Genomic DNA, 68,388 nt, shown 5'->3' with positions numbered 1-68,388 from the left:
CTCTTTCCCACCCCTGCACCCTCTCCCTCGGAGCTGGGGGTAAGGAGCAGGTTTGCTGGGCTGGTTCTGCCTGGTGAGTGTGGGAGAGGGGAGGGGAGGCCCTGCTTGCCCCTCCAGATGTGACCTCATGGTTGGGGGGACGCTGCCTCGGACCCGGGTTGTCTGTGAGTCCTGGGGTTGGGGAGGGGACGGCCGAGAACAGGGCAGAAGCCCTAGGCCCTCAGCTTCCACACAAGGTGTGTGTCTGCGTGGGGGTGTGACAGGCAGGTGGCCCCTTGGTCCTTGTCACGGCCCCGAAGACTGAGGGGTTCAAGGTATCAGATTCTCTCTGCTCAGCTTCCTGAGCCACCCAGTCGGGCCTGACTCCTGGCTTCCGAGCTTCCCTCCAAACCCTCCAACTTTAGGGAGCGCCCTGCTAGCCAGTTGGGGCAGAACCCTGGCCCTGGCATCTGAGGGGCCCCTTCTCCTCTCCGGGGACGTCTTATCACCCCAATGCCTCTAGCAAGAATCCTGTTGGCAACTCGAGCCAGAAACCCTTCCTCCTGACTCTTCCTCCCAGTGGCCACCCGTCAGGACCACACGACCGTGTCAGAGAAAACAAAGTGGGACAGAGGCTGTATTCCGAGCAACCGTGTGCGCACAGGCTGGGCCCCGTTCTGAATGCAGCATGGATACGGGGAGACAGCATGGCAAGGGGACCTTAGGGCTGGGGGGTTCTGGCTGCACTCACCTCCCAGAACTCCTGGGGACGGCCGCCTAGGATGAAGGGGCATCGAGGGCGGGGCTCTTGCTGACACGGGACGGGCCCGGGAGAGGGTTTGGGAGCAGGCCTTCGGCTGGCCAAGCAGAGAACCCAGGTCAGACCCTCTGCTCCCTGGCCGTGGAGTCCCCTTTGCCCGTGAGTCTCGTGTCTTGCCCCTGCTGCAAGACCCTGCCGTTGTCCCCCTGGATTCCAGTCTGGCTTTTCTTTCCTTCTATAACAAGTGGCATGACTCTCTTCTGTTGGAGGCAGGCCCCTGGCCAGGGCGGCCTCTGCCATTAAAAGATGGCGCCTGGCTAGTTGCCAGGTTAGGATTGCCTCGTGAGACTAAGCGGAACGCCCAAAGAGGAAGTAAACAGCATTGGTTGCTAGCAAAGTTGTTCGTTTAGGTGCACAGCCTGATTCGCTCCCTCCTGTACCCTGCTCACTGATTGGTCATGTAAGCGTATATAAGTGTGTAGACTTGCGGAAATAAAGAGAGAGAAGAGGGAGAAGATGCATCCGAACCAGGGTTCTTGTCGTCCTTGTGCGCCGAGGGGGATACTCTTCTCCTTCCCAGGGGCCCCCAGTGCTCCCAGGGAGGGGGCGTGTGCTCAGGCCTCCAGAGGCCCCAAAGATGGGGCCTGGGCTCTGAGCCTGTCTGGGGGGCAGCCCTGGCCTCAAGGGGACCCAGCTTCCCTCGTGTCTTCTGCAGCCACCAGCCCAAGCCCCGTGTGTGGTGTCCAGCACAGGGCCCACAGGAGAGAACAGCAGCCGGGGGTCTGGGGGGCCGTGGTCAACATGAGGGGCTGGAGGCTGATATCAGCCTGGGCAGAGTGGGCCCTACTGCAACTCCATAAGCATTTATTGAGCCCCTACTGTGTACCACACCTGCATTCTGCAGGACAGAGGACAAGCAGCTCGGCCCTCCCTAGGAGGTCAGGCAGGATCTGCAGGGCCCAGTGGGGTCTCTTGCTGGGAACCCTCACCCAGGACGGGCCCTTGGGGCTAGATGGTGCCCCTGGGTCCATAGCCCCACGCCCTGTGACCTGCAGATTGTCCTGCTATGCGTCTACAGAGCCCTCCTACTGTGCAGCTTTAGGGGCCCGGCTGGACCCCTGCCCCCAGGAGAGTGGTGGAGTGCAGCCGGGGGGACTTCTGGCGTGGTAACTGGCCCAAGGAGTGTCCAGACCCTAACCTGAGCCAGTTGTCTGTGGAGCTGGACCTTTCTGGGAGTGGACCAGGCCTAGCAGTGGCCACTGTCCGGCCTGGGCTGGCAGCTGGGGGCCTGGGGTGTGCGGGACCTGTCATGGGCCTCACTGACCCCCAGGCCATGCTTTAGCCCCGCATTTCCTCCAAAAACCAGCTCAGAAGGCCATGTCCTTGCTGATGAGTGTGTTATCCTGGAGCAGAGGGACGGTCTGGGAGCCCACTGACCGACGCTCCTGGAGGCCGTGGAGTTAGCTCTGGCAGGTCCCGGCTCCAAGGACCCGGCTCCATCCCTGACCAGCAGTGGGACCCGAACCTGACCTCTTTATGAACACAGTAGGGGGCCGGGAGAGTGAAGACCAGCCATAGGGCACCCAGCCCAGGACCCTGCCCCTGCTTCCCCACCCTGCCCTCCCCCACCCCGAGGTTTGGACCTTCTGGTGTTTTGTCCTTCTTCCCAGGGGGGCCGCAGTTTGGCTCCAGGACCCACTTGTTCCCATGAGGGCCCCCCCCACCTGTTTGAGCTGGCCCCTCCCCCTCCCCCTCTCCCTCCCCTTCTCCCTCCCCCTCCCCCTCTCCCCCCCCCTTCTGCTCCTTCATTAGAGCTTGAGCCAAGTGGCTCAGGTCCAGTGGCCCCAGGCAGGCGGCCCAGGGAGCTGGCTGACCCCCAGGGTCTCTGCTTCTCTGGGGTCTGCCTGCCCCCTCTCTCCTGACCCTAGAGCGACTGCTCTGTCCTGTGCCCCAGCTAAGAAGGGCAGGAGACCTGAGTCTGAGGTTGTGCAAGGTGGGTAGGCGAAGCCAGGTGGGGAAAGCTGGAAGGCCCAGGGGCCCCAGCATTCAGAAGGCAGGAGGCTGATGTGCACCCCAGCTCCAACAGCTGCACATCCCAGCACATGTGAGGCCCGGAAGGCAGACCATAGTCCCAGGCTTATCTTGATTCACTTCCTACTGTGACCCGTTCTCAGGGCGGCCCCAGGCACCTCTGCCTCCAGCCCACAAGGACCCTCCCTTGTCCGTGCTTGGTCCTTGGTCCTGGCATCGGCAGCTGAGGCCGTAGCCCAGCAGGGCCTGGTGTGGCCCCTCCCCTCGCCTTTTCCCTTGTCTCCTGCCGATTGAATCATTTCTACGGCTTTACTGAGGTAGAACGGACATTTCCCGAGCCTCACATATTTACAATGTGCGTGGATGCCCCAGGAGGCCAGCATGGGGTGGGTACGGCCATCTCATTTGCCCGGTGGGGTTGAGGGTCCCTTGGGAGTGGCCAGTGAGCTCAAGGGAGACACAGGGTGGGGAGAGCCGGGAATGATGCCCGCACACGTGGGGCAGGAAGCCGTCCACTGGAGCAGGAGGGCCTCCGTACAGGGCACACGGCTGGAGGCCAGGGCCTTGACCCTGCCAGCTGCCCGGGTCCGGGGGTGTGCAGAACCAGCACACCGGCTCTTCCGGGCCCGGCAGCCTCCTGTCCCCTCCAAGCACGAGAGACTCCTGAGTACATTCAGGGTCCTGTGGCAAGTAACCAAGGTCACCAAGTTACTCATTGTGCAGAAACTGTTTTTTTCTCAATCTTATTAGAGTAATTTTCAATCTGGTTAAATCGGGACTAAATTGAACTTGGCATTAGGAAGACCCAGCCACTTAGTTTCTGCATTTGCTTCTAAAGCCTGAGTTTCAAGTGTGCAGAGAGGGCATTCAGGCTCACAGAGGGGAAGACGGACGGCTTCATGGAGTTTTGTTCTAACATCCTGCTTGAGGCCGGAAGCAGAAGCCGGCACAGGTGGTGCTGGTGGACCAGACGGGCTGGGGTAGGGGAGCCAAACTGTCCTGGAGCCCGGCCCGGCCCCCATCCGCACAGGCAGCTGGGGCTGGACGCGGGCAGGCTCTCCAGTGCTTCGTGGAGGGCACGCCATCTCTCCACACAGACCCCCGGGACATACCTGTATGGGCACAGACCACCAGTCCTCCTGCGGCTCCAGACTCCTGGTGCAGGGCTCGGGCCTGCCCCGGCAGCCCACCCACGTCAGTGCAGGGACTCTGGCCCTGGGAGCAGCATCGTGCCTGAGCCCCCGTCCCCTGTACTCACGGAGCACGAGCGCCTGTGTGCAGGAGTGCGGCCCCACGGTGCAGGGCACATCGACATCCGGCCACGGCCCACTCAAGCGCCTACTCAACACATCGCACCCCAGTCCCGAGTCCCCACTGCCGCCCGTGGCGCCGGACGCTCCCTCTGGAGCCCTGGCTCCCACCCCACAGGAGACATGAATGTCACCCAAGTCACTACACCAAGACCACGAGCCTCACAGACAGAGGCCATGGGCACTAGCCCCTCTGCCACCCAACATGAGGCATTCCTCCAACAGGAGGCCCCTGCCACCAGAAGACTGTCCCCTCCCGACGTGGACCACGAGTCCTGTCCCGTGGCAGGACACCCTCCCTTTAGGATGAGGACCAGGAGTGAGCTCCCCAGCAGGACACAGACGCGCAGGACCGTCCATGTGACGCTGCGGCTCAGCTGCGGCCCCGATGGTCTGTGCTCCCCAGGAGGAGGACTGTGGCACCCAGAGAAGCTGTGTTTCGCTATTTCAAACGTCTCGCACTCACAGACTGCAGTTACCTGGTGGAGACAATATTTTGGATGAACCAGAAAGCCCCGCAAATGAATTTCTGAGCGTCTCAGTGACACTGTGAGGTCCCTGAGTCGCCGCCTCGGCACCTGTGTGATGGGGTGTGGCTGGAGACCCTGCTCGCACCCGGACAAGCTGGGGGGCCAGGCTGAGTCCCCGTGCTCACGTGGGCGAGGAGCCGTCCTGGTGGGACGCCGCTGCTCTGGCTTCTGAACAAGCTGTTGGTGGCGGTTCCTGCATGTGGAGCCTCCACATGCCGTTCCCTAAAGTCATCATGCCCGGGGGCCGGGCCAGCTTGGCGTCCACGTGAGGCTGCCAAGGCACTGGGAGGCGGCCCAGGTCTGCAGGGGGCTTCCTGGGCTCAACGCTCCTTCCAGGCGTCTCCCCAGACCTGGGGATCTTGGCCAGGGCGGTGACCTATGCATACAAATTGTGTAGAGTCAGCGTCCTTGGGACCCACGGTCCCCCGGGCACCCTTGGGGCCTTCCACACACAGGGGCCGCTGTGGGTTGTCTCCCGGTCACCCACTCCCAGTGGATGCTCTCTGCTCCTGGTGACCAACCTCGCAGCCCACAGCTGGGGTCCACACCGCCTGGACGGGGGGCGACGTGGGCATACCCTGCCTGCGTGTGCCATCTGCGGGGGCTCCTGGGGGCGTAAGCCTTTGTCGTCTCTGCTCTGTGACCAGCCCTGTGACCAGCCCTGCAGATGGGTCTACTGGGACTCACGCCTGAGCCCCAGCTGCCAGGGCTTCACCGACAGACGCTCTCCCTGGAGTCCAACCACATCCCTGGGGTGGCACACCCTCTGTCCCGCCTCGGTAGCCCTGGGGTGGCAGGAGCCTGACCGTGCCCGGCGGCCCCTAGAGGGACCTGGTTCCCTTCTCCGGGGTGCCAGAGTGGGGAGGTTTATAGCAGGCGAGGGCCTCCTGGCCTATGGGGTGGGAGGTGGGGCCTCAGTGGGGCCAGCTTCCAGGGAAGGTGGGCGGGGATGAAGCCTTCGGGGTGCGAGTGCCTGTGGTATGTGCCCCGTGTCCTCGTGGGGCTCTCACCCTGTCCCCGTCCCCACCTTCTGGGCACACACAGCCGGCCTCCGTCCAAGCCAGGGCCCTCCTCCCCCACCTGTGGGCAGCAGAATGGTCTTTGACCTTGGATCTAACAGGCAAAGTTACAACCCAAAGGTGCCTCTTTGATCATAAATCATGGAATAAAGCCTCTGCTTTCACAAGGTGAGGAGGCGGCCCCGGCACAAGCAAGTGGGCAGAGTCAGTGGTCCCCAGAGGACAGGCCATCCTCAGAGCCAGGACCCACATGCACGGCCTCTGGCTGCTGGCGACACCCAGGCTTGAGGCCCAGCAGCAAGGCCCTCCCCAACCTTAGAGTGAGGGTCACGTGGGGGAGGAGGTGGTGGGACGGTGGGTGCGCATGGGCAGCAAGTGGGGACGGAGGTGGCCTGGCTGCAGCCCTGGTGTCCCTAACCCTAACCCCCCCTCCGCCGGCTCCATACCCGTCAGGGCCCTGAGCGCTGTGGGCAGAGCTGGGCGCCATGTGGGGGCCTCCGGGACAGCTGCCTTTGCAGACGGGATCTGTGCCCTGAGTCCGCCCCAGCAGCTGGCACTCACACCCTCTGAGCTGACCGTTGTCCCAAGGCAGGGCTCCTGGGGGCTCAGGGCTACCCCTGACCACCATGTAGAGCCCCAGCCAGGCAGACAGGACAAGGTGTGAGGGCGAGGCTGCTCACCCTGAGCCCCTATCCAGTGCGTTCCCCACAGACCTGGCTTGCCCGTGTTGGCAGGGCCCACGGGGGCTCCCCTGTAGTCCCTCATTCAGAGGGGGCCCTGGGGGATTTTGGAGGGGTCTGGGGGCAGTGGGGTGCTTTTCAGCTAATTGGCGAGTGCCAGCACTCTGCAGCAGTCGGAGGGCAGAGCCCCAAGGTGAACTCTGGGGGTGGGTGGTGGCCGGCAGGGCAGGCGTGAGTGGCTGCAGCCATGAGCGGTGGTGGCCGTGGTGGCAGCTCTGTGCTCGGACCGCTCGAGGGATGCGTTCAGACCCATTGGGCATCCGGAGGCCTTGGGCTGCCTGGGCTCAGCTCGGTGCCCCTCTGTCCTGGGGAGCTAGACGGGCCCACGCGGCATTGCCCATGCTCTCTGCAGAGGACGGGCACATGCCACAAACCAGACGGCACACGCGTGCACACAAAGACCACGTGCACAACACACCACGCATGTGTACATCCGCACACACAGACGGCACACGTGTACACACATGAAGACCACACGCATCAACAAGTGTGTGCGCACAGCACACACCACACGTGCACAGCACACGGACAATACACGTGCACACACAGCACACATAGACAACACACATGTACACACATACCACACACGTGTACACACACCGCAGTGCACACACATGAAAACCACAGACAACACACGTGTGCATGCACACCACACAAGGCACACAACAGGCGTGTACACACACAGATACACACATTCACACGTGCACGTGTACATACAAGATGACATACACCATACATGTGTACACATGCACACGCCACACACATGGGTGCACACACAAGATAACACACATGTGTGCACACACAGAAACACACGTGTGCACATGCACACGCATGTGCCAGGGGCGGGGCTGACACGCTGTAAGGCCAGAGATACTGGGACAGCTCCGACCTGCAGCCACATCCTTCCGGAAGTCTGTCCGTGTGGCCCTGTGCTGCTGCTGAGCTGGGGAGCCCCTGCTCTGAAAACATGACACGTGACAGCAATGGGGTCACCACACTGTCCCGAGTGGGCTCCGGAGGCCGAATCAGTGTGGAAGCACACGAGGTTTAACACTGAACTTCTTTGGTTTGATAATGAGGCCGCTCTGCCGGGCCTGCCAGGGTCGAAGGGCCACGGGGGACACCTTCCTGGGGGCCGGAGTGTCCGGGGCAGTGGCCTCTCTGGGCTCCTTGGCCCCAGCATGGGCCCTGTGGGCAGAAGCAGGAGCCACGTGCCGAGGTAGGTCCGCCCCACAGAGGACGAGAGACGCCATCAACCAGCCTCACAAGCAGCAAACAGTGCAAAATACTGTATTTTGTGACGGCTCTGCAGGTGCACATGGCACGGCGTCGGGTCTCTGGCTCCTACTGGCTACGGAAGCAGGCGGACAGGCTGCACAGAGACAGAAACTGCCTGGCAGTCGTCTGGTTGCCTGTCTGGTTGACCTGTGAGGACTGCGGGGCTGGTGGGGGCTTGGGACATCGTCAGGTTTACAAGAATCCCGGGAAGCGAGGCTCCTCGTGCTCAGATACTGAGCGTTGGCCCTGGGACACCCGACACCCGACGCCCCCAGGCGTGCGCTCAGGAGGCTCTGTCCTGGTGAGGCCGTCCTGCAGACAGCAGAGCGCGCCGAGGTCTCACAGCGACGACATCGGTGCAGGGCAGTGAGACGGGCACTCGAGTGTCTGGAGAACACCGACTGTGTGTGTGTACATGTGGCGCACGTGCGGTGGGCGTGGAGAGCATACGAACACGCGCACACGTACAAGCATGGAGACGTGTGCACACGTATGTACACGGGGCACACACGTGTGTTGTGTGCGTGTGCGTGTGTGCGTGTGTGCCACGGGTCTGGGAGGAGGGAGGGAGGAATGGCTGGGTGGTCCTGCACACGTGTTCTCAGGGGTCCGGGCTCTGCCTCTGGGGACCCCGGGCCCCTGCCTCTGCAAAGGGCCCCTGGCCCCATACACAGCTCACTCTGACGGACCACTGTCGTCTGAGTCGGACCTTCAAGCCCAGACGCTGCTGGAGACGCCGGCCTTTCTCTTCTCAGGGCTGGGAATGCTAGAGCCCAGACGACCTTGGTGGGGCAGGCTACGGTCCTGACAGTGGCTGGCTTTGACGCTCGAGTCTGCGGACGGACATTTGGGCATTTCTGAAGGTTCAGAGCCCCTCAAAGACCCCGGCTGGCCCCCTGGAGGACGGTCACAGGCTGCCCCTTCTTCTCACATGCGCCTGGGTTGGGTCACAAGCCCGAGTGTCCATGAGGCTCTCAGTCCTGTGGGGGCTGCACCCAGGGCGGCCGCTGAAGGTGGCGGTAGTGACATGGGCCGGCAGAGGGGCTGGGGTGGCGGCCCAGGTCCAGACCGGCAGCGCGCCTGTGCCTTGGAGTAAAACATAATGAGACACACACTAGACACTAGAAAAAGTGGGGGTACCTCCTGCTGTGGCCAGGCTGGTGGGGCAGATGGGACTCACCCCAGAGCTCCCTATGGCCCACGCCGGGCACGGAGGGTATTTTCCTGATAGAACACCTGCTCCGTTTCTGGGCTGCCCGGGGAACTGTGGACTATGGGGTCAGAAAGCCGGAGTCTGGGACATGGACGCCCGTCTGACCTTAGGATTAGCAGAAGCAGACGTGGCCCAAAGCATCTTCCCACTCAGGTCTTCCGCAGCGAAGGGTCCGTGGGGGTGCTGGCTGCGTCTGAGAAGCACGCCCCTGCTGGCCTCCCGTGCAGGACCCTGCTCTGCGCCGCGTGCGTCCGCCAGGGTTCGGTGGCGTCAGGCCGGCTACACAGCAGTCTCATTCCTCCACGGCCCTGTCCTGATGCTGCCGATGCCATTGGCACTGAAGGATAGGACTTCACACAGGTCTCCCTTGAGCAGCCCGTTTTGCCCGGGGCCACCGAAGGGCAGGGACTGTGTCCTCCGGAGCATCTCGAAGTGCACGGGGCCGGAGGCCGACTCCCTGCCTGGCCTCAGGGGGCAGCCGTAGAGCACCGGGCTGCTGTCGCTGCCCTCGGGCCGGCTGACCAGGGAGAAGGGGTCGCCCTGGGTGCAGCAGGCCAGCGTGTGTGCCCCCAGCGGGCCCTCGAGCGAGCTGGGGGGGCTGTCTGTGCGTGAGCTGCGGGGGCTGCCGTCCAGGCTGGCCGGGATGTGGTAGGCGTACTCTGGCTCCTCCAGGGACGTCCGGTGCCGGCTGAAGTAGGGGGGCTTAGTTCTGGCCTGGAAGCCCCTGTGCAGGTGTCCAAAGGCGTCCTCCTCGTGCACGTGGACGTGGGCCGTGTCCTCCACCCGCTGCTCACAGTGTGTCTTGCCACAGCACGGCGGGGCCGGCGACAGGCAGTTGACGTGGCTCTGGGCGGCCTGCAGGTTGGTCATCTTGCAGTGGCTGGTGGGCGGGTGGCCGAAGCCCCGTGGCTTGCCTGGACACGGCGAGTCCTGCAGGCAGGCCACGTGGCCCATCGCGTCCCCGTTGGTGTCGAGTGCGGGGTGGGCGGCCAGCTGCGTGGCGTATGCGTCCCCGCGGCGGGGGCAGCAAGACCACCAGCAGTGCCACACGTCGTCCCGCTTGGCACAGTGGTGGATGAGGACGAAGAGCCCCAGGGTCACACAGAAGGCGCCGTACAGGCAGCTGAAGACCATGTCCAGGAAGTGACCCTGAGACACGGCCAGCGCCCCGAAGGCCCAGGTGGCCGTGAACAGGAAGAGCGTGAAAGCCGCGGCCCGCAGCTGGGCCTGGAGCGAGTGCTCGTTCTGCAGCAGGGAGGCAGCCAGGCCGTCGCAGGCGGGCAGCGGGCCGGGCCGGGCCCCGGGGTGGTGGCCGGCCTCGGGCCCCGCCAGCCGCCGCTGCTCCTCCGTCCGCAGCCTGAGCTCGTACCTGCGCTCCGGGTGCCGCCGCAGCTGGACGTAGGTGCCCAGGAAGTAGACGCAGGTGACCAGGGCGATGAAGGCCGCCGGCCCGTAGAACGCACCCAGGCTGGGCTCCCAGGCCATCCAGCAGCTGCGGGAAGAGAGGGTCCCTGAGGGGTCGCCCGGGGGGGCGAGTGCCTGGCCGTCCTCGGGCCGTGGGAGGGCTTTCTCTGCGGGGCGTGAGCTTGACCGTGGTGAGGAGACCTGACCTTCCCACCCGGCCGGCCCCTGCCGGGACAGTGTGGCCGGGAGTCTGGGCTGGGGGGCCGGCCTCTCGGCCTTTCATGTCCCTCGTGCTGGAGCCCCCGAGGGAGCAGAGCCAGTGTGTCCTGCAGGCTTGGCCTTTTGGGGGCCACCGAGGAGAAGGAGCGTGATGGGGGGTGCGGAGCTCGGTGGGGCCGTGCGCACTCTGACCCGGTCCCCGGTGCCCAGGGAGGGGGATTCGGTGAGAAGGGGGACTGCTGGGGGCACACAGACGGGGCGGGGACGCAGTCCCAGGGGCGCCCCCACAGGTGGTCCGGGCACAGGGAGGTGCGGGGGGCCGGGAAGGAGCCTCCACCCGCCCGGTGCCCGGGACTCACTAGGGCACGTCCTCATCGTCCACGCCGTAATTCCCGATGTTCGTGGTGGCCGTGACCCCGCAGATGATGAAGGGAACCCCTCCGCCGATGAGGTAGGACCTGCGGAGAGAGAAGGTCCCCCGGGGCAGCCTCCAGCGCTTGCGCAGAGGCGGGGCCGAGGTCCCGACAGCACCGACCCCCAGCTGGGCCCCTGCAGAGCCAGGCTGCCCCCCTGCACTCCCGCCCCCCCCGGCCTGAACCCCTTCTCCTCCCTCTCCTCATCTACCCCCCCTTATCCCGCATCCACTCCCCCTCCCCCCCCGCTCCTTCCTGTCCCCCCTTCCTCCCCCGGTCCACCCCCCCCCCCCATCCTCCAACCCAACCCCCTCCCTCCCTACCCCCCCCACACCTTTGTGCCGGCCACAGCCTGGCTTCTCAGCTGCTTGGGACACATCTGGCCTCTGACGCCACCCCCAGGACAGGCCCGTCTGGGTGGAGTTGGCCCCCACCCCGGACCTGGCCCGACCTTCTTGCCGGCCGAGTCTTGGCCGGCAGCTCCATCCGAGGGCCCTCTCCCGTCTACCGTCCGACCCGTTGAGGCTGGATCTCGAGCATGTGAGGAGCTCGCCGGTCCGACCGCATGAGGGTCACGGTGACCAAGGGGCCGTCTTGCAGAGGATCCCAAGGAGAGGGTGCCCCCTCCGGATGCCACAACCGCCCCAATGGGCCGATGGCTCTTTGTCCCTGACAAGGGGAATGCCGCTGGCCCCAGGTCCATGGGTGGGAGCAGGGTGACCCTGGGCTCCGTGCCTCCCAGAATTCTATATACAGAGAACACGTCCTTCAGAACAGGACGAATACAGACATTTTTCTGACAAAAATAAAGCGGAGCGAATTTGCCACCCGCCGACCTTCCGGAAACTCTGTTTCGTCCTTGAGGCTGAGGGGCTGCTGCGCCAGATAGAAACCCCAAGAACGGAGGACGCCGGAAACGCTAGCTATTAGGGCAAACATAGAACGTTTTGTTTTCTCTTAACTAAAAACCAATATGATTGTGTGAAGGAAGAGTTGTAACACTGCCCAGGGAGTTACTGCCACGTGCGGACGGACAGACGCCGCAGCTTCGGCACCGCGACGGGGGGGGGGGGGGGGACGGCCCCGCGGGGAGGCTCATGAACCAGCGCGGCTGTCGTGCCAAAGATACGGAGAAGAGTCCGTGGCTTCGGTCCCTGAGGCAGCACAAGAGATGAACAGGCAAAGGGCCAATGGATAAGTAAAACGCAATGTGGGGAAATACTAACATGATCCCAAAGGACAACATAGGACAGGAAAGGAGGAGCAGAAGGAGAAGTACAAGCGGAAAGCAGGTGGACGGGTGGTTAAAACAAAGACCTAGACCGTCCGACGCCCCGGGCAGGGGGCTCCGTCCGCCGGGGAGACGCAGGGAAGCTACGGCGGCCGCACCGACGCCAGAGGACAGACTTCAGGAGGACATAGTCAGTGTCAGCACCGCCCACGGCGGGACGCAGCGGCCAGGCCATGCGCACGCGGGGCCAGAGACTCCAACGACACGAAGCCGACAAGGACAGATCCGCAGCGGCCGACGAGGCCAGAGGCACAGCCTGCGATCCAGACGCAAGCGCTCGGCAAGAGAGGAGGAAAGAAACCCAAGATTTGGGGGCTCCTGGGGGCTGCGTGGTTATCTGCCTTCGGCTCAGATCGTGATCTCGGGGTCCTGGGATCGAGCCCTGCATCGGGCTCTCTGCTCAGCAGGGAGCCTGCTTCTCCCTCTCCCCCTCCCCCGCGTGTGTTCCCTCTCGCTGTCCGGTAGACAAATAAAATCTCAAAAAAAAGAAAAAAAAGAAAAAAAAAAGAAACCAAAGACCCAAGCAACAATGTGACTCACTTTGCCCCGTGCCCTTCCTGGAGCGTCAGGCTCAGTCACAGACGCACACACTCCGCCTCCGCTCAGGCTCCGCTCGCCGCGCCGGACCATGTGTGAGCCGCGGGGCGGCCCGGCTCACCTCCCCAGAGCTGCGATCACACCGAGTGTCCGGTCTGACCGCCACGGCGTCCGGCCGATGAGCAACGACACAGTGACTAGGAGAACCACATACACTCGGACGCGAGACGACATACTTCTGAATCATTCGTGGGTCAAAGACGCCGTACGGGGGTCTAGAGAACACTTCAAACAAGATGAGAGAGGAAACAGCACGTTTCTGGGAGGCAGCGGACGCCTTGGAGGGACATTCGTGGCCCTGATGTCTGTGGGAAGAGGAGGAGACTGGATGCTCACGGCCGGGGCGCCACGCGCCGAGGCAGAGAGAGCCAAGTAAATGCGGAGTCCCCAGACGCAAGGAGCCAGAAAGCCAACGAGCAGGGCTGAGGATGACCAGCCCAGAGTGATGTCCGCAACAAACGGACGGGTGTCCACGCACTGCCCTCACGCCCCGCGGGCCGGCGAGAAGAGGGGGAGGCAGGCGACCGAGGGCGAGCCCGTGTGAACAACCGTGGCCAGCACTGGAGCGGCTCCGAGGACATGGGCAAATTCCCCGAGAAAATACAAATTAGCAACAGCGAGACGAGCATCAGAAAGCTGAAAACTCTCTAAATGTTGGTTCCAAGATCCACAAACACCCAACAGAGAAACTCCCGAGTGCCGCCGGGGAAACCGGACCCCGTCTGAGGGCGTGATGACGCCAGTCCCCGCCCAGCACGCTCTTCCAGACAGCAAAGGAGGCGCCTGGTCGGAAACCCGCGGCAGAAAACCGTGGAGGAAACACCAGGGCCGGTGAGAGTTACGCAGACACGCGCTGTGTCTCATGAAATCAGAGTAGCTCATCACGGAAGCACAAGGAGATTCCATGCGATCGTTTCACAGACGCGGTAAAGCACTCGGCAGAATTTACACACGTTTGCCGTGAGAGATCTCAGCAAACCAGGACAGACAGCCGGGCGGCATCGAGGGCAGAGGCTCGTGGTCCGTCCCGCGGCCCCGGTTTCGAGCAGGACTTGCGTCCACGCAGCGTGCGCACAGCGGGTGTAAGAGGCCGGGGTCTGCTGGGGCGGGGGGCGAGCCAGAAAAGACAGAGGGAGAACATCCCTGATCGCTTGTAATGGCTGCAGGAGAAGGCCACAGGTGAGCGCGTGCTGGCGGACCCGGCCCGGCGGGGGCCCGGTCCACGGCCATCTGTGGCCCTGTTCCCAGCGCTGACCAGGCTCGAAAGCCCCTCAGAACCTGCAGAAAGCCACTTTCCCCGAGCCACGCCTCCACCCTCCAGGGAGACGAGGACCCTGGGGTTCCCGTCACTCCTGTAATTCAGGGGAGGCACAAAAGCGGGGAGCGTGGGAGCCTGTGACAGGGGCAGCGTGAGGCTTGCTCTGCTCCAGCAGGCGTGCTGCCGGAGCTGGTCCCTCCGGCGTCCCCAGGAGGACAAAGGGGCCACATTGCTAAGCTGTCGACACCTGGGGGCAGGGGTCCTGGAGACCCCCTGTTGGTGCCCCTAGGCGACACAGCCCCCTCGACTCCTGGCCAGTCCAGGAGCGGGACACCATTCCCAGCGGACTGGCCCCTGGCTCCTGGGGACCGTGCCCTGCAAACCCTCGCGGCCATGCATCCTGGAGGGTGAGGGGGCCACAGCCCCACTGCTTCTGGCTAGGCCTCTCAAGCCAGGGGGTGCCTCTTCCTTGGCTGGGGCTCGCCCTGCCTCTGCCTGAGCTGTGTCAGCCCCAAGTAGCCAAGCCCCCCGGACGGTGGCCGAGCTCAGCTCCCGGTGCCAGCCGGGCTCTGTCGGCAGAGGGCGCTGCAGGCCGCGGCAGGGCCCCACCCGGACGCTGTTCTTGCGGCTGCTGGGCACTCGGCATGGTGGACAAGCGGGACATCTGCGGGCCTGTCCCGGCCCGATGCAGACCGCTCAGCACTAGCCTCAGCGTGCGCAGTGCCCGGGGTCACTGGTCGATGCCAGCCACACCCTCTCCCTTGGGGGTTCCTGTCCTTCCCTCCTGGGCACCCCGCCCTGCTGTGCTCACTGACCTGCCGTCTTTTGTGCACGGAAGTCCTGTCTGCTGGATCCTGCACGGCCCCAGAGGACACTGGCCCATTTAGGACCACGCACATGTCTGTGTTCCTGGGTCCCCACACAGACCGCCCAGGGCAGGTCCGCCGGGTGTCTGGAGCTCACCTGGCTCTTGGGAGCAGACCAGCCTCTTCCTTTAGGGCAGGGTTCCTAGAAAGAAGGATGAACTAGGACCCCAAGGAAACCCCAGCTGCCGCCCTGTGATGCCACAGAGGACCCGAAGATGTGCACAGGGCAGGACCACAGGCCCCTGGGGAGGAGAGTGGGGGTGGGGGACAGGCGTAGGCTCCCGAGAGCATGGGGACAGTGGCAGGGGGGAGATGGGACAGCCAGTGACGGGCGGAGCATGGAGCAGAGCCACATCCAGGTTTGGGTGGCCTGACGAGTCAAGGGAGCATGTACGGGAACATGAGGTCCGCCCCTGGCGTGGGCTGGTGACGGCCCCAGAGCTGGGCTGTGCTGACCCCGTGCTGCGGATGTGGCTGAGCGGCGGAGGCAGGGACGGGGGTGGTCCAGGCGACCTGATGTCGTCACAGGTCCTTGCAAGGGGATGTGGGGGTCAGATGGGAGGGTGGTCGCTGCACGGCTGGCTGGAACCAGAGGGGGCCCTGAGGAGCGTAGACGCCTCCAGAAGAGGCAAGAAACCGTCTCTCCCCGGGAGCCTCCGGGAGCCACCCTGGCCACACCTGGATGGAGCCCAAGAGACCGACTGGGTTTCTGCCCGCCAGGGCTGTAAGAAAGCACATGTGCTGTTTTAAGTCAGTAAGTTTGTGTTTGTTTGTTACACCAGGAGCAGAAAAGGAACATGGTCCTGAGCCATGCACCTAACGTCCCCCACGGCGGCGCGTGGGTCGGAGCTGGATGTGGGTGTGGGTGGGAGAGGGTCCCCCTCACAGAAGTGCAAACGCGCCTCTAGCTGCCGTGAGTAGGAAAACTCTCTGTGACCCACGTGACCACATGCTCCCGTGAGGTGCTTTTGAGGGGCTTTAACAAATCAGCAAGACAGACAGAAGGACAGTGGGGAAGCGGCTTGAGCGGGCGTGCCACCGAGAGAAAGCCCGACACCCTCAGAAGCGTGTCCCAGCCAGGGAGCTCGGCGGGCGTGGGGCGCTGCCGGGGGCCAGGGAGCCTGCGTGCATGAGCCCTCGGGAGGAGCTGGGCGTCCGGGCCGCTGCGTCCTGTCCACAGGAGCAGGTGAACTGGGCCCCGGGCCTGCGGCAGCCCAGCTAGCCAGATGCAGCCCACGCGTGCGTCTGAGAAAAGCCACGGGCAGCGAAGGAACCAGATGTAGACGGTAAGGCCTGTGGGCCCATGTGTACTCAGAGCTCGTGACCGGTGCCCACAGAACCAGTGTCTGGGGACGCATACTTGGGTGGACAACCCTGAAAAGAGGCAAAGACAGTCCCAAGAGAGGCTGTGGGCCGGGTGTGAGCGCGACCTGGTGTTCCCAGCGGGGAGCTTCTGCTTCTCCCCCGGAGGGCACAGGACGAGTTCTGTAAGCCTGCAGTGATGTTTTAGGCTTTTTTTTTTAAAACCAAAAAACCGGAAAAACCAAAAACCCCAAAACCCCAAACAATCCAGAAGGAAAACGGAGCAGCGTCCCTGGGCCCCTGGGCAGGTTGGTCAAGGCCACACCTGACCGGCGACAGCGCCGGCCTCGGGGCAGCGTCAGACCCGGGCCAGCCCGGCACACACGCCCGCGGCCGAGTAGAACCGGGGTGCAGCGGGAACAGGCCGGCTCCTGGGACCCGGTGGAATTCCAGGCAGTGGGCACAGGGCCCTCCGGCAGCTCCTGATGCCAGGAGCCCGGGCCACGCTTCAGCTGTCACACACCTGCCAGATCCCCGCACACGGACACAGCTCCGCCTTAGCCCCCGCGGAAGGTCAGTGCCATCCACACCACATGCCCTGTTCCCGTGTGCTCCGCTCGGGGAGCATGCGGTGTGGGCCTGTGCACGCGCACACACCCCAGGGGGCCCGCCCAGGCCGGGAGCGGAATGTGACAGGTCAGGTGCCAGCTGCTGCACCGGGGACGGGCAAGGATGGGCCCTGTGTCCAAGCGCGAGGCCCCCTGGGAGCCTGCCCCTTAGTTCCGGAGGTGGAGACCAGAGAACCATCTGGAAGCCCGTGTCGGGGCTGGCCCGGTCAGCAGCGCGTGGCTGCGGCGACCTCCAGGCCCTGGCGCGGTCTCTGCCACTTGATTCCCACGCAACCACTTGCTTCCCCTCTGCCACCGGACAAGCAGGGTCAGCCGCAGGGAAGCTGGGGCTTGGCGCCAATGCTGGCTGCTGTGGGCCCGCGGGCCCCTCATCTTGGCGTCTGCGTCTCAGAGGACGGGCCCTCATGGATGCTGCCCATCAGAAAGAGGGATGGGCCCAGGACACGGCCGTTCACGCCCCAGCACTGCGTGGCAGCGACGGTTTCCCTGATGTGAACTTACTGGCCATTGGGCTCTTCTGAGCCGGCTTTGACAGCACGAACGGGCCATCCAAGCAAGCCTGCTCTGCCCGCGGGCAGCTGGCAACTGGCCAGGCCTCCAGGGCCACTGGAAACCCCGAGCTTAAAGTCCCAGCGCCGACCCCCCACCATGTGTCGGCCACGCCTCTTGTCCGTGTGGTCACTGGGAGCCACGCTGGGCGTGCGTCTGAGGGGCCTCAGTGTTAGGGGTTCCTTGGACACGGAGGAGGTCAGGGCCAGGGTCCCAGCAGGAGAATGGGGACCCGGGACAGCTGAGACGACACTGCACCCGCAACCCCTTCTCCTGCCCAGACAAGGCCACGGCAGCGTCCTGCCTACCTGTCTCTGCAGGGGGACTGCTGCGACATGAGCCGAAAGAAAGCCACGAACCACGAGAGGTCGGTCCCTGTCAGGAGCTGAGGTGGTCAGTCTCCGGATGCCTGCCCACGAGCCCCACAGACACGCTGGATGGGGCCGGATCACAGCCCTGACTGACCACCCGAAGCAGGAACCCACAGTGGCCGCGCTCGAGGTCCTGGAAAGAGTTTGTAAACCCCCTACGCTGTGAACACGGCAGCCCTCCGGGGGCCTTGTGCTCTGCTGCCCGGCACTCTGTCCGGTCTGCCTCTTCCTTCCTCGAAGCAGCGCGACCAAGAACCCGGGCGCTAAGGGAACCAAACTCCTGCGACAGAGAAGGGAGTCGGGCACAGCCGACTGGTCCCCCCGCGGCTGGCCCCCGGTTTCAGAGCCAGCAGGCGACCCGTGATGGGGTCCGGCCACCAGCTGCGGCAGTGAGCCCTCCTCGCCTTCCTGGAGGACTCCGTCCACTGGCTGGCCGCACCCAGACGCGCCCCATTCCCCCCAACACAGACACGGGAGCTGTGGTCAGGTGAGACGGTCACAGAGCGAGTGTCGGCAGGAGAGACGCAGGGACGGGGGCAAGCCAGGGTGTGGATTTCTCAGCAGGGTCCCGCCCCATGTCCCTAGGGAGGAGCCGGACGGAGGCGCTCGGGGGAGGGGTGGCCAGCGGCGGGGAGGTGGGCTGGCGGTGGGTCTGCAGCCTTTGGGGGCGGCCCTGGCGGTGTAGCCCAGAGGCCCTGAGACGGCCCTCTCCGCCCTGTCCGTCCGCCGGCACCGTCCCCGGTCACACACGAGGAGCCTCTTGTGCTCAGCGTGGCAGCTGTTGCACCTCCGTGGCCTGTCTCTGGGGCGTCCTCTGTGCTTGTAGTGCTTTCCCCCCTGGACCTGCAACAGGTGTCCATGGAGGAGGCTGCCCGCCACGTGCAGCCTCGGCTGGTGGGCCACCACGACCGGGCTCCGATAGGCCCCAGGGGCCCAGGTACCCGGCTGAGTCCGGCTTTGGGGCCGGCTTCCGCAGACTGCGTCTCTCTCCTCTGGAGCCTGTGCCCTCGCCTGCTGCTGCCCATCCAGGTGGACCCCGGCCTGGGAAGCAAGGGGGTGGGGGGGTCGGGGACTCGGGAACTCAGGCTGGTGCTAGCAAGAGGCGGAGGAGCCCTTCCAGAGACTGACCTCTTGGGCCTTCTGGACCCCGACTGGCCCCCCCGGCAGAAGACACTTCCTTTCTTGAAGAGTGTCCCCAGGACTGCTCTGCTGGGGGCTGTCCTGCCAGCACCCCCACTCACGGAGTCAGTGCCTGCGACGCGCTGGCACCGTTGGTCACCGGGGAGCCCTCCAGGCTGGGTGTGCATGAGGCGACGCAGCCCAGGTGAACTCGAGCAGCACGAATGTCCTGGGGGCCGCTGTGGGGCCGCAGGAACCCACCCCAGGCACCGCCCCCACACGGGATCTGTCTCCAGGTCCAGTGAGCACCCTCTGTGCCGGCTGCGACTTCGGAGCTCCAAGCGATCCGACTGACCGTTTTCGCTGGGACCAAGAGGCCCTTCCGCACGGTCTGAGTGTCCAGGCCGCCCACCCACAGTTGCCACATGGGTTTGGAGAAGCTGCTTTTGGAGAAGGGGCCCTGGGGGTCACGCAGACAACATGAGCCATACCTGTGCTGAGCCCCGGGCACGAGACGGGTGCCCAGACCACGAGACGCGCGGAGACACGCAGTAGCGGGACTCACGCCAGCCGGGGACAGCCTGTGGCGCGGCAGAGCCCTTCTGCCTGAAAAGAGCTCCAACGTTCCGAAACCAGGGCCAGGACCTCCGCCCGCAGGGCTGGGCTCACGGGGTCACAGGAGGTCATGGACATCAGCCTGGGTGGCTCATGCTCTACTCAGCGATGGCCCTGGAGCCCCCACCCCTGCGCAGGGCTGCCTCCGGCTGGGTGCTGCACGGACTCCTGGGGGCTCCTGCGGCCATGTTGGCCGGGGGCACTGTATGAAGAAGCCGAGGGGGGGCGCCACCCCGTGCTTCCCAGCACATGCCCTGCCGTCCCAGAGGGGCTCCTACAGATGGAGCCTGGGGCACTGTCCCTCCGCGGCAGGGCCCAGCCTGGCACTAGCTGTGCACTGGGGAGTGGGTGGGCGAGTGCCCTCCACCACGGAACTCACAGTGTCCAGACGAAGCCCCTGGGTCTTGGGGCAGCTGTGTGCTTCAAGGGGGAGCACCAGGCCTTGACGAAGCAGAAAGGACTTATGAGCCCGTTGTCAGGAAGGCCGGTGGAGTTGGTGACGTTGAGGTCAGGGCATGATCGCAGGCAGCTGACTTGGGGACTGGCCCTGAGCATCTGGAGAGCCACAGCAGGGAGGCCCGTTGGCTGTGAAGCGGCATCCCTCGGCCAGTGGCTCCAGTCTGATTGTGTGTGTCACCAGACTCACCGGCAACCCCACCCTAAGGGGAGTGTGCGGGAGGCAGGGGCCCTACGCATTTGTGAACAGGGGTTGTGCTCCTGCGAAAGGGGCCCCGGAGAGCCCCCGCCTCTTCCACCCATGAGGACACAGCGAGAAGACTGCTCCCGCCAAAGCCGAGCCCGCCGGCCCCTCCGCAGGCGTCTGGTCTCCGGACTCTGCACTTCCGCTGTCCATAAGCCCCAGCCGGCGGCCGCCCCGGCTCGGACGGAGACACTCTCGGAGAGACGGGAAGCCTGGGGACGGTGCGTCTACCGAAGGGGGCCGGCCAGCGCCGCGGGGGGTGCCGGCACGGGGCTGCCCTCCCTGGCGCTCAGGCCTGGAGCCCGCGGAGCTGCCGCGCCAGAAGTCTCTGCGGCGTGCTGCGGGCCGTGGTCCTTAAATTGCCCGAAGCGTGGCCCGCGGAGGTGAGGGGGAAGACGTGTGAGTAGCTGTCGGAGCGGTCCAAGGAAACACCCGATCAGGGGCTCGCAGCAGAACGTGACCTCTCGGAGACGGGGCCGGCGATGCCCCTTCTTCTGCGGCCACGGCAGATGCAGAGTCTGCAGAAGCAGCCTCGGTCTTTCTCCTCCCGCGTTTCTGAGCCGGCCGACCCCTCAGCTTGCCTTTCTTCTCCAGCCACGTGATGGGAACGAGCAGGGAGGCGGCAGGCTTGCGGGGGGACGCGGGCTGCCCCGGGCGGCCTGGCCTGCTCTCCTCCAGGACCTGCAGGGCCAGCATCGGGGGCAGCTGAGCGGCTGAGCGGCCGGTCCCGAGGAAACCTGGACGGAGTGGCAAGCTGGCTTCCGGGGCAGAAACCCCGTGTGTGTTCTGCTGCTGGTGGAGGATTTGTGGGACCCCCCGCCCGGAGCTCACCTCTGCGGCTTCGTCGACGTCCTCACCGTCCTGAGGACCCATCACACCCAAAGGAGCTGAGACCCTGGGGGCAAACCCAGACCTTGCACTCGAGCCTCGCCTGTGCCGGCCTCCCGGCCTGCGTTCTGGCCACGCCATGAAAGTGCCAGGGCTGATGCTGGACCCCAGCTGGGCCCCCAAGAGGGCATCTGTTCCCGTCTCGCCAAGCTGGGGCGAGCCGCCCGGTTGTGCCATCGAGGGCCTGAGGGGCACACAGCCGCCCCCTCTCTGTGAGTAAAGTGAACTTGCCCCTTGGAAGCCTCGTTCTCGGCTCCCCCCACGGAACGCAGCTTCCGACCGACCCCACAGCTGTGCTCCTGGGACCTGCCCTCTGGCCGGAAGGGAGTGCTTACCCACCCAAGGCTGGGTTCTTCCAGACTCAGTCCTGTGACTAAAATGGAGTATTTAAGGCCAATTTAAAAAATATTTATTGAATCCCTAACATTTCCCCATCGAACCTGCAGGCGCTGTGTGCTGGGATCTGAGGACACAGCCCTTCCTTTGGGCCTGGGGAGGAGGGCAGGGGTCTGGGCATCTGGCCGTGGGCCCTCCGACTGGCACGTTGGGGAAGCCAGCTGAAGGCCGGGGCCAGGCTGGGCAGCAGTGGGCAGCCCTGCGTGCTTTGGGAAGGGGAACGCACAGCCGGGCTTCCCCCGTGCAGGAACCGAAATTCTTCAGGGTGGTGGCAGGACCACGGCCACCAAGAACGAGCCTGTGGGGGTGGGGAGGTGCAGGGTTGGGGGCAGAGTCGGGGCCTGTGGGCTCCCTGATTCAGGCTAGGGGACGAGAATAATCTGGAGCCGTGCTGGCTTTCCGACACGGTGACGGGAGGCTGAAATGGGGTCGTGGTTTAGGGTTTGTTCCCGGTGGACACGTGGGGAATGCGGGGCCGGGATTCCTTCCAGGTGGGCGCACTGGTGGGCACGGTCAGAACCCCAGGGGGAGGCGTCAGCCACGGGATGTGAAAGCCGGGATCCAGGAGGGACGGACTCTGTGGGACGCGGCGGCTTCTGGCGGCAGAGAAGAGAGCCCGCGTGTGGGCAAGGTGCCGTGTCCTTGCACCAGAGAGGCCCTGGTGGCGGGGGCTGGGCTGGCAGTGCTCCTGCGTCTGTCACGCGGTCCTGCCCCACAGAGCGGCTCCTGTCTTGGGCCGACCCCTCTCATGTCCTCCCCCGAGGTCATCGCCTTCCTGCGTCCTGCCCTTCCCAGCACCGGCCTTGCCTGAGGCCCACGCCCCCCTGCTTGAGACAGGCAGAGCACCCCGGCCGAGATCCGCACCCCAGCAGAGTCTGCCCCTCCCTCCTCCCCAAGGCCGTGGATGGTGTGCTGCATGTCCCTAGAACAGGGACGTCCCCTCCAAGCCACGGGCCTCTTTGGCGGAGCTGGAGTTTCGTCCCCTCGGCTTGACGCGGAAGCCGGCACAGGTCTCGAGAGCACCCCCGCCGCCCTGAAACCTAACTGTCCGGGGAAATTGAGGAGCCAGCGGGCCAAAGACAACAATCACAGGAAAATCAGACAATATTAAAACGAGTGATACAACGTGCCCGAATCACGCCCGTGAGAAACCGTAGCTGAGGCTGCGTTCGATGAAGACGGAAAGACCTCGGACTAGCCCCGCTTTGCGCCGTGGGGACTAGAGAGAGGACGCGCAGAACGGACCCCGGCTACGGGCAGACGGGAGCGGCGGGGCTGCGGCAGGAGTCGTAAGACCGGGAAGAGCCAAGCCACACAGGGAGCGGATGAACCCCACGCGGGCTCTTTAAAACTGTGCACAAATGGGTTGTGACCGCCGGCCGGACTGAGAGAGACGGTGAGAGAGGGAGAGGCAGGGAAAGGAGGAAGAGAGGCGGGGGGCGTAGGGAGGGCCCTGCTGTGCTGGAGGCCCCGGCCAGCCTGGTCAGGCAGGAAGAGTTAAAATTGAAAGCTGTCCGGACAGGACATGTGTCCCTGGATGCTGATGATGGGACCACACGCACGCGCGCACACAGGATCCTGAGGCGTCCACGGGCAGGCTCCCAGCTCTGGGAACAAACCCCGCCAGGCTTCGGGACACAAGACCAACGCACGAAGTTCAGCGGTGCCTCTGCACGTAAGCGATGACCGACCCGAAGACGGAGAAGACGTGCCGGTAGAGACCGTGAGGAAAGAGGTCTAACCCCGGCGGTGTGGGACGTGCGTGCGGACAGCGGTCCGTGTCCCCAGCAAAGGTCTCGTGGACCCGAGGACACGGACAGCTGTGCTGTGTTTACGGATCGGAAGCTGTAAAGTCCTCGAGTCAACCTCTCCGCTCCCAGGGCTCTGTCGGGTCCGGGCGGGTTCCATCAACACCGCAGTGACCAGTTTTACAGAAATGGACAAATGGACCCTAATGTCCACACGGAATCGCTAGGGACCCTGAAGAGAGGAAACAGTCCTGAAGCCGAAAGCCTCAGCCCCTCTGCCTCCTGAGCCAGCCTGACTCGAAGGCAACATGTCCGACCCCAGACCAGGGGTCTCAGCCGGGCAGCGCCCCCCACCCCCACGCTGTTGCCGCCGAGCAAGGATCGCCCCCAGGGCTCAGGCCGGGGGTGGGGGCCAGTCAGGCCCGAAATGCTCTTCCAATCCAGAATCCTGCAACGTGTTAGGTGAATGTGGATGGGAATCTCTGAATGGGCTTAGTTCCCCCCAAAGCAGCGCAGAGGGGGCCTGTGTAGCGAGCGAGCTGACCCCGGTGCGGGAGCGCGGAACGCAGGGCCCCGGCCCACAGGCCCTCCCCGGTGGCAGACCCCTTCCCGCATCTCTGCGGCCACCTGGCAGCGAAGTCAGCGTGAGAAGTGAGACCGCTGACCTGTTTCTCAAAAAGCTGTGTGCTCTGAGCTCACACAGGACGTCCTCCGGCGAACGACTCCCTCTTATTTCTCATGGGAAGACGGCAGAGCAGGGGGACACAGGGGTGCCTGCAGCCTGCAGACGGCGCATGCACCCCGGGCCTGCCGCAGGTCAGCGGGACCTGCCGTGCAGCGCTGCCCGGCGTATCGAGGGGCCGGGACAGCCCGAGTCCTGGGGTCACTTCCCTCCCCGGGACTCAGGAGCTACAGGCCTGCAGAGGTTGCACTCAGGCTACTGCCGCGTGGGAATGGGATCCGGGACGCAGATCAAAGATGGTCCCTGCGGGCCAGTCGGAAGAGCCATCGCGGGTAAGGGTGCCTCTGGCGAGGAGGTGTCTGGGAAGACAGACTCTGGCCCCCGACCTTTGGGGTCCCCATGACCACCCCCAGGCCAGGCCTGGCCACAGAAGAGAGTGGAGGAGCCAGGCCTCTGCAGAGCCCAGAGCCAGTGTCCAACCCTCCCGAGTCTCATCCTGCAGGAGGGGTCATCACCTAGGGAGCTGCTGCCGGAATCACATCACATGCCCCCGCACCCCTGCCCCGCTGTCGAGCATTTGTACCAAAGAAGGGGACATGGAGAGAGGTGACAGTGGTTTCCAGACAGCACGACAGGGAGAGCAAGTGTCCCAGAGTGACCAGCAGGTGTGACACGCCAGCTTAGAGCACAGCCACCGAGCCCATGCCCCTCTTGTCCTAGGCCCCCTGGGCCCACAGTCCACAGGACACATGCCCATCCATGAAGCCCACAGCCCACGGGGCACATGCCCATGGATGCCCCGGGCCCACTGCTCCTGGAAGCACCTGGGAGTCCGGTTCATTATGTGCATGTGGCACCATCAGAGAGAAAGGCTCCAGAATATTCCGAGGCTGCCATGCTTTTCTTCAGAAAGCCAGGCAGCTTTTCAGTCGCTGACAGACCAGGACGTTCATTCTGAGAGTGATTCTTAAACCCCAAGGAGCAAGGGCCTCCCTGGAAGGAGAAAGCCTCAGCCCCTCTGCCTCCTGAGCCAGCCTGACTCGAAGGCAACATGTCCGACCCCAGACCAGGGGTGTGGAAACCCTGCCTCCCCGGCCGGCGTCAGCAGCAGAGTGCCACGGGCCCTGCTAGCTGTGTGGCAACGGGTGTGCGAGCTCTGGAAACTCCGTGTCAGAAAACCTAACGAGGTCCCCGTATTTATTAAACAGCATAGGGTGTTGTTCTATCTGCCTCAAGATGAGTCCCTCGGACGAGTTTGGGTCACTGACATATTTCCTGAAGGCCCTCCCAGTTTAGACCTGGACAGAGTTCAGTCCAAGGGCTGAGTGTCCATGCCCCTGGGCCCAGACCAGGGGGTCCTTTGGGGTCCTAGCAGCAGAGGCATCAGCTGTCCGTCACGGGGACCACCTGCCCATCCCGAACCCTCCCAGCCCGAGCGAGTCCTAGGCTTCAGAGCCACCTGCCACCCAGCCTTGAAAGGCCCAGGCCATGTGGCCACCTCGGGGGTTGGTAACCAAGCCTCCGTTTCTCCCAGCTAAGGAGCCGGTGCCTCAGCCCATGGAAGCCCATGGACAGGCTGGAGCCAAGACCGGACCCACCCCCCAGAGCTGCCCACCACAGCCCCTCGTGGCGTGGAGCTCAGTAGCACAGAGACACACCCGCAGGCCCCCAGACCCACCGGCTCTGGCTCTATCCCCCAGCACCCCGACATCCCCTCTCGGACACCCCACCCTGTCCCCAGTGCCCCGCCCCGCCCCTGGCCAACTGTGCAGACCGGCTCGTCCTTGGAACCCAAGCTTCCCTGTGAGCCCATCTGCTGGGACCCCTGGGAGGGAGCCCAGAGCTGGGGCCCTTGGCGGCCGGGGGTGGAGGCGGCAGGGCACGCGTGCGCTCGGGTACCTGAGCAGGGGCTGCTTGGGGTACGGCGGCTGGTCTGCGGCCGGGCACGGGGGCGCTTTCTTGGTCACCTGCTCGTAGATGCTCCCGGCGGCCACCCCGATCCACAGCATGCTGGCCAGCGTGGCGTAGTGCAGCAGGAGGCCCGCCTGCAGGGAGGGGCTGCTCAGCTGCGCTGCCCTAGGGGACTGTGTACTCCCCAAGCTCTGGGTCTGCGCCCTCCCGCTCCCTGTGCTTTCTTAGGGGCCAACTCAGTAGTGACAGGGAGTGACCAGCAGGAGGGCACGTGGAGTCCCCAGTGAAGGCAGATGTTCCCCTTCACGGGGAGGTACGTGGGCTGCTGAGGCTCTGGCACGGGTTGGCTCTGCTGTCCTGAGGAGAGACGGGGCTGGGAGCACACGGGCCTGTGTACACGCACCCAGGGTCAGCGTGGCCGGACGTGGGACCCTGAGGGCTCCAGGAGGGCAGGTGCCCCCAAGTGGAGGGCGGGGCGGTCCTGCAGCAGGGGTCTCCCCAGCGGCATGGCCTTGCGGGGTGAGTATGACAATCCAGGGTCAGATGCGGAAATCCACTCCCCACAAGGCCAAGTGGCTGGTGGCCCTCAGCAGCGGCCCCGGCCGGCCCCCTGGCCACACGTACTGCTCTGGCAGAGTATGCATCCCCTGCTCGGTCTCTGCCTGCTTCCCTGGGAAGCAGTAAGCTGACATTTCACAATGACAAGTAAATTATGGCTGTCGCTGGAAAGGGCACAGATGTGTAAGGAGTACGGAGACTCTGACTAAAGCTAACGCTGTTTCGCAATGGTTTATCAAACCCAGATTCCATTCTCACTTCGTGGAAAGCTCTAGATCGATGAGAACGGCACGGGTGGAGTGGGACCCCGGAGCTGTCTGTGGTTCTGGGGGGGCTCCCTGCACGCACGTGGCAAGTCCAACCTTCTCCTCGGCCTGGCCGGGGACCTGGGGCGTGAGCGCTCTCTCCGCGCCAACCAGAGGGAAAAACGGGCCACGTCTGCCTGGCCCTTGACTGAAGTACAGTGAGTCTCTCTGTCCAGGGGACAACAGCGTGGCTGTCATCACAGATGAACAGCAACGCGTCCCCGGAGGAGGCTGGGGGTCAGGAGGAGAGCGGGAGGGGCTGGCTGCCGGCCTCGCCGGGACCCAGACCCGTGGGCCCACGTGGGGGCTGGGAGAAGGAGGAAGCGCAGGACCCCGCCTCCCAGCGCGGCTTCAGGCTGGACACAAGGGGAGGTCCTAGGGACCCCGCCCTGGCTTCCGGACAGGGCTGCCGCCACTCCGGGAAGGAGGCAGCCACGGGCCATCCCACCGCCAAGCCCGGGCCCGCGTGGACGCTGGCGCATGTTGTCGTGTGGGACCACCGGAGGCCAGCTGTCTGCGCTCGTGACGTCACTTAGGACTGCAATCAGACTCGGGGTCATCTTGTTGCCATAGCAACCATCTGTCCTCCTGCCGAACAGCGCTTCAGGCCGCGCGCCGGGCGTCATCTTAGTCTGGGTCTGAGCCACACTGGGACGGGGGAGGTGGTCCAGGGCGCCCCGTGTTCAGGCACAAAGGCGGAGGCGAGCTGTCCCTTGTGAGGGTGGGGTAGGCCTGGCTGCGCACGGGGGAAAAGCACGTTTGCTCGGGTGGATTGGTTCCAGACACGTGGAGGCTGAGATGTCCTGTTCCCGATGGGGGCAAGTCGGAGCCAGGAGAGCCGAGTCCAGGGGCTGGGCACCGATGTCGCAGACTGGGTAGGCGCACAGAGAATCCCTCCCTCTGCCCTTGTCCCAGGCCCCCAGGGGAGCGGATGAGCCCCAGAATGGGGAGGGCACCTGCACACATGTCCCAGAGTGACGTCGGACCCAGTGTGGGCCCCACAGAGAGTCCCATCGACACATTGACGCGACACCCCGTGTTTCAGCTATGTCTTCTTGGGCCTGCCCCAGGCCAGCAGTAGTGGGCATATCCGGCCGGGCTTCCGTAATAGTGACTGACACTCCACTGGTGTCTGCTGATCACACGCCTGTGTTCCAGAATCGTCGGGGGAGAGCAGAGAGTGTCACCCTGAGGGCTGGCCGGCCCCCCATTCCCTCACCTGGGCCCCCGCTCTGCTCTCTAGAATGCACACAAGGCCCTCTGTCCCTCCTCGCCTGCCGGAGAGCTGGGCAGCCCAGCCAGGCCTCGTGTGGCTTCATTCCCAAACCTGGGCCGGGTCCCGATGCCTGTTTGCCAATGAATGAGCGAATGACTCATGGTCCCGCTCACTGGTGGGAAGGTGGTCAGGAGGTCGGGGGGCATCCACTGCGGAGCTCACCGGCTGGCTCCCTCCGACGGGGGGCCCGAGGCCTGTCAGCACAAGGCAATCAACTGTCTGTCACACACGTCCTCTCTGCAGACCGTGGTTCTCCGGACCCAACCAGGCCTGTGCCGTCCCGAGGCTGTCCACCCGGCTAACTGGCCAGGCCTCGGATGCCGCGAAGACACCAGCATCGGGGCGTCCCCTTCGGGGCTGGTGCATAGACACAGTTCCCAGGTTTTTGGGAGGGAATCGGCTCCCCAGTGGGGCCAAGGAGCCTGGGGAGCTGGCTGCGGGGCCCGGGAGCGGCAGGCGGCTCATCGCCAGGGTCCCGGCACGGGGCGCGCTTGAGTGGCCCAGTGGGGCGTGAAGACGGAGTCCGTTCCGTGGCTTGCCGCCGGCATCGCCCCTCCACAGGCGCTCGTAGGTGGGGCGTGGGACAGATTTTCCTGAGCCCCCACTGTCTCCTTGCCTCTCCACAGGCTTTAGGAAGCGGCTCTGCCCCCGGGCGTGGTCTCCATGTGTGTCGGCAGCGTCTCTTCGGGGGCTCGTGCGCGGGTGTCTGAACCCGACCTCTGATGGCGCGGACAGCCTGGGTGGGGTTCCCAGGCAAGCGTGCCGACCTGCAGGTGCCAGGGCTCCAGAGCGGGGGCTCAGCGGCCACCCTTCCCCAGGGCCGCCCTGCGGGAGCAGACTCTCACCACCTCTGTGCAGGTCACCTCGTGTGCACAGACCACCATCAAGGTTGGCACTGTGGCCTCTGGGTGTCAGGTCATCAGGCCCCAGCGGCTCCCACGGCCATCAGAAAGTGCTGAATTCACAGAAAAAGACTGTAGGGGCAGCAGCATGACAGCCTGTGGGCGCCAGGACGAGAGCTTCCCTCCATGCGGCCTAGTTCTCGGTAAGACTCTTCTCGGTCCGTGGGTCGGCCCCCACCTGACTCCTGCCTGGGCACTGGAGGGGACCGTCCGCCTGGAGGTCACTGTCCGCCTGGAGGAAACTGTTTACCTAGAGGTCACTGTCCGTCTGCAGGAGACGGCCCACCATGGAGGTCACTGTCTGCATTGGAGGAAACTCTACCTGGAGTTCACTGCCCACACAGAGGTCACTGTTCAGCTGGCTGAGCTGGGGCTACGAGCAGGGGCTGGGCAAGGAGCTGGAGAGTGAGCGCATGGAGAAACTTGGGCCTGGGTCACACTCGGCAGCACAGGGAAGCAGGCTGACTGCTGGGGAAAGGTCTCTTCTGACCAAGGGGTATTTCCCCCCTTTCAGAGACAAGCCAGGGGAGGCCACAGGGAGGGAAGAAGACCGTTTGGTGACTTGTTCTCAAGGCTGTGACGCTCGGAAGCCCTTTCACCTGGGAGGGAGCAGAACCTTCCAGAGTGAGGTGGGGGGTCTGCCGCAGTTCCCCGTGGGGGCTGTGCCTCTGGGGCCCGCACTCCCTGGCCAGAGCGGTGGCATCAGCCTCTGTGGACTCTCATCTGGCCGGGGACAGGGGGGCGGGGGACCCCTTCCCCGTGCTCCTGCCCCACCAGGCTGTGGGAGGGCAGCTCCCGTCTCTAACCCTGCGACCAGCGTCCGGGGCTGGACCGTGAACGTCCAGGTCGCGGGTCACGTGGAAAACAAATTCTCTGACGTGATCTGATGCTGAGCGAAACGACGGGCCTCGCTGGGGGAGAGGTTGTGATTCGGGCGCCCGACGGTTCCCTCCGGGAGATGCATCTGGGCCAACCCTTGAGCGTTAGTTCATGAACAAGAGCACGATCACAGCTTTCCCCATTGGTAGCAGGGTGGACACACACTACATCCTGTCACACACAGGGACGAGGGAACACTCACCGCCTGGCACAGGACTGGGTACTTGCTGCGGTTGACGCCGCCCGCAAACACCGTGAAGGTCAGAGCCGCGTGGAAGCAGAAATTCAGGAGCGTGTGCCGGCCTTTCCGGCTGATCCGGATGGCGCTACAGGCAACAGAGAGGTCCCGTCAGCACCGAGCATGAGGGCGAAGCGTGCAGGCCAGCCCCCCGGCAAACACACAGCTGCCCCTCCCCCACCAGATTGAAGGGCACGAGGCAAGGTGTGCAGAGGGTGCTGGCGGCTGCTGTAACTTCCCCAGGACGTGGGCTCTTGGGGCACGTGACCTGACCCCGGGCCACTGGAGGAAGAACCTATTTATCTGATTGATAAGAACACGGAGGCCCCCGGGGAAGACCTTGGTGGAGGCCTAGCGTGGGAGAGCATGGCTGTCCCTGAGCTCTTGGCCACCCTCGGCGGCTGTCAGCGCCACCCCCGGTGCTAGGCCGGTGATCTAGAGGTGCCTTCCAGGGACGTCTTGCTCCCTGAGGAGGGGCTCACTACAGGGTTTGCGTGGGATGGTGAGCGTGCGACCTGCGGCAGGGCGGGCCTTACTTCCGGTGCACGACGTAGGTGACGACGCAGGCCAGGAGACAGAGCAGCATGACGGCCGTGCAGGCGTACACCACGGGGTGCAGGACGTCCCCTGGGTACTGGGGCAGGGAGAGGACAGTCTTCAGATCCTGGGAAGGACACAGAGCAGACATGTGAGCAGGAACCAGGCACCCGGTGGAGCTGCCTGCACCCGCCCCCGGCCGGCCTGTCCCCTGCAAACCATCAAGGATGTCTGTGTCGGGGGTGGGGCCTGCTTCCTGGGAGTGCGCCTGTCTGAGGGCCCCAGACCCGCAGGCCACGAGCGTCCGGACGGAGCCCCCCCGAGAGGCAGCGACTCAGGGCAGGTGGCCGAGTCCCACTTCCCAGCCTCAGGCACCGGACATCGTGCTCTGTAGAGTCTCCCAGGAGAATTCCGGGCCCCGTCCCGGGAGCCGACTCCAGTCCCGGAGAAAGAGCCGTTGCTGGGGCGGGGTGGGGCGGCCCCGAGGCCCTCTGGACAGCATCGCAGCCCCGGGTCGAAGGCTGGAGGGCAAGGGGCACGTGCAGCTGAGGGGCGAGGGCCCTGGCCGGACACGGGGGCTGAGGGACTCCGCCTTTTTGTCCATCAGACTGGTGTGGTGAGCTCTCTCGATGTCGGCATAGGCAGCCGCGAGATGTACCGGCCCCGGGACCAGGTTTCCAAGCCACCAAGAGAAAACGTGGCAGCCAAGCAGAGCGTCCCGTGGGCCTCACACACCCCGCCGGGCACACAGCACCCAGGCCCTGTGATCGTGCGAGGGAGGAGAGGGCCCCGGGGCACAGACCCTCCTGTGCGGCGCAGGCCCTAGAGGTGCCGGCGGGGACCCTGGCCTTGCGCGCCTCTGACCTCTGACCTCTGACATGCACTGAGCAATGTTCCAGACCCTTCATGTGCTGTAACTCGCCGAGTCACGAGGACACCCGGCCGTGGACCGAAACCTATCCCTACAACTCAGGGGTTGGGGTCCTCGTGCCCCACATGCCTGCAGAGGGGGTGGTGAGCCTTTTAGGGGGTGACCAAGGTCACAAGAGGTCACAGGATGAGGCCTGGTTCAATAGGACCCGTGCCCTTATGACGGAGACGGGGACACAACCTGCCCAGAAGGAAGACCGTTGGAGGCCACGGTCAGAAGGTGGCGATCTACGTGTCTAGGAGGGCGGCCTCCGGAGAAAGTGCCCCCTGATGCCTTGACTGTGGGCTTCCAGGCTCCAGGACTGAGGGACAGTGTGGACGTTAACTGGCTCTGCATGGGGTGCTGGTTAGGCCCGTCCCCCGTCCCGGGCTGCTGGTCGCGCCCCCCCACCCCCCAAGCAGACGGATGCAGCCCACCGGGGGGATTGCTCCTGTGCCCACTGTCGGGGCCAGAGGGTGAGACGCTTTCCCCACCTCTCAGCTTGTGCTCTGAGCCGCTTCCACAGCCTGGGACCGGATTGGCTTGGGGAGGGGCGGGGGGGGGGCTGGTGCCCACAGGGGGCCGCCTGGGGGTCCTCTGTGAGACCACACGGAGCTGCCCAGGCATGACAGCGGGCTGGTGGTCGGGGGGTGTTGCACGCAGCCTTGCCAGCAGTGCCCATGGCGGACGCACCCCCCAGGCTGACACAGGCTCTGGGTGGGCGCTGGGCCCTTCCCTGCTCGGTCAGGGCGGCGGGAAGCAGCTGGTGCTCCTCCAGGACGGTGCCAGCCCGAGTCACGCAGGAAAGGATGGGAATGTCCCCGAAGGACGCTTGGCCTTGGCTGGTCTGGGAAGACAGTGTGTCCAAGAGCTAAGACAAGGCACTGGCCCATCAGGGAATGTCAGACTCCTCGGACGGATGTCCAGGGACAGCCAAGGACCACCCCGGATTCCAGTTGTGGCCTCTGCATCCTGATCGTGCTCGGCCCAGGGACCTTTCAGAGACCTCTCTGCTGTCATGGTAACAGCAGACGGAACCCTGTCACCATGGAAAAGGTGCCCGCGACCCAGACACCAAGGGGCCTCCTCCCAGTCTGACAGCGAAGGACCTAGCTGACTGCCGAAGCCGAAATTATGGCCCTTGACCCAGCAGCTGGCCAAAGGGGAGCGCGTGTCAGGTGGCAGCCCGTAGGCTGGATGCGACGGTGGCCCCCCCACCGTCCTGACTGTCCACGCACAGGCCAGAACGCCTGAAGGGCACATGCGGACACGCACAGAGCACTCACGACTCCCCTCCAGGTGACTGGGGTTTCAGCAGGACCCACACTGCGGCCGTGGCCCCAATTCCCATGACGTCATGGGCTCAAGACCAAGGACAGTGGAAGGATGCCAGCCGCAAGGTGACAGGGATGCCACGGCTGCGGGGCCCCCTGGGGACAAGGGCTGCGGCTGACTGTGGCCTAGAGCCCTGCCGGCACGGCCCGTCCTGATCCCCACGCCCACGGCCAACAGAGGTCTCTCCGGAAGGCACCCAGGTCGCCGGAGGCCTTGATGGCCCCCTCCGGGCGCTCTGTCCTGCACTGTGGGACTTGCGTAGGCAAGGACAGGTTTCTGAGATCGTGGCTGAGGTGCTGGGAAGTCGCGGCCCAGCGTGTCTGTCTCCTTGGGGCTCGCGCGGCTCCCCAGGACGTGCTGGCTGCCGGAAGCGCTCACGTCTGCTCACCTGCCGCCCCGGCTTCGGGCGCGCTCCCTGTGGCGCCGCAGAGGTCCGCGGTTTTTGGCCCCTGCCGCCGTCAGCCAGCACAAGCCTCCTGACGGTTGTAAACCACCGCGAGTTTCCCTGGTCACATCCTGGTCTGTGAGTATCTTCTCACCGCCGTTTCTTCTGAGACTGCTGCTGACGGGCGGACAGCGGCCCAGCCGGCCGTCAGAAGTCAGCGTCCCGGAGGTCACCCAGGCCCCCGTGTGTGCCATTAGCTCTTTTCAGAGATGGGGGCTTTTAACCTGGGGTCTAAGTACCCTGCCACTAGTGACCTGAAGGCCCGGGCTGCAGGGACGGCGTTCCCGTGCGCAGAGCCCCAGCCGAGTTGAGGCCTGGGGTGGGCCTACCCCTCTGGGGACTCCCAGTCCCTTCTTGGCCTTTCTGGGGGGCTGTCACCTTCCTGCTGGGGGCGAGGGCAGGGGTGGCGGGTGGAGAGGGGCTGAGGAGTGACAGACGCCCGTTCTGGAGCAGAGCATGCTATGATGCCCGGAGCCCGTGTCCAGGCGTAGCACGCAGGGCTGGGGCCCAGGGCCTGCGTCAAAGAACTCCCGCGCGAGGGCATCCCACCTGCCAAGTTTTAGCCCCACACCCCAACCCCCTTCCGCTAAGCCAGTGGGAAATCCAATCTCCTTCACCTCACAGGCCAAGGCTCAAGACTCAGTGTGTCCCGAGCCCATGCCCCGGCCAGCGCACAGCCGAGGTCACCCTGCTGCGGGGGTGCCTTCTCGTCCGAGGGCCCGGTTTTGAGGCTGCAAAGGTGTGGGGGCTCCTGAGCCCAGAGCAGCTGCTCCAACACTGTGTGTTTTCTTCAGTTCCGTTCCGGCTCCTATTTTTTTCCTCCAAGTTAGTTATCAACTGTGTCTTTCTACATTTTTAGAGGTGACATTTAAAATTCAAAGTAGGTAATGCCGAAAGGAGATATTATTCTGTATTTTAAAGTTCATACGTGTGTGAGTTCCTCCTGGAGGAATTGCTTTGCGAGTGTCCCACAGAGAAGATCCTTGAGACGTGCGGGCTGAAGCCAGGACGGGCCCTCCCGCGCCCTCGGACCGGCAGGCACTTGCCACCGGAGAGCCCGGGCTCCGTGGAGGACCCCGCCCGACGCTGGGGCCCCCGCCCGCGGTCTCCGCTCACGGCTCTGCCTTTAGAAGCCGGCGAAGAGCCTCTGCTCCCGGGGATGCCCGCGGCTGCCGTGTTCTCTGCGGAGCCTGGAGGCCGGCGCCCCTGCCCCAGGTCCGGTGCGTCTTCCCCTTCCCAAGGCTCCCCTTGCTCTTATGTTTGTGTCGTTTTAGTGGACGTGTCCTTTCTGGTAGTTCTGCAAATCCATCCGTTTGTGGCTGGACAGACCGGAGAGAGGAAGGGGTGCCACGCGGTGTCCGTCGTCTGACCAAGGGGCCATTTGCCGGGCGGGAGGGAAGGGGCCTCTGCTGCCCCGAGCTGCGGACCGCGGCGTCCCCCGCCTCCGCTCCGGACCGGTGAGTCCGCGCCGCGGGCCCCGCGGGCAGGCGGAGGCAGAAGGTGAATCACTCACCCCGCGCACACAGGGCCGAACCGGACGTCACGTTGTACCGCTGGTTCCGTTTTCGCCTTGGCGGGGCGTGCGGGACAGCCGGGGACTCGCAGCGGCCCTCGGGCGACGTCGGGGGTGACGCGGCCTCCATCTCTGGGATGAGGGACGCTCGCGAGTTTCGGAAACTTAAACGTGAAGCTGGAGGAAGAGCAGCGCGGGGACAACTGGCGGGATTCTGGGTGCGGGTGCGGGTGCGCGTGCGGGTGCGGGTGCGCGTGCGGGTGCGGGTGCGGGTGCGCGTGCGGGCGCGGGTGCGGGTGCGCGTGCGGGCGCGGGTGCACGTGCGGGTGCGGGCGCGGGTGCGCGTGCGGGTGCGGGTGCGGGCGCGGGTGCGCGTGCGGGTGCGGGTGCGGGCGCGGGTGCGCGTGCGGGTGCGGGCGCGGGTGCGCGTGCGGGTGCGGGTGCGCGTGCGGGTGCGCGTGCGGGCGTGGGCGTGGGCGCGGGCGCGGGTGCGCGTGCGGGTGCGGGTGCGGGTGCGCGTGCGGGTGCGTGCGGGTGCGGGTGCCTGTGGCACGGCTGGGGGTTGCAGGTGCAGCCTAGCGAGCGGCAGCGTGGACACAGCCCAGGCTGGTCCTGCCCCGCGCCGGTGCGTCCGCCCTGACCCCGCCGGCTCCGCAGCGTGGCAGGCACGGACCAGACTCCACCTCTGCATCCTGCATCCGCCCCTGGTCTTCTCAGGGTTTTAATTCCACTGTTGCCTTCTCAAATGTGGGATCCTCATGTGCAGAAAAGGGGTGTCCCGGGCTGTGTCTTTGGGATTCTGTGCTCCAAGCACAGCCAGGGTAGGCCTTGTTTTTCTCCCTTCCAGCCCCTGCTGGACATGCCAAAGCATGGTCTGGTGACACAGGGCAGCCCCGAGCTCAGAGCGAGTCTGTGGGTTCTCGGCGGCTGCTGGCACCTGCTGGGCCACATCACAGAGGAGCCGCCGCAGTGGGGTCTCTTCCTCCCGCTTCAGCATCGGTGAGCGGCCGTCTTGTCCTCTCAGATCTGCTTCATGTCCAGTGATCCGAGGAGTCCCGCCACGCCTCGCCCGCCACAGGAGGTGTGGCTGGGAAGACGGGCTTGTGCAGAATGAACGTGGCCTCCCTCCCAGTGACCGCACCGCTCCTCAGGGGACCCACCCGACCTACGCTCTGAAAGGAAAGGCGGAGAATGTGCACAGCTTTGGACAACTACTTCCTTCCTTCCAACACCGGTCGCTGGGTTCCCTTGGGGACGTAAGTGTGAAAATCACTGAAGATTGCGGAGTGCAAAGGACGCACGTTGTGGTCGCTGCTTGAATTGAACAGGAACGGGGCCACTGCACACACGTCCTCTTTTGTTTGCAAACAGCTATGACGGCGGCCTGGGTCCCGCAGGCCCTGCAGGGGAGGGTCCTCCCCGAGTAGCAAGGACAGGTGGGCGCACGTCCTGAAGGGAGGACCGGGGCCTCCGTGCAACACGGACGCCAGCGTAGCCCCCAGGTGCCTCCAGGGGACCGTGTGCCGTCACGCTCCGGAGCCACCAGGCTGACTGCCGACCTCAGGGGTCAGGAAAGCTGGCGGCCAGCCCGGGGCTGGTGCCTGGCAGGTGGCGTGAGTGTGGCAGTGTGGGGCGGCCAGGGTCGGGCCATCCTGCTGGCCGCAGCCTCTGGTCTTCATCCTCGTATCGCCGGGCACCTGGGGTGAGGTCTCCCAGCGTCCACACCACAGACTCAGGGACGTGTGCAGAGACGTGCTGGCTGCTGCCCCGCAGGGCTGGATCTGCATTTCTTTAGGGAATCTCCAGGGAACTGGTTATTTGTTAGGAATAAAAAACCATCAAAGTGCTGAGGCTCTAAACCCTTCCGGCAAGTGTGACCCATCAGCTTCACGGTCCTGGACTGGGCCAGTGTCCAGGGCTGGGCTGGGGGCAGCGCTGCACGGGTGCGGCCGCGGGAGGTGGGATGCAGGGCAGACCTGCTTGGAGGGCCAGGGTCAGACCGGAGGAGACGCCAGGGCTGCTGGCTTAGGCCGAGGCGTCCCGCCCTGCCCCCAGGCTTCTGCCACGGCTCCTGGCTCACCCTGTCTGCGGACAACAGGTTCGTTTTGCAAGTAAGGCTCTAACCTGAGGATGGAAACCTGAGAACAGGCCGACCTGGAGGCCCCAGCCACGCTGGCAAGGTGCCGCGTGGCCACAGGCAGTCCCTTAAGGAGCCGGGCGTCTGGCCAGGCCGGCCTCCCGAGGAGCAGGGGAGTCTGGACGCCTTCCCGGCCGGCGGGGCTCAGAGCAGTCCTGCGGACCATGCGGAGTCTTGGCAACGAGCACCGACCTTACTTGGGCGTCTTGAACGAACAGGAAGGAAACGGACCAGTGACTCAGACAGACGCCGCTCTGGAAGCAGACACTCGGGGGTGCATCTGACTCAGTGCTGGCACCCGAGCCGCGGCCGCTGCCGGCCACGTGTCCTCGGCCATCGGCATTCCCTGCACGCGCCCAGGGCCTCCGCTGCCCCCGACCCTCGCGGACACACACAATGCGTTATTGACTCGCCGCCAGCCTTCCCGGAAGCTGAGCCGGCAGGGACCGCACGGAGGCTGCACGAGCCGGCACGCCGAGTCCCCTGACGCTCGTGCTGGCGGCCGCCGTGCCCCCTGCTCTGGGGAGAGGGACAGTGCCCTCCCCGTGACTGCTGCATGCGCTGCCGAAGCCCGCCCACATCTCCCACCGTCCGGCCAACTTTCTGAGGGGCGGGGGGAGGCCCTGCCAGGGCCTGGCCTCGGGCAGGAGGGGCGGGGGACCCCCGCTGGGGCCAGAGGCGGTCTCACGGGTCCTGGGCCGGAGCCCTGGGGAGGGACGCAGGGCCGCATCTCATTACCTCATGACACGGCTTCACACTGCGGCACCCCTGCCGCTAATTAGCATGATCGACAGCAGAGCGGCCGGCTGGCAGCCCTGGAGACCGGGGGGTTGGGGGGCCCAAGGCCGCTAATGGACCACGCGGTAACTCCATGGACAGGGGTGGCCGCCCTCAGTGTGGCTGGGCCCTGCTGCCCGGTGGGGGCTCGTACTCACCATGAGCCCTGCCAAGCTCCTGCAGCGTGCGTGCTGGACGGAGTGGGGCTGCCGCCGAGGCGATTATGTGGCACCTTCTTCCCCGCCGGCCTCCATGGCCGTCCCGAAGGTCAAGGTCCCACACAGTGGCTGTGGGGTCGAGCCCCGGGCCAGGTGTCTCAGGGCGATGGCAAGGCAGGTGAGGGTCAAGAGGCTGTCCCCATCTGTGAAGACAGGCCACGGTCAGGGCAGGGCGGAGGGTCCCCTGGCCTCAGCATAGGGCTGGCCCCACACGGCCATCCCATCCGGCCAGTCTGATGGAGTATCTGGCTTGGGGCTTGGTGGCCCGGGGCACACAGAGTCTGCGTGCCGGCCCAGGACCTCGGGCGGGACGTGCAGAACCCCTGGAGTGCCGCCGTGTCGCCCCTGGAACCAGTGTCTGCCGGCCACCCTGCTTGGCCAACTGCTCAGTCTGCAACACGTCTGTCAGGTTCCAGGGGGAGCCCTGGGCCAACCCTGGGTCCCCCTCCTGAGGAGCAGCCTCCCCGGGGTCCAGCGTGGCCCCCCAGACGCTCCCCTCGGCCATGGAGCCCAAAGTTATTCAGCGTTTGCCTGGGGAACAGCACTGGGGATGGAAGGAACCGCCCCAGCGGGCTGGCCCTGGGGCGAGCAGCGGCCAGGGGTGGGGTCCCATCTCCCTCCTCGACTCGCCACGTCCTGCAGGCCCCCAGCCCCCCCCACCCCTGCTCCCAGCACCACCCTACGGGGTCCCCCCCAACCCCCACCCAGAGCCGCAGCTCAACTTCTCACCTATTTTGGGAAAAGCTGCCGTGGGGGCCCCGCCACGCTCCTCCGAGCCGACCCGCTGCAGCGCGACCTCCGTGCCCGGAGACGGGTTTCCATGCCGAGGGGCGGCAGGCGGGAGCCGGCGAGTGGACTTATCAACAGATTGCAGGACCGCAGCCGAACCCGCGCCGCGGGCCCCGCACCGGGGGATGAGTCAGAGCCGGACCGCAGACGTTCGGCGCTTCTCAGCAGGCGGCTTCCAGAACTCAGCCCGGGGACTGCCAGCGCCTCTGCGCCTGCTTGGAGGGCGGGCGACAGCCGGGGGACGAGGACCGGCCGGGAAGCAGGAGCCGTAACCATGGGGATGGGGGAGTGCGGATGGCGGCGGCGCCGGGGCCGGCTCCCGGCGGCAGGCGGAATGGTTCTTCCCAGCCGGCCGCCCGGCACACTGCAGAGCCGATTTAAAGAGACAACCGGCCAGGTTTTGCCTTCGCTGCCAGCAGAATCAGACAACTCGCATCAAACATCTCCCTGAAAGGAGGCACACAGAGGACTGGATGGTGTAGTTTACTCATTTTAAAGGGAATCATGGCTGTTGAGGGCTCCAGGCACAGAAATGGGAGCAAGAAAATTGGTTTCAGAGGAATGTTCACGGACCTTATATTAAAATCCTCTCAAATCCTAGTTGCCCACCCCAAGCTGAGCGCACACGTGTCGGTCCCGTGAGCCAGCAGGGTGATCCTGGGGGTGGGGATGGGCTGCGACCCTGCCCCAACCCAGGGTCCTGGCCCCGGCAGGTGACGGGCCAGGTGCTGAGGGGAGCGGGGGGAGGACGGGCAGAGAGACCCAGACACGGGTGGGCTCCCGCCCAGCATGACCCCTACCAGGCAGGACGTCCAGCTCCGTGCTCCCAGGCAGGTGTGGCTGGAGGCCTGGGGACCACGCTTGGCATATGCGAGCCCCGGGGAGCCCAGTGCTCTTCCCTCCAGGCTGAAAGGTCACGATGCTGATGCCTGCTTGGGAGACTCGCCAGGTTCTGGGGGGCCTGGGCCCAGACTCGGGGGGGCATCGTTAAGAATGAAGCACTAACGGGAGTCCTGCAGGCCTGGCTTTCTCAGCCCGTGGCACCTCGCCTCTGAGGGGGTGTTCCCGGCTCTCCCTGGGGGCCGCCACGCGGAGCCCTGGGCTTTAGACAGCAGCTGTGAAACCGGAGGGGCCGAGTGACTCTCCGACTGCCCTGAGATTGGGTGTTTGTGCGCATCCTCCCTTGGGCCCCGACCCACCCCGACTTCCTGGGGTCGCTCCCCGGGGGGAGAGGGCGCCGGCTGCTGGTTCTGGCTGAGCACGGCCAGGAGGAAGGCAGGAAGGCTCACGGTGAACTCGGGGTTCTGCCCAGACTCCTCCAAGCTGGGGCCTGTCCGCCTGCAGCTCCCCCACAAACTCTGTCCGCACGAACACAGGCCTCCGCACTGCGGGCTCACACTGCGGGCGTGCGTGTGCCCTCTGTCCACGGGCGTGGGTCTGCCCTCTGCCCACGGCGGGGGCCACGCTGGCCTGTGGACGTTCAGCCCAACCTGTGAGATGCCTGAGCTGTTCTTTCGGCAGAGGGTGGTTTCTTCCGTCTGGGGAGAGTTGCTTCTGACGCAGAGGTGGGCGGCTGGCGCTTTCTGCGCGGGGTGGCTGGACGGCCTGCCAGGCTCCGCGTGGGGCAGGCAGTGTGGGCTCTGCCTCGTCAGGGAGGGAGGCCTGCGGGGGCCGAGCCCATCCTGCTCCTCTTGCCGTGCCGATCAGCCAGCGTCCTGGGACCCCTCCCCCAGGGCTCTGTTTGGGGGCTGGGGTTTCTCTGTACCTGCTGGGAACCCACAGGCCTTCGTGGGAGAAGAGGAAACGTTCTGGGGCAGGATGGTGGGACGGCCTCCAGATCGGCCTCAGAGTGGCTGGAATCAGAGGCCTGACTGGTGGTCTGGGGAGTCAGTCAGGACAGAGCCGGCACGGTGGGGGGTAGGGAACACAGGGGCCGGCTTCCCCCTCTCCGAAGTGAGCGTCTACACCCACCCTGACACTTACTAAAAATAGAGGTCACCGGGATGAGAAAGGTTCTGGGGGCTGACGTCTCAGGCCAGACTCGCCTCTCCTCAGAGCCGGCGCCTGCTTCCAGCCCCCGCAAGGGCCCCGGGAACGCACAGGCAGAGGCCCTGGGGCGCTGGGGACGGTGACTCTGGGCACGAGTGCAGCCCGGCCCTGGAGGCTGCGGGACACGCCGGCAGCCCCGTGTCTCGGGGCACTCCGCATCTGAGGCTCGCAGAGTGGAAGGGAAACGGGCTCTCCCGTTGCCGTGGCAACCAGCCCCCACCCCAGGCGTCCGTCGGAATCTGTGCAGACCGTTTCTAACCAAGATTGGCCTCAACAGATTCATTCTGCCATGAAGTGGAGCCTCACCTCAGACCAAACAAAGACATGAACAAACTTGTTGGGCCCCAGGAGGACCCAGGCCGCCATCCAAGGCCACGGGGAGGCCACGGGGAGGCCACGGGGCCTGTGTCGTCAGCCGACCCCAGAGGAAGGAGAGCCTAGGCAGGTTCCAGCTCTGAAAGGTGCCCTGAGAGTCTGTGTTCACATGTGTCTGGGCCTGAGGCTTGGGCGGGGCTGTGAGTGGGCCCACCCTGGGCTCCCTGGGCCATGGGCAAGTGCAGCCCTTGGTGTCCGAGTGCCGGTGGGCAGAGGACCCCCCCGGGTGCGTCCTGACGGCCCCTCCGCAGACACTGGGTGGGGGGATGGGCGTCGGGGCCGGTGCCCGCCTTCTCCTGCGCAATCAGTGTTTTCTCTCTGAAATCACGTTTTTCTCGTCCTCCTTAGACTGCAGGCCCCCGGGAGTGTCCTTCAGGGCGCGTCCCGGAACTGACACACCGGGGCAGGGGTCTACGGGGCACAGGGCTCCTGGAGGGCCAGGCTCAGGAGGGGCGTGCGGGGGATGCTCCGGCCCTGCTGGGGGCACACGGGCCTGAGGAGGTTCGCATCAGGAGGAGGAACGGCCGCGATGCTGCTTGGAGCCAGTGGGGAGGGCAGGTGCGCAAGGATCCGCGCTGGTTTCGCAGGCCTGGGGAGCCGTGCTGGGTGTTGGGGGACAGCAGCCCTCGGCCGCATGGGAATGTTGGATGTGCCGGGACTTTGCTCCGACTCCTGGGGCAGGGATGCTGCCTCTCAGCTCCTCACCCGTTCTCCTCTGAGGCCCTCCTGTCTGTCTGCTGACTGTGCCCTGCGATGGCCGTCCCCGCCCCTGCAGCCTGCCCACATGGGCCACCGACTAGCCCATCGGAGAAGGACCGAGCTTCCCTCGGGAACCGGGAGCAGTCTCGAGGCATAGACCAGCGCGCAATGTGCTTGCCGTAAGCTCTCTGTGACAGGTGACCCCAGCCACCCACTCTCGCCCCGAGGACCTGTACCACACAGACACGTGCACGGTCAGTCCTGGGCCAGCCCAGTGAGGTCGGACGCGCCACACGGAGCAGGGTTCAACAAACCGCAGGGACCCGTTGGTGCCCGGAGCAGAGCACGTGGCACGGGCCGCTCGCAGGTCCTGTTAGTGACGGGGCCATGAGGAAGTCAAGGTGACTCCAAAGCATGTCCATCCACACATCCTGGGGCTGGAAGGGAGCCTGGAGCCCCACAGGCTTGGGGTGAGGCAGCATCTCCCTCACTCTGCCACAGGACGTCTTCGTGGCGGGAATGCGGCTCCTCTCACGGCCGTGTCCACCGGCAGAGCACGCAGCCCCGGTGCCGGCTCTTGGAGAGGAGCGGGGAGTGTCTCCTGCAGACCCAGAAGCTAAGGTGAGTCTGGGGAGGAGGGCAGCCCTCGTAACCGGGCCTTCTGCCCGACCTTTCCTTGGCTGGATCCCTGCTTCTTGCCCAGCCGGCGGCCAGGCTGTGCTCGGGTCGAGACCGAAGTGTGGACACCCAGCGGTTCGATGGTTTTATAGTAGGTCTAGTCCAGTTTCCAGACTTGCACCACTAACCAGTTGTTGATGTTTCCTGAAAGGTTCCGTCCCTGCTGGGGTGGGATCTTGTGTCCTAGGGCCTGGTTCCCAGGTGGGGTGGCTCTGGGGAGTCCCCTTCTGTGGGGGCCATTCTCTGCCCATCCCCGTTGGTAAGGGCTGGACACCTGCCCCGCAGCCCCGTCCAGGGTGGTGGATACAGGCAGAGCTGATTCCAGCCCACGTCATGTCATGGAATCCTCTTGGTGGGGGAGCCCAGGAGCCCGGGAACTCTGCCCTTACACACACCACCCTCCAGCACCCTGCTCTGGCTCTGGTGACCCTGATACTCGCTCAGCACCTGCCCTGACCTCGTCTGCAAGGCTCCATGCCAGAGCAGTCCGTGATCTCAGGACATCACGGGCTGTGGCCCCTTCCTGGCAGCCGGCCCAGGAGACCAGCTGCTCTGGAGCCCTCTGGCCCAGCTCAAGCCTCTTAGTCCCCCATGCGGCCCGCTTGGCCTGTCTGCATCCCTGGGCACGTGCCCTGGCCAGGGCCACCCATTCAACTGGGCTGTGGCTGGGAGGTTCCTGCCAGGGCTCTGGGCACTTGAGCCAAAGCAATTTCACCAGATTCGATGTGCTCAGAAGCACGTCTCTCCACCTGGCAATTCTGTTAGGATCGTGGTTTGTGTGAAGATTAACATCCCGAGTCACCGGTGTCCCGGTGCTGGCAGCGCAGGCGGCCCCGAGGCTGTCTCCCAGGGCTTCGCATCCCGAAACAGCTCCTCCTCGCGTTTTAAGACATCCACAAGCATAAAAATCATCTTTAATTTCTAACCGTTTGTCAGCGGTTCCTCCTTGAGCGTCTGGAATGGCCGTGGTTCAGAACCGACGCGTGTGCGAGCCCGCGGGTGCGAGCGCCGGGCGCCGGCCCGACGGGAGCCGGGCCGGAGGGCGAGTGTGGGCGACGCATGTCTTTGAGCCCCTGTTTCAGATGTTACTTTCTTGAGTATATAAGGTTTGTTTTGTTTTGTTTTTGTAAAAAAAAAAAAAAAAAGAACAATAAAATCAGCTTAAACAGTAAGAATGTGACATTTTCACGGCGGGGACGGTCGGGTGTTTTCACGAGCTCCTCAGTGCGCGGCCCGTTCCGTTCGCTGCGTCTGCCTGGATCACAAGCAAAATGGGGAAGAAAACAAAACGAACCGCAAACTAAACACCAAAATCGAGCAGGGAAAAGGCAGACGCCGTGCGGCGACAGAGGCAGGAGAACCGCGGAGTCCCGAGGAAGAGCTCGTGAGCACAAGTGCGTGTTTGCCCAAATACGTACCGCGAGGAGCCGGTGCGGTGCCCTTGGATCCCCCCGCCCGGGTTCTCCCGTGACGCGAGCACCAGACAGACCGTGTGCAGGACCGCGGTGAGGACGGAAACTCGAGGCTTCATGGGAACCACATCTGCAGGGAGACGGGGCCGCAGAGCCGAAGCCCAGCCCCGGGTCCTACCCCTCGTGGCCAGACGCCCACCGCTCTGGCCATGCCGCCACGCAGACCTGCCCCCCACCCCTCCAGGCTTCGATCTGCTCCCGAGCCAGCCCGCGGATCAGCCCGCAAGTCTGCAAAAGCTAAGATCCTCATTCATTTCAATACTCAGCTCACAGACGCCAAATATTTGACCAGGACGCCCATATGTTCTGCAGCGTCTTCCCGCTGGCGTGGCGTGCGGGGGAGCAACCAAGGAGAATGTAGGTGAGTGGGAGGTGGACGGAGGGCTGGGGAAGTGTCGGGCACCCACGGCCGTCCGTGGCGGGAGGGTCTGCCAGCGCCTCACACGGGCCACCGGCGTGGCCGCCAGTCATGCCCCGCCGCGGCCACCCACCGCTGCCCTGAACTCGCCTTTCTGTTCGTGGGACCCAGGTGCCACCTGGCCCCTGGTCTTCCCTGCCCTCCCCGACTTCCCCAGGCCGAGCTCACAGGCCCGTGCTGGCCTCTTCCCTCCTCACCCCTCACGCTGCCCCTGCCCATCAGGCTGGACCTGCCCAAGCCCCAGCCTCACGGCACCCCAAGGGGCTGGGACCTCCGCCCCTGCCCCGCCTCCTCAGACAGTCCGGGGGCATCCTTGCTGGCCAGGCTGTCAGCCTTCTCCTGGGCGGGCAGAGCCGGTCTGTGGGGCGGCCTGCACACGTCGCCCTGCCCAGCTGGGATGTGGGGAAGCAGGTGTGCGGCGTCTCACGGACATGACACCCCTCGGCCCAGCCTCCGGGTGGACACCCCTGCTCCCTGGGCTTGGGGGGTGTCTCCCGCAGGGACAGCATGTGAGGCAGGAGGGCCTGGGCCTCCCAGCAGTCCGGGGCCTTGTCCCACCTCGTCCTGACCACGGGGTGCCTGTCTGCAGCGGGTGGTACCGGCAGCAAGGGTCAAGAGCGTGTGTGGACACGTACCGGGCGGGGAGAGGGCTGCGCGGGCCCCGAGGCCAGGCCTGACCATCTCCCTGGGCAGAACGCCCCCCTGGGGATCTGGCTGAGACCCCTGAGCCTCGGGACCCCGGTGCCCCCGGAGCGTGAGGGTGCAGCTTTGCGGAGAGGTCCTGTCCCTCTTTGGAATCTCTCTGTGGGGCAGCTTTAATCCTGTTGCTCCGGAAACGCGATGAAAGAAGCCTTCTTAATCCTGGGTTTAATAAAAGATTTTCGATCAAGCAATTTTCTCCAAATGCAGTTTGGACGCAGCCGGATCCATCCAGTCGGCCTTTCAGACGACTTTCAGAGCCCCCGCTCTGCGTCCAGCCCTCCTCCCGTCCTGGAGCCCGCGGCACGGACGCCCCTGCTCCCACACTTCCCCGCAGCCCGGAGCGCCCGGTGTGGGGCAAGGACAGGCCCGGGAACGTGGCAGCCTCACAGGCGGGTCCTGGGCGCAAGCCCTGCCCACCACAGGTCAGCGCTGCAAGGACACGGCGCTCGGTGCCTGGGTGAGGCCAGCCCACGTCCGCTGCCGCTTCCTGACCCGGGGCTCCGGTGGGACCGCAGGGTGCGGATGTGAACCGCGACCACGTCCTCTGACCCCACCCTGGCGGCCACAGAGCCCCCGCTCCCTGCCGCTCCCACAGACATGCGAGGCCGCTCCCTGACCTGGCGGTGCCGGCCGCGGGGAGGAGAGGGATCTGGGCGGAGGAAAGCAAGCACCGTCCCGGCCCCGGGCTCGTCTTTGGTTTCTGAACATCGGCACTTCCGTCCGCGCGGCTCTGGGCCGCCATCCGGGGGGTCCGCACAGTCCCGCGCTGGGACCCCGTGGGCAGCAGGACGAGTGTCCTTGGCAGACGGGAGAGGAGGACCCTCTGCAGAGACGGCGTTAAATGGGATCTGATGCTCGATCCTGGTGTTCAAAACCTGCGAACGGGAAAGGGTGCGTCTTAAGTTCTCGAGGCCTGAGCAGCGCCTGTGAACCTGACCCTGCGGGGGAGCCCATGTGGGGCTCTCGAGTGCATGGCGCCCAGGGCCCCAGTGTCCCTGGCAGGTGGGGGACGGCCCCCGGGCCTCCTGCTGGGGCCCCGGCAGCATGTCGGGCTGCTCTGCCACGGGAGGGGGTGCTGGCTCCTGGGCCGGCGGCTCACAGCCCCTCGGGCGCTGCTGCCCAGAGCTTGGTGGCCACTCTCGGTGGTGCTCACCGTCCCCGTGGTGACGGCCCAGCTGCGTCGGCCGCTGTCCCTCAGACTGACTCACCGAGACCAGCCGCCCTCAGGGAGGAGGCTCCCGTGCGCTCGCGTCTCTGGGCTGCCGGGACCCCCGGTGCCCCCCGCAAGCTCCTCCTCGCCTCGCTGAGCGCTCTCGCCACTGGCCTGCTCTGGAAGTGTCTCCTCCGCCGGTCCCAAACCCGTCCTGCCTGACCCCCGCCCTGCCGCCCCTGGATGTCCCAGCTTGGGGGGTGTCCTCATGGGGAGGACGGCCCGGATGCCCCCGAGGCCGGCACTGGCCCGGGAGAGGCAGAGGGAGCCTGCTTCCAGGAGCACGTGACTTCTCAGGGTGGTGGCCAGGGGCTGTCCCTTCACGGCTCACACCTGTCCTCGAGGTCCTGCTTTTCCTCTCACGTGGCCTCGTCAGAGGCACGAAGCTCCCAGGTCAAACCTGCAGACGCCTGGTCGGGGGCTGACTTACTTCTCTCACAGGTCACGCTCCCTCTGGCCACCTCTCCTGGCTCTCCTGGCCTGGGCTCCACCCCCCAGCGGCCCCGCTTCGCCAGCCGTTCTGCTCCCGACGGCGCCCACTCCCTCCTCTTGGGCCTCTGAGAGAACCTTGGGGGCCAGGACCAGGGCTGTGGTCCTCCCTGCTGGGACTCTCGATGCCAGGCCCAGGCCAGACTCTGCCAGACGCACAGGCCTCAGTGGTCATGAGAGAGAGGGGGGCAGAGAGATGGGGGACAGAGAGAGAGAGACAGAGGGACAGAGGGGTTGAAAATGGAGAGAAGGACCCACCCCCTAGGTCTCTCGGGAGAGGCCCCATGGGGAGGAAACCTCTTGGGGAGGTTGTGCCCTGGAGAGGCTTGGGGGGCAGTTGGATGGAGGGTCAGAGAAGCCACTTCTATGCTGACCCCCTTTTTTCTCCTTTGGCGACTGGCTGGTGTCAGAGCGGTGATCAGGGGCCTTGGGCTCTGGTCTCTCAGGAGGATTGGCTCGGGACGAGCTGACATCGCTGTGCTTGTCTGGGTAGCTCCCGGGAGGCCCCGGCCGTCTGCCCTGGGTTTCCCCACCGTGTGCGCTGGCCTGTGTCCCTGCTGCCCAGGCAACTGTCAAGTCAGGTGTCCTCAGTGACAGGAACTCATGGGCCACGTGTTTGCTTCACAGCACAGCCAGCTTCTGGTCCAGGGCAAGTGGTTTCCGTGGTGACGCTTCCCTCCTGGCAAGGGGTCCCCCCTCGCGAAGAGGACAGGCTGCCCTGAGAGATGGGTGGGGGGTCCTCTGCTTGGGTCTGGAGCGCCTGGAGCCAATGGAGGAAATGACCGCCTTTTATGGCGTGAGGGACAGCACTGAGCCTGAGTCAAAGGGCCGGCCAATCTGACTATCCAGGAGGAGCAAGCAGGGGTGGCTTCCTGGAGGAGGCAGCCTCTGAGCTGCACCTTGAGGGGTGTTAGGAGCCCAGCGAGTGGGGAGAGATGACTTCAGCAGGCGGGAGCAGGCCTGGCTGGCGGAATGTCCTCAGAGGCAGGAGGAAGCGGCCGGCATCTCAGGCAGAGGAGCCCTTCCTCTGGGGTGGGCCCCAGCGGGCCGGGGCCCGGGTCGAGAGCTGCACAGCAAGGGTCCGGCAGGAAGGGCCCAGAGCACGTGTTTTCGGCCTCTGCTCCCAGACTGCACCCCTCAGCAGCTTGTCCAGTCGCGGCTGGATTCCAGCACAGGCGCAGGTTTTCGCGCTCTGCTCCGGGGGGACTAGAGTGCTCTCGGGCACACACAGAACCATCAAGTGCTCCCTGAGTAAACCCCGGATCCTTTTCCATTCCTACATTTGGGTTCAGCAAACATCTGCGGGGGCTCTGGCGGCCAGTGGCGGGCTAGACCCCGGGTCAGGGTGGATCTATGGGAGTCGCTGCCCGAGACGTTCCAGGACAGCCTGCCGGCCGCCTCACCGCCCTGCTTCCCGGCTTTGGGGCCAGAGGAGCCAGGGATGGGGCCAGCCGGGCCTGGGGCCGCCACGCCTCTCCGCAGGAATGTGGCCCTGGCAGGGCTGGGCCTGTGAGGGATGAGGCTGCGCCTTCCTGCCTCAGGACCGCCCGGAGCCCTGCGGCCCAGCCCTCACGCGGCGCCGGGCTTGCTCGTTGGTTTCTGTCCAGTCCGCCGCAATCAAACACCGGCCAGAGCGGCCATTGGAGAGGTCGCTCCCGTGGTGAGAACTTCCCCCGTCTCCGCCTGGAGCCCCAACACGGGCTTCAGGGAAGAGCCGAGCATTACTGGAAACCGGCGCGTCTGGAGACCCGGAAATGGCCCCGTTGAGGGATCCCGTGGGAGGGACTGTGTGATCCGCCCGTGTGGAGGGACTTTTGGATGTGTGCTCATGGAGGGGTCTGTGTGTTGGTGCTGTGGGAAGGGTTCTGTCCAGAGGGGTCTGTGCGGGAGTTTCTGTGGGGAGGGTCTGTGTCAGGGTGTGTGGGGCGGGGTCGGTGCGCGGAGGCAGCGGACGTGGGGCCGTGGGCACAGGCGTATGGGGTTACGCAAGCATCGCCCCCACATGCCAGGAGGAGCCCCCTCTGAGCGTCTGACTGTGCAGGAGGCTCCCTTTTTCCAGTGGCCTGGAGGGTCAGGAGGTCACCACTGCCAGGACAGTGAGGTCCAGGGTGCTCCCAGCCTGTAGACAGTGTCCCTCTGCCTGAGGTCACCCGCATGTCGCAGGGCGGGGGTGGGCTGGGCCTGTGGGGAGCTCTGCGGCCAAGTTAACCCTTGACAGAAGCCCCAGGGGATGCGGGACAAAATCCCACCAGGCTGTGCCCAGGGGACCGTGAAAGCTGACAGCCTCAGCCTGGGTTGGGGGTCTGGGGCCTGGAGTCCCCTGGAGCCCCGGGCTGCTCCTGTTGCGCAGAGGGAGGGAGACAGGACTCCGGGGCTCTCGGCGGACCCCCCCGACAGAAGGCAGACTTGCGCTGGCTTGGAGTCCGGAGCACGCACCCCAGGGCAACCCTGTGCCCGGCTCTCTCACACACGATGCTCTGGACCCACGCCCCACTGGCTCAAGCCCCCTTCCCACCTCCGCCTCGTGCCCACCCAGGGGCCCCCACAGCCGCCGGGGAGAAGACATTCCTCCAGCCTGTCCTGTCCGAGGCCTGCTGGACAGCCCTCACCACGACACGAGTGACTCCTTCCACTCGTAGCCTCCTGCTACCTCCTACTGGTCACGCATTGGCGAATCCTGACGTTTCGGGAAAAGCCTCACCTGGGCATCCCTGGCCCCTGGGGGGACACTGGGGCCCAAGGCCATGCCCTGGCCGCAAGCCCAGGCTGGAGCGTGGGTCAGTGCTGAGCCCCACGCCCCACGCTGGGTACCAGCTGTGCCCTGCACGCACTAGATTTCTCCAGAAGCCCACGGTGCACCCCTTCTGCCCAGGGCCACGCGACAACCCTCCGCGTGAGGACACCAACCTCTGGCAGATGGCACCGGTCACGTGGCTGCTTCACCTGAAGAAGCCCTCCAGTGACCTCCGGCCCCCTCCTGGGGGACAGAATGCCCCCCAAAAGACCTGCGAGGCCTCGGGGATCAGGCAGCCCCTCCCGCTGCAGGGAATGGCCGTCCCTGGCCAGGTGGTGTGCGCACGCCGGACACTCAGGTCCCAGATCTGTGGTCCGCACCTCTGCTCTGGGATCCAGGCATCACCAGGACCCCGTTCACCAGTCCCAGCCGTAGGCAGCACCCCCACATCCCCCTTGTCTTCAGGCGCTCGGGCTGCCAGGACCCCTGGACCCTGACCCCCGTGCTCAGGAGAGCCTGACAGACGTGTCCGCTTCTGCCCTGTGCCCGTACCTCCTGGCGCCAGGGCCCTGCAGCATCCTCCCGCCCCCCGCCTCCTGCCCGAGTCACCTCCTTGTCCCCTGGGCCAGCAGAGGGTGAGGCAGGGCAGATGGCCGGCGGCCCGGTCGTGCTCTCCGTGACCCAGCCCGCTGATTTTGGGAATGACCCAGAGAAACGAGGGCTACGTCTGAAAGCCAGGCTGGGTGAGCTCCCCGTGCTGTCGCTCCTGATACCTGAACTGGGGGTGACCTAACGCCCGCGGTGGGGGACGGGTGCCCTGTGGGGTCTTCACAGGAGGAGCGACACTAGAAGGGGGTGTGGGTGGCCCCCGGGGCATCCCACCGCACACAGGAAGTGAGCCAGACAATTCCAGTTGCGGGTTCAAGGGCGTCCCCAAGACAGGCCCGACGGGGATATGTCCACAGGCCAGGCGTATGCCCCTGCGTGCCCTGGGTCACGCCCTGGAGAAGGAACACTGTCCTGGGCAGGTTACCACCCAACTCAGGGCCGACTCACCTCCAGAAAGTTCCTGGAGGAGAGAGGGCCCCTCCCATGAGACAGTGGAGAGGTGCCACGAGGCAGGGAGGCAGTCGGCTTTCTGGTGCGGTGCAGCCACCGGCTGTGCCGGATCGGCGGGTGACGGGGAAGCCGGGTCCCTGCCCGGCACCTTGAGGCTGTAGGTGACGCGGAGCATCTGACTCACTGTGGAGGAAAACGTGACCCGCCTGGAGCCAGAGAGCCCTCCGGCTGAGCTTTTCTCCGTCCCGGCATTTACACGGCAGACTCGCCTCAGAGCGCCGTCACACTTCAACTTTAGAAGCCGCCGGCTGCTGGGGGGCAGGTCTGCGTGGGACACAGGGCCATGCGGTGACTTTCGAAGGCTGTCTGCTTCTCCCTGTATGTGACGTGCAGCCTCGGCAGAGCGGGGGTGTCCTTCCGGCCCGGGACGTCCCCTGACTCTCGATGTCCAGGTAGCTCCCTCACTGCGCTGGGATGTCCCCTCAGAGGCCGCAGGCGTGCAGCACGGATCCCGGGGGCCGAGGGAAAGCGCTAGGGGACGTGCGGAGGCCACAGGCGGCCCCGTGGAGGCCCCGGGCTCAGCCGGCCAGCGGACAGGCAGCTGCGCGGTCAGCTGTGCTACCTGCTGGGCTGGGAGCCTCCGGGAGGTGGTCCCGCTCAGCCGCAGACTCCACAGGAAGCCCAAGTCGGCGGGCGGCTAAGGCCCGAGTCCGCCTCCATTCTGTCGCCTGTTACTTCCATTGCTTGTCCTTGAGCCGACCTTGGGGCCTGGGCCAGGGCAGGGGAAGGCACAAGCCCGCATGGGCCGAGGACGCCTGCCCGGCTCTCCTCATCCGGCTGCACAGTGTCCGAGGGCCAGGCCCCAGACGGCTGCTCGACCATCCCGTGAGGACACACTCCCTGGAGAAAACGCTGCAGCTGATGGCCCTGACCGTCTCTTCTGATGACGCGCGTCCTGGCCAGCCGGGCCTGAGGACGGGCAGCGGGTGTGACGCTCCGGACTTAGTCCCAGTGGCCGGTGGCCCAGCCCCTCCCGGGACCCCAGCCTGGGACTGTCCCCTGGGCAGCTCGGGATGTGCACGTGTGGTGGAGCCACAAGGGGCAAACCCCAAGAGACAGGCGTCCGCAGCAAATGGGAGCAAACGTACATCTCCGAGGGCACGGGGCGCGGTCCAGGGAAACCCGCTCAGCACGGGGTGGCGGAGGTCGGGCCTGGCCCGGCCCTGCTCCCCAGGAGGTTCCTGCAGGACCTTCCTGCCAGCACCTGCGTCCGCCACAAGCCCTTGTCCCCCCTTGGGGAGCCGCAGGGAGCCGTCTGGTGAACTGGACGTTTCCAATATCCCACATGAGGTTCTTCGCACCGGGCACTAGGCTAACTTAGGGGCTGGGGCCAGGAAGCCTGGGCTGGAGGGGAAGGAGCCCCCCCGATGCTGCAGGTGAGAAGGGGCAGCTCAGCCCTGGCCGTGCCGTGCGGGACCCCCGTTCCTGCTGCAGGCCGTGTCCTCGCCCCTGTCTGCTACCTGCCCTCCTCCACGGGGCGCCCCACTGGCTGGGCGGCTGGTTGCCCTCGGGGTTCCTGCTCTGCCCTCCTCCCACCCCACCCCTGCTGGCACCCATCTGGCCTGCTGGGCACAGGGAACGCACCGTGACCGAGGGTCGAGGTCCATGGCCCGTGTGATGACACGGCCATCGGGGGACGGGGAGCGCTCATCCCACCTGCTCCGGGGCCTGCTCCCTGTCCTGTCCCCCAGACAGCCGCACGCACAGTGTGACAGACAGACGGACCTCAGCCAAGAGGGCCCCTGCCCTCACTGCGGGTCCCGGGGTCTCCTGGGGCCATGAGCCGGGAAGGAGGTTATTCTCTGCCAGGTTTTCACCGAGGTCCGTGTCATTCATTTGAGTCTTTCTAGCTCTCCCCAGAAAGCCTTTGTGAGGATGGTCTGGAAGCCGTGGCCTGGGGCTCCGATGGGCTCTGCACAACCATTGTCCCCACGCGCTGCTGCCACCCTTGCTGGCCGCCCAGCGCGGCGTGGACATCTCCCATGTGCACAGTGGGTCTGCCCAGTGCCGTCCTCCATGGTCAGATTCAGCCAGCTCTGAGCGAGCCCTGGCCTGTCTGGGGGCTGGTGGTCAGCGTGGCGGGTCCCTGCACTGACTCGGAGCAGCTGGGGTGGACAGAGCTGGCTGCCGGCCTGAGACTGGGAGCCCGTGCCGGGGGACCCCATCTGGTCTGTGACCTGGGGCGGTGCTCAGCTCTCCTCACCTCCGACAAAACCCGTGTGTCCCCCCCAAGGCCCTGGGAACGTTGGGAGGGCCGTAGCGTGACCCCAGAGGAGCCGTCTTGTGGCTTGCCACAGAAACCAGGGTCCCTGTGGTCCTCCTGAGTCAGGGCTCCCAAGAACTCCCGGAAGGGGCCTGGCATGGAGGGCCAGGCCTTGCCCTCTTATGTCCTTGGCCGCCACAGACCCCGCAGTGCTGAGCCCACCCAGCCACGGGAACGTCGTCCTGGGTCCTCTCTACCCCTCTCTCTGATGCGCTGGCAGAATGACGTGACTCCGTACTCTGCCCTCTGTCCCCAGGTGGCCGCGTCGCCAGCAGGTGTGTCTGTGTTTTGGGTGACGGGTTTGTCCCAGTGGAAATCTTGTCTGTGTGTCCATGATGGCCTTGCTCTGCAAGAAGCGATGCCCACAGAAGTCCTGCAAAGATGGACAGCTGTGGCCTGGGGACCGGGCTCCAAGGGCAGCCTCTCTCTGGTCTCGGCGAGGTGACCAGCACAAAACCCTGCCCTCAGATGCTCGGGCAGGCACACAGCTGCAGGGCTGGGGCCTTGGGCCCGCTCCCCGGGGAGTGTACGCCTGGCACCCCCACCAATCCTAGCGTCCACACCAGGGTCACGTTCCCCATGGGCACGGTGGCCCCGTGCAGGTGTGGTCTCAGGGCATGAAATCCTTGCGGGGAACCCAGTGAGCCGCACCCTGCAGACGGCTGCCTCCTGTGAGCCGCACCCTGCAGACGGCTGCCTCCTGTGAGCCGCACCCTGCAGACGGCTGCCTCCTGGCGTTCCTCCGGCCTTCTCTGCAGCGACTCCCTTCTGCCCAGATCCCGGCTCGTCCCCAAATAGCGGTGTCGCCAGTTTCCCATTTAGGAGGAGGAGGTGCGCCACGAGGGCGAGCAGGGTGACTTCTGGGGGCCTAGGCACTCCCGGCACATGGGTGGTCTGTGCTGGGAAGAGGTCGGTGGGGAGGTGGGGCGGCAGGCGTGCTGTGCCCAGGGACGGGTCTTGCTCTGTGTGGTCATGCCACTTGGGGTCCCTGGAAGAGCTTGGAGAGCCTGGGCGGGGTCTCCTCTGCCCAGCGTCAGCAGGTCCATGCCCCAGCCCAACCTGTGCCTCCAGCCACTCCAGCTAAACCCAGATGGGGTCGGGTCTCCTGTCCCCATGGTCACCAGCCCGTGAGGCGCAAGGGTCACTCGGTGGCTTGTCTGTTGCCTCGTGCCTGGGGAGACCTCCGGCCTTGGCTGGTCCCTGGCGGTGCCGGGTGGGACACCACTCAGACTGCGGTGCTGGCTGGCCCTGGAGACTAGGCATGAGCTCCTAATTCCCACGGTCTCTCCGAAACAAAGCAGCATAAAGTACTGCAGGTGTCCCGTTAGGAAGGTGCGTCTGTAAACCGAAGCCCGAGCATGGGGCATGAGGACAGAGGGGCTGGCCACACCCCGGCTCCCACAGCTTTGGCAAAACCAGCCCTGCCGTGTCGGTGGACAGAGTGGGTCGGTTCCACCAAAGCTGCACCGCACGTGGACCAGGTGACACACGTGGTTTTGTTTCCTGCGTCAGCCTGCTGTGTTGTGAGGTCTCAGGGGGCAGGAGGGGGGCAGCTGTGGTCGCTTCTGGAGAAGCTGCACAGTGGACAAGGCTGGGTGGGCGGCCGGTGTCCTTTCTCACGCTGCAGCCTCGGCAGGCACGGGCTATCCCGCATCTCAAGGGCTGGTAGCCAAGCATCCCGCCCACGGCTCTGCTTCCTCAGCCATGATGGCCACAGGCAGTGTGGGGTCCCCAAGGAGGTCGTGGCGGACCCTCCCCACCAGGGCGATGGTGCCACTAGTTGCTGCCCGCACGGGGATGGGCCGTTACCAGGCTGCTCAGGGAGCGCGGTCTAGGCTCAGCTCCCAGCAGGCAGATGGCCCGGCAGTCTGGTCCCCCAGGCCCCGAGCCACGTCCTCCTCGCCCTGGTCGGGTCCTGCTCCGGCTCTGCTCGGCACAGCTGCTCCTCACAGGAGAGCTCCGGGCCGGTGGACCTCCAGCGGGCAGGGGAGGCAGGGCAGACATTCCCAAGGCAGGCCAAGATCTGCCTGTCTTTCCCTCAGCTGCCCGTCCCGGGGCAGGACACAGAGGCCACGCTGGCCCAGGGAGACCAAGTCTGCAGGATGGCGTAGTGGGCGGTCCACCCTACACCCCAGGGACTCGATCCCCGGTTCCCAGGTGACTCGGAGCAGGGGTGGGCCTTGCTTGGACAAGGAGGGGGCCAGGGTCTGGCAGCAGAGGTCGGGAGCCCAGGGAGCGAGGAGTATCTGGCTGAGTTGTCATTAGTCCAGGAGAGGACGGGGCCCCCGTGGGTCAGGCTGGAGGGGGAAGGCTGGTCCCTGGGGGGGGACCCAGAACTGCAGGCCCAGCTGACATCTGCAAACCGGGGGCCCTGGCCTCAGACACCCCAGGGGTGAGGGTCTCTGTCCTCCCTGACATGGGACCCCCAGAGACAGCTCCTGGGATCCTGTCCCACAGGGGACGTTAGAAGCGCCAGAGTCCCACCTCGGCCACATGACGGCAGGCACCGGACCTTACCCGGGGCCACACCCAAGTCCACCTGCCGGCTGCAACCAGGCTGGCCACAGCCGGTGGGCTGTGAAGAACCGGCTCAGGGGGACCAACCACGGGTCACGGGTCAGACCCGCAGCGCGGGCTCCCTCCGCCCTCTTGGCTCCGGCCGGCAAGCTCGTGATCTCTGCCGGGCGCGGAGCATGACCTCCCTGGGCGGGCCAGCTTGGGGCCGCTTCTGTCTGCGGATGGTGGGGCCACCATGGGCGGAGGATGCCCGCTGTGGCTCGGCCCTCGGGGGTCCCAAGTGCCGGGCCAGGGGCAGGGGGGACGGGCATGGGGCCAGAATCCCGGGCAGGGGGGACGGACATGGGGCCAGAATCTGGCTCTCGCCAGGACCCAGAAGTCATCTAGGCTCACCCGTGCCTGCGCCACTCACCTGGTGCCACTCGCCGGCCGTGGATCCTAACCTGGCCCCCACCACCCCCAGGCCCACGACAGCCTCTAGGGGGTGCCTCTGGGCCGGTGGGCACGCGCGAGGGGCACAGCCCCCCTGCGTGACGCACCGGAGACCCAGCCACAGGCGAGCTGCTGTGGGGGCGGCTGGACTTCCACAGCCCAGTGGGCCCCCGAGCGGCCTCCGTCGGGGAAGCCTTGCCAGGTTCAGCCGCGAGTCCTATGGCCCTGCTGAGGTCTGAGCCGGGCAGGTTCCTGCTTCTGCGCTGGAGGCTGGTTCTGAGTCAGTCCATCAGTCCACACAGTTCGGTCTCACACAGGCACTTTCTGAAGAGGAAAGTGCTTCAGTTTTCTCTCCAAATCTGCATTTCCGCGAAGTCAGAATTCACCCTGACCTTGGCACCGGAGTCGGCCCTCCGGGCAGAGCAGGGGCAGAGCGGGGCCCAGCCTCTGCCCCGCCTGGGACTCCTGGCCGGACACGTGCCTGCACTTGGGGCTTGCGCAGCAACCGGACGGCGGGGGCCTCCTCCCAGCGGGCTGTGCGAGCCGCTGTGTGGGCGAGTGGCGGTGTGCGCGGGCACCGCGGCAAGTGTGCTCTGGGGAGGACCGCCGCCGCTTTCTGCCATGGAAGCTACATGCCGGGCTAGGGCCGTCTCAGGAATCCAGGGACACGGGGCTGCGTGACATGGACAGGTTGCGCAAGCCCTCCCCCGGTCCGGGCCCAAGTGCTGCCCCGATGTCCCCGCCAGCGGTGGGTGAGTTTCCAGATGGGCAGGTGACGGACCCTATCCAGTGTGGGGCCAGAGGTGCCAGACTTCCCAGCAGGCCTGCCCGTGCCCCCACCTGCTTCCCACAGGGAGCCCCACGGCCGCCTGAGCCGTCCCCCTGGGGCCTCCAGCTGTGCCGGTGTGTGTCCTGGGGTTGGGGGTAGGCTTGGCACCCAGGCCAGGGAACGTCGCCTTTTCCGTGTGCTCCGTGAAGCTCCTTCCTGGCCCCTTCTGGGGGCAGTGATGGGGAGGCAGCCCACCAGCTGCCCTCCAAGTGTCCAGGTGCGAGGTCTTTGGGGCTGGGAGTTGTCGGACCTGAGCTCAGGAGGTCCGTGGAGGCCTCATCCTGCCCCCTGCCCACCAGCCTTGGGGTGGAGGTGAGGGTAGGGCTTCCCCCAGGGTCCTCACCTCCACCGGCCTAGGAGAGGGGACACATGCTCATCTCCGGCCCTCTGGGTGGGGGACCGGTGGACAGTTCTGGCAAGCCGGCCAGCACGCCCTGGCCTGGGACACACGACGGGAGAAGAGCTCTCCAGAGGCCCGAGAGAGGAGAGAAGGCGTTTTCGTCAGCAGGACCGTGTCAGCGTTGTTCAAGCCGGAAGCCAGGCCCACGAGGTGAACCTGCTTGAGAACGAGTGGCCCGTGGGGAGCCCGTCCTGTCACCGCCCCCCGCGCTCCTGTACTACAAAACCTGCGCTTGCTGCCGCGCGCGCTCATCTGCAGTGTCTGACGGACAGCCCAGGGCGCCCCTGCCCGAGCGCGCCGAGAGCTCGGCTTCCCCAGCGTCTGTCCTCGCTGGGCGCAAGGAGACTCGTTCCCACTCTGGAGACTCGAGAACCCTCGCTCATTCTGCACCCACCCACGGGAGGATCCGGAAGTGCTGAGGGGGGTCCTCCCGGCCGCTGGGACCCCAGCCGGCCGATCCCAAGCGTCACTCACAGGAGAAGGTGTCCGTCTGTCTGTCCCCTCACCGAGCCTTCTGGGTCCTGTCACAGCAGGTGTAAGTCACACCCCACCTTCCCCCAAGACGTCCGCAGAGATGCACGTCCGCTGCTTCTCCGTAAGCTCAGGAAACAGGACCAGGTGCTGGGGCCTGAGACGGCTGGTAAGTGACCTCTGACCTCACCTCTGACCTCTGCCCTGGCTCAGGCCCACAGGAGGGACCCAGAGCCCTGGGGGCCAGCTCAGTGTGGACGTGGTGGTGCAGAGGCCCCCTGGCTGGCCACCCCTGCCCTCCTGCCCCAGGGGGCTGCCACCACCCGTCCCCAGACAGAAGGACGAGCCGCACCCAGCTCCACACCAGGGCCACGAATTCCAGTTCAGCAGATGTTGTTCTCTGGGGCCAGAGACCAAGCCCAGCAGATCGCGGACCACTCTCCCCTGCGTTCATCACTCGTAGCCGCCCGCAGGTGGACACTTGAAGGCTGTGGTTAAGTTCGTGACTTCTGAGCCAATAGGTAGAGTGGGTTGGGCCCGAGGGTCCCCAACGAGGGTCAGCGAGCTGGGGCACCCTCATGAGTGGGCCTGAAGCTGTCCGTGTGGTCCCCCAGGGCAGGGCACCTGCTCTCCATGCTGCCCCACAGCCCGTGTGGCCAGCTCCCGGCTGGAGGACACCAGCAGACGTGGGGACATTGTCGGGTCTGCCATCGGCCCGGTGCTCAGCCCCGTGGGCGGGATGTGGGGGCCAGGCTGCGGCGGCTTCTGATGCAGGAGCGCGGGGGCCAGGCTGTGGCGAAGCCAGGCTGTGTGGAGGCTGGGTGGGGGCGCGGCAGGGTCTGTGGGAGAGCGTGTGCGTGTGCGTCTGTCCCAGGCCCCGTGTGGCCCCCTCAACCGCTGTCCCCAAACTGCATGGCTGTGGAAACCCAGTGCTCCTCTGACTGGCTGTCCCCTGCTGACCCTCCCCCCCCCCGAGCCCTGCTGTCCCAGGCATGTGCCGTCAGGCCCCCAGGTGGGGACTAGGCCCGGAGGGTCCCTCCTGGGACGCCAGACGGGAGAAGAGCACATTGGTAAACGGAAAACAGGCTAGCAAGGATGTTTCAGAGCGTGAGCTGCTGTGGAGATGGAGTATTGGCAGCAGACCTATGTGTGTGGCTGGGTGACTCCCAACATGACCAGGGACAGAGTCAGAGAAAAAGCGCCAATGGATGCAGTTAGCGGCAACGTGAGGGGTTACTGAGGGGACCCCTCTCCCCGGCCCCCGTCTCGCTGCGGGGGTCACACGCTGGGTGGCCGGCATGGGCTGTGAGTGGGGCCCTCGATGCAAATCCCAGGAATCTGCAGTCTTAGAGGCACTTCTGGGAGGCACAGGGAAGCAGGATGCGGTCCAGAGGGCGTGGGTGCAGGGTCTGGGGTCTCGGGTTCCGGTGCTGCGTGTGAGGTGCGCTCCTGAGCCCCCGCCTGGAGTACCCGGGGGTCTGACGGGTGTTCACAGGGAAGGGCCGGGCTCTGAGCCGTACGAGGCCAGGTACACCCCGTGTCGTGAGCGGCCCCGGGCTGCTGGTCTGGGGTCACTTCCAGAGTTGGGTGAGAAAATGCACAACTCTGACCCGACTGAAGCACTTTGTCTCTCCTGTCAACACTTCCCAGCAGCCTCTGCATTGTCTCCCGGAGAAGAAGTCCCTGGACAGAGCCGGCGGCTCGGTGGCTCGGGTGACCTGGGCGAGCCCCGTGGAGCGGCGCAGGGAGGCAGGAGGAGCTGACCCCAGGGCCCCGAGATGCACGGCCGGAGAATCACAGCTCGGTCAACGAGCCCTGATGCTCTCGTCCGCACACACGGGTACGCGCACGTCAGAGCGCACTCAGAGAGGCTGTGCACGGATCCCGAAGGAACCATCAGGTATAAAAGGGCCGCGGCCCAGTGGGCAGGCTCCGCATGCGTGGGAAGCTCGGTGGGGTGGCCTGCAGCAGCCCGGGCCACGGCTCAGACCACAGGAACGTAACCGGCAGAGCTGGGGCGGGGAGCACAGCCAGACGGACTGTGGAGGACCGTGCTCCCGGAGGGGTCACCAGGGGGGAGATACCTGGGGGTCACCTGGGGCTCCTGCAGGGGGACTCCCAGGGCTCTACGGACTCTCCCCGAGGATGGCTCCGTGCTGCCCAGGGAGCTCTGCTCAGACCCCTGTGGACAGGCACATGAAACGGTTGGCTCTCTGGCGTGACTGCGTCCTTGGACACCACATCCGCGCTCGTCCCCGAGCTGGGTCTCTCCGAGGCCGGCGGACACAGCGCTCCTTCCTGCCGGCTCGTTCACGCGCCGCAGGCATCTGTGACCCGACGGTATGGCTGCAAATTCCACTATTCCGGGTACCGAACAATGACCCACAGAAGCCTTTAAAAAATTAATTCCAAGTGTTTCCCCTTGATTGGTACTTAATTCACTACAGCGGATTTCATTTGAAGAAGCTCTCTTCTCATCAAAAAAGCAAAACCAAAAAAAGGAAAAAGGCTCTATCTGTCTGTGTGATGTGAATAGTTCGTGGCGAGGCCGCACATCCCGTGGGAGAGCAGAAGGGCGGGGGCAGCCCTCCGGGGGACGCGGCCGGGCCCCCTGCGAGGGTCCCAGCAGACTCCCGTCCCTGGGCGGACGGCCGGCGTAATGAGTGCAAACCATTCCCAGTTGCCGGCAGCTCTGCGGTGTCTCCCCACAGGCCAGATCAGGTGCGTCAGCATCTCCTCGGCACAGAGGGCCTCACCGCGGGCCGCCGGCGTGTGCCAGGCCGTGGGGTCATAGGCTGTCCCCAGGTGCACCTGTGGAAGGCCCGGAGGGGGTGCCCTGGGGTCACCGCGTGCAGCTTGGCCACTGCGAGCGTCCTCTGGCATTAGCAAGCCTGTCTGGGCAGCCAGGGTGGCCGGGGGGGGGACGTGTGCGCAGACAGGTTCAGCCGCGGCTGCTGCCCCGCGGCAGTGGTAGGGGGCGGGGTCCCTCCATGTGTTCATGAAGGGGAGCTGGGTCCGGGGGCGAGGGCCTGGACAGCGTGGCCTGGGCCCCCTTTCCCTAACACTTGTCCCACTGAGGTCCAGGCTTCCACCTGTCCCGAGTGTCTGGCCTCAGTCCACGTCTCGGAGACAGCTGTCCGGTGTCAGCCACTTGAAGGTGCATGTGGTCTCCGGGGGGTGGGGGGGACGCCTGCTGAGTGTAGCTGCCCTCAGCCCAGCCCCGCGGAGCCGCGTCCACCTTGGGGTCCTGTGTCCTCCCAGGGAGGTGCCTGGGGGCAGCCGGGCTCAGGTTCCGGAGGCCAGCGCCATCCTGGGGCTGGGAAGAGAGCGGAGTCTTTCTTCTAGGAGGTGCGGGGCCGCGAGAGGCCTTGGAGGATCTGTCCCCACGGAAGGGATGTCCAGAGGAGGAACGGTGGCACAGCGGCAGCCGTCGCGGCCGTGCCCCGGACCCTCGAGCCTCAGTGCAGCGGCTGCCTGGGCCGGCTTTGCCCTGGCGGCGCGTTTGCTTCCTTGACCCCAGGGGTGAGCAGAAGACACGGAGCCTCTGACCTGCGCGGCCCCTCCTGCTCCAGCCCCAAGGGACGGCGTGATTAATCACAGGGTGCAAATGGCTCACTTAAAACTCCATCACACCGGGATGGTTTGAGTCATTGTTCCGGACGGGAGGTGAGCGCAGAATTCCTAATGATCCACAAATCGAGGTCCCGCACGGTCGTTTTTGAAGAAAAGACCCACGGCTTCAGGGGGCCGCCCTGCGCCCCCAGGCCCCTGCTCCCACCCCTCACGGGCACGGTATTTGAGCTTTGCCCTGTCCCCGCAGATGCGTCTGGCTCCTGGGGCCCAGAGCCTGACTTGGGGTCTGGTCGGCCCGGCCAGGGCACATGCTGTCAGCTGGCCCACCCAGAAGGCACAGGGAGTTCTGGCATCTGTGCCACACGAGCCCACTGGCCTGCCCCGGGCCCCTGGCCGCCTCTGCCGCACAGTCCCCGCCTGGTCCTGCCATCCTGGCGGTGTGCCCGCGTCACACGGGAGGCATGGCTTTGTGGAGCCCATGCACATTCCAGCAGGTTCCCCGTGGAAGGAGCCACCTCCAGGCCCCAGTGCCGTCCTGGCTTCACTCCTGGGGCCAGCCTGGGCCTCCTGATGGGCCAGAAGCGAGGGGTAGTTGCCCCAGGGTTGGAGTGGTACCGGGGGCAGGTGGGCAGAGGGGAGCAGGCTGCTCTGTCTTTCCCCTTCTCTGTGGACCCAGTTCCAAGGCGGGGGGGCAGGAGAGAGAGCGACCCTGTCCTGCAGCCCCTCTTCCCCAGACTCCGCAGGGCGCGGCTCGCTCAGGCCCATGGGGCCCGCCAGGGCTTCCGGGTGGCTCTTCTACACTGTCCTGGTGTCAGCTGGGTTGGAAGGAGAAAGACAAGCCCAGGGACCAGTCACCCCTCGCTCAGCCCCGCCCCCGTTCTTCCTTCTTTCCAAGCACACCCTGTGTGGGGCGCGTGTGGCTGGATCCCAGGCCTCCTTCCAACGGGGGAATGAGGGTGCTCACAAGACACATGCCGCCCCCAGACCCCCAGCCCACGGCCCAGATGCCCCAGCCAGGCCTGGAGAGTTGTGGCCTCTGGTCACGTTGGTGCAGCACAAAGCAGGGCGGCCAGTCCTGCCCACACTCCCTCTACCCCATCCCCGTCCAGCTGCCCCAGGAGCTTCTGCCGCTGCAGTTGGTTCAGAACCAGACGGCCCGTGTTCCCTGACCGGACGGGTGCCCTGTGACCCCTGTACCTGCCACCTGTTTGAGCAGGGCCCGGGCAACAGCTGCGTGGGAGCAGGACGTGGCCAGCATTCAGGGCCGGGCAAGGCCAGCTGCCGAGACCCGCTGGGGCTCCGGTGTCTGTGCTGACGAGAGCGGTTTCACAGAGCTGAGGTGGTTTTCGGACACTTCTCTGCCACGGAGCCTCACCCCGTGGGCCAGTGGGACCTGGCCTCAGAGGTGGCTGGGCGGGGCCGTGGGAGGTGAGGGGTGGCCACGGGCATATGGGGTCAAGGGCAATTGTGTTGAAAGGGTCGGAGGCTGTCGGCCTGACGACTGACGGAGGAACAAGGGCTGAAGGGGCGACACGACGGGCTCCGGGCTCCCTTGGCCTCTTTGGCCGTCCAGGCCCCAGTCCGGGGAAGCCCCACGCCCAGGGCTCTGGCGCAGGAGCACGCGCGCCCGCTGAGGTGGGTCGTGTGTGGAAACAGCCGCGTCCTTGCTCGGCGTCTCTCCGTTCTTCCTCTCACCGGACTCTGCTCCTCTGTGGCCGCTTTTGGCCAAGGGGCTGCGGCGGTGCGTGTACCACCCGTTCTGGCCGGGCCTCTCGGAGCCGTGCAGCCCCTGCTCGCGGTCCGGAGCCTGGGACACTGCGCGCTCAGGTGAGCTGGTCCCCGGGGACAGGAGCCGGCGTGGTGGGCACGAGCCACCCCGGCCGGGGCTGGATGCGGACGCCCGTGTGAGCCCGGTGGAGACAGGAGAGCCTCCAGCCGAGCCCCACAGAGCCACGGGCCATGGACGTGGTGGTGGCTTCGGTCTGGTGGGCCTGGGGACGCTCACGGCAGACGCGTTCACTCCCTGAGAAACCTCGTGCCGCACCAAGAGGTGCCCCAGCCTGGCCCTGACTTCACACCGGCTTGTCCAGGGGTCTCGGCTGAGAGGTCCTGAGGGGGTCCCCGCAGGACGCTGTCGGCTCAGCCCGGCCTTCAGGGCACCTCTGTCGTGGGGAACCAGACTTGGTGTCAGCGCGTCCCCCCAACCTGTCTGTGAGGCCCGGGGACAGCAGTGCTTGGGACGCGCCCCACCTCGCCCGGGGATTTGTGAGCCGGCAGGTGGCCAGGGACCAAACGAGGTTTGGGGTGACAGCCTGCGCCTGGGCCTTCGCACGGCCAGAGCCCCCAGTGGGCACACTCTGCCTCCGCAGACCCTCGCAGCTCAGAATGTGCTCCCGCCCGGTCGTTTGTGACGGTCCGCGTGCATGTCCCTCCAAGTGGGGCGAGAGCCACACCGCTCGGGAGCCGCGGGGCCGAGACGTCCCGTGGAGCCTGGAGGGCAGGGTCAGGGCCAGGAGAACGGTCCCTGAGAGAAGCTCAGAGCGGCACACAGTGACTGGGCTCAGCCTCTCTCAGGAGTCCCGCTTCCCTCCACCAAGGCAGCCAATGGCCGCCAGCACCAAAACCAGGACCAGAACTGGGACTGGGACTGACACCGATACCAACACCACGACCAGAGCCAGCACCACCAGCACCAGCACCAGCACCAGCACAAGAGCCGACAGGACCGACACCAACACCAGCACCGACACCAGCACCAGCGCCAGTTTCCAAACATCACGGAGGGGCCAGAGCTCACGGCCCAAGCAATGGCTGAGGGGACCAGCCACATTGACCTGTCCGGGGCCTGCCTCCCAGGGTCACTGGTGCTGTGAGTGGAGACCCCCTGGTCTCAGCGGGACCGTGTGGCTCCAGCATCTTTACAAAGTGCCCCCTTGCCAGGGGAGGCGCAGGAAGCCACCGGCGGGCTCCGTGGAGGCTGAGCAGGCCCGCAAGGTGGTGGGTGTGGGGCGGGCGCGGGACGGGCCCAGAGCGGAAGTTTGTGGCGGGGACAGGCTCGCCGGCACAGGAGTGCGGCTTCGGGCCAGAGTTAGAGCTGGCTGCGGCCCGGGGGCTGAGGGCAGACACCGTCCCACCGGGCTTCCGGGGGAGAGGGCAGGTGTCCAGACGGGCCCCTGACGCACGCCCGGGGTGAGTGAGGTCTCCTCTCGGCCGAGTGAAAGCCGTCATTCTTGCTCACTGCGCTGCTGGCTGGGAAGCGGCTCGTTCTCCGGAGACAGGCGGCTGCACAAACAGCTGGGACCGGCCCGGGATGGAGATGTTTGTATTAGTTGTCTAGGCTCTGCCCTAACCAATCACCATGAACGTGGGGGCTTACCGCCACCGAAGTGCCCTCTCTCACAACTCGGGAGGCCAACGTCGAGGAGTTGGCAGCGCTGCGCTCCCTCCAGGGGCTCTGGGGGAGATCCTGGGTTTTGTCCAGCCTTCGACAGCCCCGCGCCTGTCGGCTTTCCCTGACTTGCTGGCCACACGACCCCGCCTCTGCCTCACTCAGGGCCCACCTGGACGAGCGCGGACCATCTCACATCGAGGTCTTCATCCTTTTCCGAAGGCGGCTGCGCGCACGGGTGTCGGGAGACATGGCCGTGACATTTGGGGGCCTCCACACGCCACCACACTCTTTGGTCCTGGGGACTCCCAGCCCGGGTCGTCGGGGTGAGGTGGACGCGTCGACAGGCGAGGGCACGGCAGCAGCGGGGGCAGGACAGCTTCCCCGGGATTCCCTCCCGGTGGACAAGACAACCCGCTCGGGGTAACGCAGGCTGCACTTAGCGTGCGCCCTGAAAACGGAGTGCATGGAACCCACAAAGAGCTATGACGCCCTCCTTGGGATCCAGCCCGGGCAGAGCTGGCGAGTCACGGGCAGGCCTGGAGCGGGAGAAGTCCGCGGAGCTCGAAACCCAAGATGCAGACTTTCAGACCCAGTCCCGCAACTCCCGAGTCTTGGTGCGCTCCCCCAAGGGCAGGTGCACGGTGCTGGGGCTCACCCGGTCCGGGCGGGATGCGTCTATCCTCGGGGCACCTGCTTCCGGGCATCCGTGACCCCGACACTACACTGACGACCAGGGAAGGCTTCGATTAACTAACCTCGACAGGCGGAGATTAGTCCCCTCTGCTGAGGGAGGGGGCTCTGCTGGACCACGACGCCATAGGGTGCCTGGCACACAAGGTGCTCCAGACCCAGGAGCCGAGTCCACGCACGGCCCCTCCGCAGACACCCTGGGAGGACTTCTGGCAGAGAGCCGTGCTCCTGACCCCTGCTAACTCCTGACCCATGTCAATGGGGAATCTTGGTGGTGTCTACATGGACATGACGGACCCCGAGCCGGGCACACAGGCACTTGCTGGCTGTCCGCGATGCACTGATGGCCCGATCTGGGATGTCCACTTCTCAGAGCGCTTCCTGTGGACCCTGGTGGAGCCCATGTGTGGAGACCCGGGCGGAGCCCACCGTTCTGGGTCCTCGCAACAATCGGGACAATCTAAGATCCGGGTGAGGGTCCCTCGGCTCAGAAATATAGATGCGCCCGAAATGAAGGTCGGCAGCCCCACTTCCCCCGAAGGTTTGGGTTCAGTATTTCCGCCATAATTTTCTTGGTCACAACTTCACTATTTATTTGGAATTTATTTTGGACCTGAACATTTGAGGTTTTTCTTGGGAAAAGAAAATGTTCCTTATTACTTCAAATTTTTTTTCTTACTTTCCCAATTTTGGAACGGGGCCTATGAACTAAATCTATAATGTGGCATCATCTTTTTATACTAAATATAATTTTAAATGTTATATGTTGGCAGAAGTGGAAAGTTTATCATAAAAGGTTTCCCTAAAATATTCCAAAACTGCACTTCCTTGAGACTAGATTGATTAAAAATGTATTAGCTTTTATTTGAGACGCTCCAACATTTTAATGCTGTTACATCGGGTAAAAGGTTTACCTTTTTATATTATATTTTAAACATTAATGTGTTTCTTAAAATGATGGTTTCTCTACAAAGCAAAAATGTTTAGCCTTTTAAACCTTTATATCCTAAATAATCCTTAAAACGCCCTTCTCGGACGCTCCCCCTGGCTGTGCTTCCGCGCAGGCTGGAGGTCTCCGGAAGGAGCACATTCCTTGCAATGCCCCGTGGCGGCCGCGCCCCGCGAAGAAGGAGCCGTGACGGCCGCGTCTCTCCCAGAACCGCCGTCACATGGGAGCCGAACTACAGCCGCGGGGAAGGGGAGGCCGTCGTCACTTCTGTTCATGGAGGAAAGGGGTCCTCAGCCCGCCAGGGTCACCGGGCACCAAAGTGAGGAACCCGTCCCCGCCTTGCCCGCTCCCGGGTGGACACTGAGTGGACCCGGAGCAGGGCTCAGCCCGCCAGGAGCCCCGGAGTGTCGGCAGGACACGTCGTGTGCTTTCGTGGCATGTTCTCCGTCCGCGGTACGTTTCCTTCAACAAGGAGGATTTAATGATTTCTGCAACATACGACCCATGCTCTTAATCAAACGACACAAAAAACCACCAAGAAAGTAAAAAACGTCCCCAAAATCTAACGGCTCACATATTCATAGCTAGAAAGACATCATTTTTAAAAACTGGGCTAATGCATACGTAGCGTTTTAATAAAACATACAATTAATTTTACTGGGAATTAACCGGAGAGGAACCAGTTGAAGCAAACCAGAAACAGCGGAAACACCAGAGAAACGTCGCTCCCCGGTAGGAGGGGTTTCGAGGACCCGGCCGTCCCAGGTCTCACCTCGAGAGGCACACGGGTCCTCACGACTCATGCAACCACTGACCCTGGGGCCACACCCGCAGAGCCCTGACTGTGGCTGGGGTGCGGCTGGCGTTGGACGCTCCTCTGGCTGTCGGGACCCACAGCCGAGGCGGAGACCAGCGCCTGCAGACAAAACTGTCAGGAACTGCCAAGCGGCTCCAGTACTGAGCCCTGGAAACCCTGTGCCACGTCCTGTGCAAGGGTCAGTGCACCTGCCACCGCCTCCACCCCGTGGCCACGGCCCCCACCTCACGTCGTGATCTCGTGCCCACAAAGGAGGGGCGCAGGGTGAGCTCCGGGTCCTGCCGCGACACTCGCCCCACCATTCGGACCCGTTCCGGGTGGAAGGGACTTGAGCGCGTCTGTCCCAAGCCCACGGCTTCTGCTCCTCTGGGGCCCTCACGCCGCTCTGCTCCGGGTACCCAGTTCCGTCGCCGGAGATGCGTCCGCACGAGCTCTGAGGTCTCTGTTTGGGAGAAGGGCCGGCGGCCGCACGCCCTGCGTCTGCAGATTCCAGGCCCTCCCCGCTGGCTGTGCTCCGTTGGCAGCCGGGGGGCCCCTCTGGGAGGCATGCAGGTGGCCGGAACTTCCATGGACGTTGCACGATCGTGTCTTTGTTCTTGAGGCTTTGCCAGGACGGGTCTTGGCTGGCAATCCCGTGTCCCCGAGAGCTCGAGGACACTGTCCACCGTCCAGCGCTCTGAGCGCTCTCAATGCCGCTTCTGCGCCCTCTTGGGCCTGAATGGCTCGGTGTGGGTCACCTCTGGATTCCACGCGCTCATCTCACTGGAACTCGTTTCCTGGTTTTCCGTGGCTTCTTCGAGCCCGTGGCCACGTCCCCGATGTTGTTTTGGCCCCATAGGGAGCGTCCGTCTGTGCCTCGCGCCCCCCTGCTTTCAGCCCGGCCCGTCTCCAGGCTTCTCCTTGCGTTTCCACAGCAGCCCCGGCTCTGGGTCCTTGTCCTCCTTAAGACCTGTGTGCTCTGGAGGGCCACCTCCCCCTCGGGTCCTCTGACCTCCCTCAGGTGCACGCTCCCTGCCCGTCCCTGCTGTCTGTCTCCCCACTGGCCTCTCTTTCCCTGGCGCCGTCCATAGCTGGCTCTGGCTGGCTTCCAGGGGCAAAATGCGTTCCGTGAGACGCAGGCGGCGCCCTCACGGCCACTGGGTCTTCTTGGCAATGTCCCCAGGACCCGTGGCTGCTGCTTCCCTCCCCTAAGGCAGGCACGGGCCGAGCTCACAGGCTCTCAACTCTGTCCCGATGGCCGACCCAGCGCCCGCGGCTCCTTTGGCTCCTTCTCACGTGGTCCTGAGTTCCCTCCTCCACCAGGGCCTGACTGGACTCTCGAGCCCAAATTCTGGTCAAAGAAGGGGTGTCATTGCCCTTTGGGTATGCAGCCCACTGTGGATGCAGCAACGTCCAGCTCAAGGCCTTTCGAGTTTTGGCTCGTGGTGTGATTGCCGGTCGGAGGCACGGTGGGGCCCCGCACTGGAGAGGCTCC

General features: G+C 65.2%; 1 protein-coding gene across 2 annotated transcripts; it reads right to left on the bottom strand.

Moving 5' to 3' along the window:
• Nucleotides 1–7,671: 7,671 nt before the first annotated feature.
• ADGRA1 (adhesion G protein-coupled receptor A1) lies at nt 7,672–39,795 on the bottom strand. 2 transcript variants are annotated; one of them, XM_032313266.1, is made up of 7 exons: nt 38,578–39,795; nt 37,789–37,991; nt 30,513–30,640; nt 29,941–30,064; nt 25,807–25,952; nt 10,843–10,941; nt 7,672–10,352 (listed from the first exon to the last, which is right to left on the bottom strand). In XM_032313266.1, exons 2-7 carry the CDS (start codon nt 37,789–37,791, stop codon nt 9,140–9,142), a joined length of 1,713 nt encoding a protein of 570 aa, XP_032169157.1. In that variant the 5' UTR covers nt 37,792–37,991; nt 38,578–39,795; the 3' UTR covers nt 7,672–9,139. The 2 variants fall into 2 exon arrangements, with proteins under 2 accessions (XP_032169157.1, XP_032169156.1); XM_032313265.1 differs by lacking the exons at nt 37,789–37,991; nt 38,578–39,795 and adding an exon at nt 32,000–32,073.
• Nucleotides 39,796–68,388: the final 28,593 nt, after the last annotated feature.

The sequence above is a fragment of the Mustela erminea genome, chromosome 14 (assembly GCF_009829155.1).
Source record: "Mustela erminea isolate mMusErm1 chromosome 14, mMusErm1.Pri, whole genome shotgun sequence".
Taxonomy (NCBI): domain Eukaryota; kingdom Metazoa; phylum Chordata; class Mammalia; order Carnivora; family Mustelidae; genus Mustela; species Mustela erminea.
The sequence above is the reverse complement of the archived record's forward strand: the minus strand, read 5'-3'. Positions and strand labels throughout refer to the sequence as shown.

What these genes read in the sequence shown, in the direction of transcription:
- ADGRA1 (XM_032313265.1), bottom strand. Translation starts at nt 32,050, where the DNA reads ATGCCTGGGCAGCTCCGTGTGGTCTCACAGAGGACCCCCAGGCGGCCC. An exon ending in ACCTACGTCGTGCACCGGAA is followed by an intron (nt 30,065 to 30,512) that starts GTAAGGCCCGCC and finishes TGTTGCCTGTAG; the next exon opens with CGCCATCCGGATCAGCCGGA. An exon ending in CCCAAGCAGCCCCTGCTCAG is followed by an intron (nt 10,942 to 25,806) that starts GTACCCGAGCGC and finishes CTCTCTCCGCAG; the next exon opens with GTCCTACCTCATCGGCGGAG.